This window comes from Schistocerca serialis, chromosome 8 (assembly GCF_023864345.2).
Source record: "Schistocerca serialis cubense isolate TAMUIC-IGC-003099 chromosome 8, iqSchSeri2.2, whole genome shotgun sequence".
Taxonomy (NCBI): Eukaryota; Metazoa; Arthropoda; class Insecta; order Orthoptera; family Acrididae; genus Schistocerca; species Schistocerca serialis.
This window is the reverse complement of record NC_064645.1, coordinates 379,793,044-379,865,132: the sequence shown is the minus strand read 5'-3', so window position 1 is coordinate 379,865,132 and position 72,089 is coordinate 379,793,044.

Genomic DNA, 72,089 nt, shown 5'->3' with positions numbered 1-72,089 from the left:
ATTAGTTCTAATGGAATGTTGTCTACTCCCGGGGCCTTGTTTCGAGTTAAGTCTTTGATGCTCTATCAAAGTCTTCAAGCATTATCATATCCCCCTTTTCATCTTCATCTACGTCCTCTTCCATTTCCATAATATTACCCTCAAGTCCATCGGCCTTGTATAGACCCTCTATATACTCATTCCACCTTTCTGCTTTCCCTTCTTTGCTTAGAACTGGTTGTGTATCTCACCTCTTGATATTGATAGAAGTGGTTCTCTTTTCTCCAAAGGTCTCTTTAATTTTCCTGTAGGCAGTATCTGTCTTACCCAAAGTGATATATGACTCAACATCCTTACATTTTACCTCTAGCTATCCCTGCTTAGCCATTTGCACTTCCTGTTGATCTCATTTTAGAGACGTTTGTATTCCTTTCTGCCTGCTTCATTTACTGCATTTTTTTATTTTCTCCTCTCATCAAGTAAATGCAATGTCTCTTCTGTTACAAAGGTATTTCTACTAGCCCTTGTCTTTTTACCTACTTGATCCTCTGCTACCTTCACTATTTCATATCTCAAAGCTACCCAATCTTCTTCTTTTGTATTTCTTTCACCAATACTTATCAATCATTCCCTAATGCTGTCTCTGAAACTCTCTACAATCGTTCTCCCAGTTTATCCAGCACCCATCTCCTTAAATTATCACCTTTTTGCAGTTTCTTCAATTTTAATCTGCACTTCATATCCAATAGATTGAGGTCAGAGTCCACATCTGCCCCTAAAAATATCTTACAATTGAAAACCGGGTTCCTAAATCTCTGTCTCACCGTTATACAATCCATGTTAAACCTTACAGTGTCTCCAGGCCTCTTCCACATATACAACCTTCTTTCATGGTTCTTAAATCAAGTGTTATCTATGATTAAGTTATTCTCTTTGCAAAATTCTAGCAGGCGGCTTCCTTTTTAATTTCTTACCCCCATTCCATATTCACCTACTACTTTTCCTTCTCTTCCTATTCTTACTATCGAATTCAAGCCCCCATGACTATTAAATTTTCCTCTTCCTTCACTATCTGAACAATTTCTTTTATCTCATCATTCATTTCTTCAGTCTCTTCGTCATCTGCGGAGCTAGCTGGCACATGTACTACTGTGGTAGGTGGGCTTCGTGTCGATCTTGCCTACAATGATGCGTTCACTATGCTATTTGTAGTAACTTACACGCGCTGCTATTTTTTATTCATTATTAAACCTACTTCTGCATTAACCCTGTTTGGTTTTTATTTATAACCCTGTATTCACCTGACTAGAAGTCTTGTACCTCCTGCCATCGAGCTTCAATAATTCTCACTATATCTAACTTTAACCTATCCGTTTCCCTTTTTAAATTTTCTAACCTATCTACCCGATTAAGCCATCTGACATTCCACTCTCCGATCCGTAGAACGCCAGTTCGCTTTCTCATGCCCCACCAATGGCAAGGTCCATAGTTCATAGGGAGCAAAAATGACACAGAAACATAATACAATTTAAAGAAAAAAGTAAGAGAACTAGATTTCCATGGAGCACTTACTCAGTTCCAGCGAAACACAGTTTGGAAAACCCTAATTTAACCTGATCGAATTACGTGTGTCATAGGGATCCTTTAAATCTAAACGACAATCATATTAATAATCTGACTTTGTTGCATTCCGTTCATCTCTGTCAGCAGCAGCAACTGAAGTTTTTATAAAGAATTTTGAACAACAGACATTAAGTAATGCGCCACTAAATTCAGGTTGTTGGCTCCACGATGTAGACGATGTGGACATGATCCCAAAATCAACTTCATCTTGGACACAGTGAGGTAGCTATCCTGTTCGTAGATGAACTGACAGTACTGTATGGCTCACGATACCTAACAGATGCCACTCCACCCCACCTCCTAGCCTACAAGTAAGCACTGGCCAATACTCTATCTTCACGTGCTTTCGGTTATCAGATACATTAATAGTTTTGAATCGGAAATGAATATCTTGAAGGAGACACTGAAGGCCAATGGCTATGATAGTTTGTCCATAGATAGGGCCTACAAAGGAAGTAGTATTAAATTGTGCTGGTACGATGAACGAGGAACCGACTTCTCATTCTGTAATGTTACCGTTTGTTTCTCTAGTTACAGACTGCATAAGTAAAATTCTTCCGGAAAAGTGGTATTAAGACCACATTTTTCAGTGAGAAGAAAATTAAAGACTTTTCGGCGCAAAACAGGCACACCTAATCACCTCCACACTGCAGGAGTCTATGAAGTGACTTTTATCTGTGACTTAGTGTAACCAGATAAAACTGAGAGGATAATGAAACATCTGACTGAAGAACAGAGACGCCACACGTCTTAAAACGAAGTCTGAAATCTGCGATAGCGGAACTTCAGGCGAACAGGGACGAGAACACGGATTTCAACAGCTTAAGTGTCTATCAAGAGAAAGTCATTTATAAAAGGAATGTACGTGAAAGGACTGAAATATCTAAGAACGCACGTAGGGTCAATAATGATAACCGATATGGTCTTGAAGCTTCGTGGCCTTGCTCCATGAAGGAAGTCGACACCCACGCACGGTATGGAAATTATACAAACAACTACCAGGAGCCATTTCTGAGACGCGACAATAGTATTTAGATAAATATTCCTCTCTCTCCCTTCTGTTTCTCTGCCTGCTATCGCTACCTACGCAGTGACGAAAGGCACGCAGAAATCCCTCTCCTTCAGAACAAGTGCTATAAAATTCCTTCTCATTAGAAAACCTGTCAGTGGTCCTTGATTTTCACCTTTTAATCATATTATGCAAAATATACTAAACTAACATAGATCAAAATACGCGGGTAGTAGACACTGCCCCAAAGGGACCTCTACTGAATCTTTAAGAAGAGACAGAGATTGCTGCTGGGGTAGGGAAAGCCACTTGTTTAAACTTTTCAATGAACAGAGTCATTTTGGACCCAATGCCTATTTTCTCTTGTATGGCAAGCTGTTTCAGGTCTTTTATTGTGGCAGAGATCTACTCCTTCCTCTGCCTTCCACGCTTTTCTTGCTTCGCTTTTGGAGAGTCTGTTGTGCCCGCAGCCTTTATATCGTGTTTTGATATGCTGCTTTCAATACGCTTATTTCTGTGTTGGACATGTTACAGATTACTTCCAGGCACTCCTTTCTATAATTGTAATAGTAGTTCATTATCATACTCTTGTTTAGCCTTGTACTTTTTATTAATTTTATTCCTCAGTCTGTCCATTTTCATTATCTCTTGGTCACGAGCTGCCAGCGGTTCCTCAGATCTCTCGGTATCCCCCCTGTGCCCGCCCGCCACTTTTTTATCGTTTAACAATCCGATGTCCAATTTTACCGTACTGCAGATGGCACGCATATTTATTTACAGCTACCCTACGAAAGTTAAAGTAATATTTTCCCCTTGATTCATGTTATAACTCTAGCTCCCTTGTAAGTGAATTTAAATGTTGCGTTTCGCTGTATACAGATGCAGCTGCTGCCAGTTAATTTTAATGTTTCGTATATGGCACATGCATTTATTTGTAGCTAGCAGAATATAAACTAGTACTGCTCCTTCAACACTCGCTCCCTTTCAATTGCATGTTATGTATTCAATTTAGTTGTATGCAGACATACTCTAAGATTACATTTCTAACTTTGCATTACGCCATTGCAAACTGTATTCGGCCAACAACATCTAGCTGCGGCCCCCCTAATCTCTTTGCTCCGGTGTCAAAGCACACAACGCAAGCGACGACTCGGCATTGCGAGTTACTATTTTATCATTATTTTAATTCATGTGACAGTGCCACTTACCGGTACATATTTCAATTGTTTTCTCTGATAACTTCCTGAAGACAGTTTTGCTATATTCCTAGTCTACGTCGGGCCGTATGACGAACGACAATTAGGTTAGTTTCCCACCGCCGTACGGGGCGTCTCCAGACACGTTTCTGGTTTGGAATCTCATTGACTGGATTAGAATTGTCTGCAGTGATGAGTCCCCTCTCCCGCTGAGCAACGATGAACAGCGCAGACGTGTCTGGGGGCGTCTCGTACGGCAGTGGATTACCATCCTGACTTGCCCGCCATATGACTCGACATCCAGGAATGACGGTATGAGTTGCCATTTCTTTTCATAGCAGGACCTCTTCGGTTGTCATTTACGGTACTCTTACAGCACACTGGTACATCGAGGATATTATGGAACCCGTATGTTGACTGGCTGGTGTGGCCGAGCGGCTCTAGCCGCTTCAGTCTGGAACCGCGCGACCGCTACGGTCGCAGGTTTGAATCCTGCCTCGGACATGGATGTGTGTGATGTCCTTAGGTTAGTTAGGTTTAAGTAGTTCTAAGTTCTAGGGGACTGATGACCTCAGATGTTGAGTCCCATAGTGCTCAGAGCCATTTGAATCATTTGTGTGAAGCTCTTTCTCTTCAATAAATTATATATTTTTTCTGAAATTATAATCATTTGTTTGCCTTTTAGACGTAAATCACATCTACTGATTTCGGTCCCGTTTGGATCTACATCTAAATCTGCATGGATACTCTGCAAATCACATTTAAGTGCCTGGCAGAGGGTTCATCGAACCACCTTCACAGTTCTCTATTATTCCAGTGTCGTATAGCGCGCGCGAAGAACGAACACCTATATCTTTCCGTACGAGCTCTGATTTCCCCTATTTTATCGCGGTGATCGTTCCGCCCTATGTAGGTCGGCATCAACAAAACATTTTCGCATTCGCAGGAGAAAGTTGGTGATTGGAATTTCATGAGAAGATTCCGTCGCAACGAAAAACGCCTGTCTTTTAATGATTTCCAGCCCAAATCCTGTATCATTTCTGTGATATTCTCTCCCATATTTCGTGATAATACAAACGTGCTGCCTTTCATTGAACTTGGTAAGGATCCCACATTGTGTAGCAGTATTCTTCCTTCGTGGTGCTGGTGTTTTTCCCTTACAGAGTATGTTACGACATTGCTCATTACAGTTGGTAGCCTAGCATTAGGTACAATTTCTGTAACCTATGCCCATTTCTGTGTTTAGATAAAACTGAAGATGCTCAAAACGATCGAATCCGGTTGAGCTGTGGCTGGCTCGTATTATGCTTTGCGTTAAACAAGGGTTGCTATTCTGTGATTAGTCTCCCGCGGTTATCGCGATTATGCTGTTATCCTCTCTCTCTTTCCGCGAGTCACAGCAGCAGCGTGTATCGATATTCGCACCCTTCTACTATCTTTGGCCTGGCGCTTATAGTTTCGGGCTGTGCCGTGTGCAAGCAGTTGGTCGGTTGGCGTGGAGCAGCGAGGAAGTCTCCGTGGCGCGTTTCTGGCCGGGGCCGCTGGCCACGTCCATGCGCGGTCGGAGTGTGAGGAGCTGCTCCCATTGCTACTAGGTCCGTGGCTCACCTTTCCCGGACACGAAAGTTGTGTCTTTACTTAACCTACCAGCAAGCCCCAACTCTTCACATTGTGTCGTATGGATTTCGTTGTGGGCTGTTGGGACATTCCCGCTAGCAATAACGTGTGTTTTCGAGTTGGTGATATTCTAGCCGCCCTCCCGTTGAGTATAACTTGATTATTTTGAATTGAAGTGCACCAGCGGAATCTTCTGCCTTGTGGCCGTTATCGTGCCGGCTACCTGCCCTGCCCGCTGACGTAAATTCAGGCAGTGTATTTTCCTCGTCAAGTTGTGGCTGTCCAGCACAGCGTGTAGTTTGACAGCTGAATGTGTAATTCGTTGTGGCAACCGATACCTTTGGCGTTCCATTGAACTCCCTGTCTGGTGGAAGTTATCCTGCCGATTGATCCGTTGACTGTCTGTCAGTTGGGTTGTCGTCGGATTGAGAATTGTTCGGCCGACTGCCTGTCTCACCTAAGCGAACGTTAGGGTTTGAATTCCAGGCCGACCCTTGGAAACTTGTGAGCGCCGTTTGATGTGCTGTTTTTTTTTAATTTTTATTTGTCCTTGTTGTTTGTTTACGTATGACTTCAAGTCGATTTAAAATTAGAGTTGTTTTGCCCTTAAGGTGTGAGATTGTTTGGGCCTTCAGCCTGATTTAAAGAAATTTTAGGATAATGCCTTCTGCCTTTTAAAATTCAAATTCCTGTTTTGATCTTTTTAAGTCATTGGCCTTCGGCCGATTTCAAATTAAAGTTGTTTTGCCTTAAGGCTTGAGATTGTTTGGGCCTTCAACCTAATTTACAGAAATGTTTTAAGATAAGGCCTTCTGCCTTTTAAATTCAAATTCATGTTTTTGAGTCTTCAGCCGGTCTTAAATTACAGTTGTTTTGCCCTTGAGGCGTGAGATTGAATGGCGTATTTAGCCGGGAATTAAGTTCTAAAATTAATGTTTGGCTTGCTCTGTTTTTAATGTTTTCTTTACTCTTGTAATGTTTGTCAAATGAATAAAATAGAACGTTCGAGTGCAACTGACAGCCACTCATATTTGCCCATTTCCACAAGCTAAGCTATCTGTCCTGCCGTGCAGGTATAGCAGAGGATTTCACCGGTAATTGAACAAATATATATTTGCAATAAAGAGATAAAAAGTCTTGGTTGTTTGCGGCATCATGCCACCATGAATTGGAAAAAGCAAATAATTGTCAGCAGTGACCGTAGTGGAATTTATGAAAATTTTATAACATTGGATCGCTGTCACATTCACAGTGACTACATCACCCCTCATTAATCATATTTGTTTGATCTTCGTTTGCATTTTTAAAGCTTGTGGCTGACAAGCAGAATGTTTATACCGTTAGCAGTCCACTGCCTGCCCATATGGCAGGTAGATAGCAATAAAGTAAAAAAAAAAAAACTGGTCTTCGGCTTTAGTAAACAGTAGCAGAGTGATGCCGAGGCAGAATAACGGCGGCACGCGCGTGTTTCGCAGGTGGCCGATCGGCGCCTGACGGGGATTGCCCACTGGCTACCCTGTTGCCCGCTCCAGCGACATGGATATCCAGTCGGATAGCGACACGAATTCACCCAACGAAACCTAAGAAGAGGCGCAGACACCAAATGACGTAAACTCACACGACTTCTACGAACGACGTTTAGCAGTCATCTGCCAATAAGGCTCAGTTAAAAGAAGAAACAGGTCAACGCAGTACACGTCGTACGAACAACTCCTAGAGACAAGTAATTTGTGCTGTGGTGTTCAAACCGTGAAACAGAGCTTTCTGGCATCTTTTCAGAAAACGACAGCAAACCAGGATCCCGCAGATCGTTCTACAATACGAAGAAAGCTACAGAAAACTGTACGACAGGCTGAAAAACGAGAGAATCCATCCATTCACCGTAACGCTGGCTGCATGGGATATACTAAAACTGGTCCTCACGAAAACGACTTATTGGTGTGGTGATACAGGGCTTTTTACTGTATCAGTTATCACAGTCAAGACATATGGTAAGTATTATGTAACAAAGACAATGTTTATAAGATTGATGTTGTTTTGAAAACTACAAATGTGGGTATTTGTTTCTTTCAATTTGTTCCATTAGGGATACAGCAGCTAAGTGGCACTCGAAGGGATCTTCAACCTTACCAGAAGTGTTGACGTTGCCGGACGCAGACTACAGTGAGCGTACAAAATCAATCGGAAGTGATATTCAATATCTGACTTGATGATACTAGGAAAAAGTGATATAGGCCGTCAGAGACCGTGAATCCTCATACAAAATAGTCGGGACGTATCCGTGAAGAACCTCTGAAAGTTTGTTGGTAGAGTTTTGGCTTACCCTGTAAAAACAACTGATTTGAATTAACACTTCACGGAATTTTTCTCTGTGACATTTATCAGTCTGGAGATTTCTATGAATTACTCTTTCCTCGTCATGAGGAGATTAAATTCCGATAGCCGGCTAAGTACTTTATTTGGCTAAAATATGTCACGGAGACGTCATGGTGTCATGGGAATTCATTATGCCAAAGAGATTATGTAGATGTCTATGACTTGTAATGTTCCCTGGCACCACACACATTATTAATCAAAGGAAATGACATTTGATTGTACTATGTACGCGAAGCAATTCGTATGTACTGTAATTGTTTAGTAAAAAAATATTATTTAATTTTGTATAAAGGGCATTCGTTATTATTGTAATATTTTCTGTAATAATATTCTCGATGTATTTATGATTGTAATATTTCTATACTCATAATGTAATTACGAAATATGTCAATATCTGCAATAAGAAAAATGTAAAATACAGCCGCAGAGGGGAGTAATGTTGTAAGATTGCAAAGAGACATTAACGGTCGGCAGTGGTATAAATAGGAATACATAATGTGCATTCTTTGTCGTCTTCCTCGAGAGCTGAGAGAGAGAGGAACCTGTGACGTAGCATTTTATGAATGAGTGAATTTCTTTTGTCTGTATCTATCTTTAGCCGCCATTAGAGGAGAAATTACAAACTAATGTAAGTTTAATTATTGTTGTGGTCTAAATACATTATAATTTATCAAAATTGTGTATTACTAATGTAAATTAGCTTGCCCATGTCATCTATAATATTTCTTTAAAGAATTTTCAGCATTTTTAGCGATTATCGTTGGTGTTGCTGGGCTGTGCCGCGACCGAACGATTTGCAGCGGCGGCACATTTGAAAAATTGTTCCGCTAAGAAAAATTAACCAAACCCGTAAATCGGGAGCAGATAAAATTAGCAGTGAATTACGAAAATATTTTTCTTTTACCGCAATCCTGAAACTGACGGAATTTATTACTGGTTTCACATTTGTGCATTCATAGGCGGATAGTTAACATTGAAGTTTAACAATCTGTTGGGTCTTTCAATTTCTAAAGCAAATAACTTAAACGTATAGTGAAGTGTGTTTCATCAATGATAATTAAACGTTCAGGTCGGCTTGGCAATATTTAACCATTTTCTGCTAACAGAGACAGTCTTGTGTTCCATAGCTAACGCCGGGAAAGAATTCAGTAAATATTTAAAAAACCACTGCATTTAGAATATGTGTGCCGAGGCCGAAATACGTAAAAAATTTAATTTATACAATTTTCAACTAAATGTTCTTAATCAGTTAATATGAATTTATCAGCATGAGAGGGTTCACTAAGTTTCACGTATTTTTAAATGTGCTTAATTCTGTCTAAATGAATTTTTATTACCACACGTAAATAAGGGGTTCTACAACAAAGTTCGTACTGAAAGAGCAAATAACAAAAATAATTTAAAGTAACATTTCTCCCCTCCATTTTCATCCACTTTCATTCATTTTATTTCTTTTTTTTTTATTTCATTAAAGACTGAAGGAGATTGCTACCGATCATAATGCTATTTCTAGTCTTATTCCATTCCAGGACTGGAAATACAATGTCTTTTACTTTGGTGCCTTTTCTCGCCTTGGCGTAAAATATTCGGAGCGCCTCTGTGAGTCAGTCGTGGCCAAATGTTAATGAAGTAAAGCTGCAGGTAGAAGTCTGTAAAGGGCAGTGGTGATATGCAGTGAACTGCGGTGTACAGTGTTGAACGAAGGGTTCAGACGTATTTAATTGCAGTAGTAAGTCGTCTCTTTTACGTTGTTGCCTCCAGTACAAAATTTTTGAGGATATAAAAAGTAATATTGTTTAGTAAATATGATAGTTATGAAGAGCGAGATTGTGATTCTTGTAAGGGAAGTGAAGATACAGCAAATGTGTTGGCTCATACTCGAGTATCATTAGAAAGGCAAAAATGTTTTTATTTCTTTAGAAATGCAACGGAAAAGACAGCTAAAATTTTAGATTCTAACTATTTAGATCAATATAATATTTTGTAAGAAAAGTGTCCTTTTTTCATTGCAAATTCATGTGGATCGATCACTTCCTTTAGTCTTTGTCATTTTTATACAGTCACTTGTTGCTTGGAAAGTAATTTTATGCATTGCTTAATATTTAAACAGTAAAGTAACTATTGTGAAATACAGATTTTAAATGAGTACTCTCTACATAGAGTAAATGTGTTTTATTGATTTTCTGTTGCATATTACTATTCTATTAATCCAGTAGATTAACTGAATAAGCCACAACTAATAGGAAATTTACTAGATTTTCTTACGCACAAAAGAACATCTTAATATCAATGTTTTATGGTTACCTGGATTTTAATATTTTGGAACAGTATCTTACAATGTTATTATATCTGTTTACATTTTATTATGGAAAGATTCAGCAATTCTGACTGAAAAAAGTGTTGACATTGTACTTGCTTGAATCGTCGTGGTTTTCACTAAAGTAAAGGGGTAAAGTATCACGTCCAGTTCAGAAACTTACTTTTTAGTCCAAGTCCAAAATTATTTTTCACTAGTTGTACTCGCCATGTGTTGCCGCGCCTCTTTTTTCTTTCTAAGTAGGTACACATATACAATGCACACGCATATGTTTCATATTGTATTCCATACAAATATGTATTTCACGTACTCTTAACATATTTTAGACAAATTTCTACACATGTTTTGTCCGTTTGCTTAGCGGATCTTGCCCTACAATTTCATCTGATATGTGAGGAAACTTGTAATTCTGGCAGTAATTGTCGTTTCAAGCAAATGGACTGAGAGGCCAATTGTCTGATTATCTGCTGATTGTACCATGTGGCACTAGAAACGGTATTCAATTTATGTGTGGCACTGTTTTGTTTATCTACAAATCTTGCGCAGCTAGCCCATGTTTCTTAGGCGACGCAACACACTGTACTGAGTGAAAGTGTTTTATATGAAATTGGGGAGATATTAGTATTCGTTCGATAAATAGTATTTATGTATTATTCATACACGCGTACAGAACCAGCGTGTGCAGTAAGAAGTTTATTTCAAGAGAAATTTCCCGAAGTTCAGTTCCCTAATCGGAGTACGATTCACCAATTGGTCAATAAATTTCGTGAAACGGGAAGTGTTGTTGACAGGAACAGCATTCTCGATAACATTGGACACTCGCTGAGAATTTCTCCTGGAAATTAAGTTCGTGTTTTTCAGCAAATAGGAATTTCCTGTGGTTCTGTTCCAACGGTAAGAAGTTGCTGAAGTTACAGTGCTATAAAATACAGTGCAAGAACTTAAGCGGTGTGATCATGCCAAAAGGTTGCGGCTTTTTTAATTGATTTTGAATAGGGTGCATGACGGACAAATTGACCATCACCTGACTTCTATTTCAGACGAATAATAGTTCAACCTAAGTGGATACATTATTTCACAAATTAATCATTATTAGAGTTCTGAAAAGTCAGACGTAACGCACGAGACACATTTGCATGATCAGAAAACAGTAGTGTGGTTTTGTATAAGTGGTGAGAGGATAATAGGCCTTATTTTTTCCAGGAAAAAATTAACAGTGAGAAATATGTGGAAAACATTTAGTGGCCAATTTTTCGCCAGTTTACCGAGAGAACGTGCTTTCTCGACTTTTCAGCAGGACTCTGCGGTGGCACATACAGCCTAGTTCTCATTACAGGAACTTCATGACGTATCTCCATGCTAGAGCTGTCAATAACAACACATAACCCACTGCTCCCCCGATTTCAGCCGCTGCTATTTTTACGTCGGGGAGGCATTAAAAGATTAAGTCTGCAAATTAAATCCACATGTTTCAGATCAACTTGAAACTAACATTCGCCAAGAAATTGCTGCCATTTGTCAGAGGGAACTGCTGAGTGTAATGAACAATTTCCTAAGCAGGTGCAGAAATGCTTGAGCAACGATGGGATGCAGTTCTAGCTTCCCCTTTCTTAATATACGTGCGTAATTTACTTTTCAAATGTTTGTGTCATGAATGTGTTATGTACGGTAGACTTAACTGATGTGGCAAGCTATACCATATTTATTTACTGCGGACCTCCTGTCACCCATCGCGGTGGCCGCAGAAGACAGCTTCACCAGCCAGCCGCACGCGGCGAAAGTGGTTGCGTAAAAAATTGTTGCTCTAGACATTCCTGTGCTATGCTTTAACGTAAGCCTTATTACCCCCACCGCTCAATCATATGGGTCCTGACGGTATCTTACTATCACAGTAAATTTTTGCAGACTGCAAGTCATACATAAACCAAGTTTGCTAGAAATTCAAAAAATGTTCAAATGTGTGTAACATCGTATGGGACTTAACTGCTAAGGCCATCAGTCCCTAACCGTACACACTACTTAACCTAAATTATCCTAAGGACAAACACACACACACCCATGCCCGAGGGAGGACTCGAACCTCCGCCGGGACCAGCCGCGCAGTCCACGGCGCTAGGAATTCCTTGAGGCGTTATAGAGATATACTCATATGTCACAGTCTTTGCGCTCATACCCTTTCCATAGATCTCTAGGGATGAAACGTCATCGTGAGTGCCTCCAATAAGTTTAGCGACTCCATAATACATAGTTTTGATGCTAATATCGGTCGTCATCGAATATTTTTACGTCACATCTTCTCACCCCCATTCCCACGATACTTGTATACAAATAATGAGTCATGTACATGCAAAATTTATTTGAATTTTCTTCCAGACGTTCCTGACTTAAGCTTCTATGTCATTACCTTTCACCGCCATCCCTATAGGTGGCAGGTGGTTCTTACCCCCACACAAACTTTTGCAGATGTGAGTACAAAACCTCGTCAACATTTCACTGTCGTCGGATGCATGGTGTAGAAACGCAAAGGGGAGTAACCAACCAGTATTCATTTTTATATATTAGATTTGTTTTTTCTGGACTGACGACCATGTATACTAGTAATTTAGCGTTTTTACAGAAGGGTTTTCGTGATGCAAATATGTACTGGCTCCAGCCTCAGTAATAAATACTGGTACTGTTGTTTAGTGGATAACGCAAAGCTATCTAACCGATAACGCAGGTAAGAGTGGATTGTTAGCAAAAAATGGTATGACAACGGCCTCAAATATACTTGGGAAGGGGGGGGGGGGTGCTTCGGAAAATCACGATAGTCTGTTTAACATTTTGTATAGGTGTTACAAAATTGTTAAAATTTTCCGACGCTAAAATCATCAAAATAAATCTCTAGTCAGTGATAGTTTCATCAAACGTAATAATCGATATGTTTATATTTTGCTGTACTTTTTTATGTGTTTACGCATCTGTTGTAACTCAAGATAGTGGTAAAGTGGCAAGAGTTATCAGACGCGACTTGGCACTCTTGAGGTAAACCTCAAAAAGAAATGGCAATAACAAGCAAGTAAAATGGATCGTTCCAAAGATCACTGCTCCCTATAAACATAAGCTCACACACGCTCGCACATATATAGGCGGTTGAAAATATTTTACGAGAATTTAATCTCGTTTAAAGGAAAACTTATCTATGTAAATAGGTTCGTGCGTACAGAGTGTCCCAGGATTAGTAGTCATTATTCAGAGATATGACAGGAACTATTTTTCGAAGCAAAAAATTGTGGTTACCGTGTGCTCAAAAGTGTACACTTTTTCATCTTCGCTACTGTGAAACAAATCTCTTTACCAGCAAGGTCGTTGCTTTCCCTGTTTTGAGATGTGCTGATATGGAAGAACATATGAAAAAAAGTCCAGTAAACATGGGCTCAAAGTGCGTACCTTAAGAGCTATGAGTAGTCGTTCGTCTTCGCTACTGTTAAACGCATATTTTCTACTGGACAAGTGCTCATACCTCTTAAACTATGCATTTTAGAGCCCATGTTTACTAAAATTTTTGTTTCTAACGATCGTTCCTGTCATAGATAGTCGAGAACGAAAGTCTCTAAATCAATCAGGTGAACTTGTCGTTCTGAATGGCGGTTATTAAAATCGTTAAGACGAGCGCCTTGTAAAAGAAGTCTTAGACTAATTCCCTTAGTGCCGCTGGTTGGTGCTGCATCGCTCTGCCGTTTCTACGAAAGTAGCCCGTTGACAACGCGCGTAACTTGAAATAACACTTAAGCTCATACACCGTATCACAGTTCTTCCAACACTACATCAAATTCACTGGAAGTGTTGCAGAAGCAGGCCTCCAATTTTTTGCAGCCGGTCGTTAATCGCATTGCTAAGAGGACCGAGGCATGAAGCAGGGAGTGAATGCTGAACGCGCCCTCTCCATTAGTGGACGCTTTCGATGCGATCAGGTAATTCCGGATAAACGTCGGCGAAAAGTATGGAAGCGGCCATTTGCACCTGACGATTCTCGCACGGCATTTGCAGTATTTACTGTATTTAGTCTAATGTCCAGCGCAATCAGCTTTGCATTAGTATTAATGAGGGCTTGCCTATATCTGAAGTTATACGTACGGAAACTGGTAGGACCAAACGCAATGAGACAAATTTTCTCGAAGAATCGCAAATCTATGTTCACCGTAATCGCAAAAACTTCCCATTGAAGCCCTTTCCAATACAAAATTGTTCTTCGAAATGGAATAATCCCGTCGGAAAAACTTAATTTCCGGAAATCTCATTTAATGCTGGATATCGTTCCTATTGTTCCTCTGTGTTACACATAAATAATGCACAATATGGACCTTCTGTGCTATCATATTTCCTAGTTAATCTTATCACATTTGTGGTGAAAATTGCATTTCACGTGAAACATATTGCTGTGCGCTGGCAATATATGAAATTCAGAAGCCAAGCCGACTAACACCAATTTTTTTTTAAAAGTGTGAGTAATAACATGGTTGACTTGCATCACTGAATATTTATAAGCGGCCAAAACGGCTAACTCGACTTTTAAATGTTTTATCGCTAGAATGGGCTATCTGCTCTAGCAAAGGAACATTTTACCAGTGGTTTCAATGGCCCAAGTGATTAACTTCATGGCTCCATGACAGCAGATGTAGAACCGACTTTAGGTTACAGTTTTGCAGATTTTCTGTGTTTTTCAAGATTTACAGTGTTTGTGTGCGTGATATTTCTTAAGTTTCTTTTTTATTTCGAACGAGCAGTATCGTATGATGAGTGCACACAGTAGTGAAAGTGACATTTTTAGTGAAAATTCGGTCTTCGGATCCAGACTTCGTACCAACTCCGATTTACATGTAAATTATAATAATTTTTCATTAGAATTACGTAAAAAACTAAAGATTTTAAATAATTTAAGCTGTTAATGAGGTTCACCAATGTAATAATAATGATATTTTAGTTGAGCAAAACAGTGACTCTGCTCTTTCAGATGTTGAGGTTAGGCGTACGCCGGACCCTATTAGACCATAAACGCAAAAGAAACCGTGGTAGCTGGAAGAGGGCGCGTCAGAAGAGAAAGAGGCTTCCTGGTGAAACGTATAAAACTAGATCAGGCAATACAGTCGTTGAAAAATTCTTCAGTGATAAAAAGTGTAAGTGTTCAAGAAAATACAATGAAACAATATCAGAAGATAACAGGGAAATACTTTTCAAATCATTTTACAGTCTCTCTAAGCGGACAGAACAAAGCATATTTCTCAATGGCTGTATCAGATCAAGAAATATCATGACACGTCGACCTACTGATCAATCTAACCTTCCAAAAAGCCATAGTTTTGCATTTTTTTCTCCGAAACAAGAATAATGAAATTCGGGTTTGTAAAACAACTATAGGCAAATATTTCAAGTCTGATGGCCGAATTCGTAAGTCCAGCATTAAGGATCACGTGAGTTGTATTATAAATGGATGCAGAAAGTCAACCCAAGAAATAAAATAGACGATTCTAATGTTGAAAATCACATAAAATAATTTCGTGCTTACTTCAGCCAGTACATGATGACACGCAACCCTAATACAAAATATTTGAATCCGGACCTTGCTATAAGGATTTATATCTGTTGTGGGATGGTGAAAAGAGAAAAGCAAAAGACACCTATAAAAAGAGAAAATGTACTACAATCAGCTTTTTAAAGCACGGCTTAGAGAGACAAGCCAAGTGTGTGACAGGTTCTAAAATAGATTTCTCCTGGCAAACGAAGATGAAAGGAGAGTGATAGGAACAGAGGAGGAGCTGCATATAAGAAAGACACAAAAGTCTAGGCAATGCTTGAAAGAAGAACACTCCGGTTTACTGCGTGCTAACTTTCGATCTACAAAAGGCTTCGGATTTCGCAAAACTGTCAACGTGTGTAGCCTGTTGCAAACGAAAACTTTGGTGTTCACGTGTTGAATAATTTAGCAGCTCACCTATAGTAATGGCCCGAAACTGAGGGTTCGAGAGGTTCACAGTAAATAATCTCTTGTCTAATGAAGCACCTGACTGTCAATGGCCATAATGTTAAATGGACTGTCATGTATTATGACTCATGCGGTGGTCAAAGCCGCAACATCAAAGGTGTTCTCTCTCTTATGAAATGCTTGCAAAATCCGAGTGGTAACACTGAACCTATTGACTTAGTTACTTCTGTCTGGACACAGCTACTTTCCGAACAATAAAGATTTTTCTTTTATTGAAAATTGAGCAAAACTAGTAGCCACATCTTTTCATCTAGGGACTGGCATGATACTATTCTTAGGTGCAGGAAAACAAACAAGAATTTCCTCTCGGAAATAAATCATGAAAGCTTATGTTCAACGGAAAACTTAGAAAAATGTATCGCCAACACGAAAAAAAAGTGTTGAGGTGAAACTGTTAACGGACTGACAATGAGATGGGTCGAGATTGAGAAGGCTTAACCATTTGATATCAAATATGGAACTACTTTCTCACCATACAGTGACCGATCGATAGTTTTGACAAATAAGTATAAAATATGCAAGCGAAATGGATGATTGTTAAAATTGAAATATTATTCTGATAGCAGAAAAAGTGATGAAATCTGTAATTATTTACATTTGGTAAATATTTCGTCTATTATTACTAAAGACTATGACAAGGGTGTGTATACAAGAGAAACCATGTAATCACTGGCTACTATCATGTAATATATATATATATAATCGTACGATAAGATCATCGCGCTCTGTTCTTTTCGTTTTTCTCTCTCTCCGTTTTGTCTGGTTGCTCCGTTCGCTTGCTATTGATCAGATGTACTCAATGTAAGTAATAACGTATTGCTGTACTCAGGTCTGTTATTCTGTTAAATTTGATTTATTCTAAAATAGAGACTTACAAGTAAATGTGGTTACATGTTCTCATTTATAGAAATGTAATTCCCATTTGCCACATACTTGAGTTCACTTTTAGCATACGCTGCTGCGGGGAGGAAAGTAACATCTCTGGTCTCCTTAGTGTTCGCCATTACCCAGAAATTTCAGTTTTCAATAGTTATTTATGAACTAGCGGAACCTAAAGAGCACAGACAGTTATATTATTATCCTATAGGAAATCTGAGATCTATTACAAATATTTTTATACATAAGGTATAACACTGACGTAGGTAAAACGTCCAGAATGAACTACGGTTTCGCTCCTGGCTTAAGGCAAAAACATTAATTCTCAATTTATGCTGTTGTAAAAGTGAAAGACATTGAACCTTAAGAGAAGTTCTGACTTTTGGAGGATATTTGGCAGAAATGAAACTGTGTTTTTGTGGTGTCTAACTCATACTTTACGCGCACGTAGGTACAGACGCATAACGTCGCAAGATTGTTTTTGTTGCATAAACAGACTAAATTATTTTCACTTTTACCGGAATACTTTTAGAGACTTAAACTCCAATTACCTTCAATGTATAAAGTACTGAGTGTAAAAGTGGACAGATATTATCTCTGTGGCCTATGTGCAGTTGAAAGGTGGCTACACTGAGCCACAGCGCCAGAGATTGCGCCAAAGAGTATTATTCAGCCGCCTCCACAGTGCCTGTCGAGGTCTCGTAGTAGTCATTGCTTGTTAAGAACTCGTAGCAGAGAGTGCTTGTTGAGATGTGCTAGTGAAAAGTGCTTGCTGAGATGTGATATTGGAGAGTTCTGGTTGAGGTGTGGTAGTAGCGAGTCGGTGTGGAGAGATTGTAATGTTTAGAGTGCTTTTCATCAATATAAACGAAGGTAAAAAAAAAAAAAAATTCTTTTCTCTCTCATTATTTCAGTGTCCTAAATAATGCGTCATTACAGGTTCAGTCAACAAAGCATCTGGCGTGTGTTCTTGTATTAGAGTGTAATTCTGGGTTTCTTGCGCAATTATAGTATTTCTAATTTTTTTATCACGTCAGTATAAATGATATTTAAAATTTCTTGTCTTGTTGAAGAAGAACCGTGCCAGATGTGTACGTTGAGTCACACTCCCACACACAGAACAAATACACTTGTGCTTTGGTTTCGTAGGTTTTATAGTTGCTGGGGACTTAATTAATTAACTGTGTTAACGAAAATTTTCTTTCATTCTTTGTTGTTATTCTATGCAGTCAGATTGCGTACAAATACTAGTCAGGGCCAACCGTTTACGAGACCTGCGTAATCGGACTTACAGCTACTAAAAATGTAAAGAAGTATTTTCATTAATAATAATTAAGCCCCCATGCACGTGGCGACCGCTGCTTCGGATCGTCCCTTGGAATTCTTCTGATTGTAAAACTAGTAGACAGTAGTATTGTTATAGTAATCTGTAGCTTAGTAATTGTAGTCTATTTTGCATGTGTAGATTTGGTAATTGTCAGTCTTCTAATGGTATTTTTTCTCAGAATTTGATTTGTTGTCTTGTATACGCGTTTGACAATTTAGTGCAATTATTTCAATTGGTCGATTAATCGTGTTTGAGGGAAACATTTCATGTAAATGGTATTGTTGGAGATAAAGAGTCATTGTGTGTAATTTTCGTACAGTGACGAATTTTTTATGTTTTGTAAATGATTACGCGGTCAATGAAACAGGCAAAAATGATGAATAGTCAGAATAACGAAATTGTTGACATGGCGAACTCGCCAACACAGGACAACAGTATGATGAATAATGGTGTTGAAAACAATTTAATAAGCAGGGAAAATAGTCCGGAAACAGTTCAAAATTTTTCTCAATCAGAAAATTCACAGATTACGGGGTTAACGACAGAAGATTCTGTAATAGTATCGAACAAAGATAGCTTTACAGCTATGACGAAAGAAGTCGATTTCGCGGGAAACGTTAAGGGTGAAAAGAGTTTCGAACCAGTTACTATGGAGCAGTTGATGGGTGCTATATTAAATTTGGGATCACGAATGGAAACATAGTTTGAATCACTACTAGGAACAATTAGAACTGAGATAAAAGCAATGGAAACACGGTTTGACTCACGAAGAGGGATATGTTTCAAAAACATGAAAGATGAATCAAAGAAAGAAATTAGAGAAGAAGTACAACCGATTTTGAATGCTCACAATAATAGTTTAATTTCAACAGAAATCAGACAAGAGGAACAGGACAGAGAACGGGAAGAAAAAGATCGCGTGATAGTACAAAAATTTTCAGAGTTAAATTTACAATGTGCACACGATAAGGAAGAAATAATTGAAAGAATCAAGGAATTCGTACCAAATGACAGAATAAATAACTTAACACAACAGTGTGAACAGTTAACTACTAAATGTGACAACACCGAAACCCGAGTCGCGACATTTACAGAAGACGTAAATAAACAGAAAGGACAATTAAGTGACTCATTGGAAAGAGTTGAGGAGATCTCAGATAAATTGACAAGTGTTAGTTCAGCAGAGGGCTTTGAAGAAAATAATTTGTTTCATTTACGGGATGCAACAAGAGAGCGCCAGGCGCGCGAACTTGACAATAATCCACATTGGGACTCGCACAGACGCGGTAGGTCTTTGTCGCCACGAGGCGAAAACATTGACTAGAAATACTTTTTGACTGTTCGGAAATTTAAGATCTTCCGCAATTCTAAGAATGACATACATCCATGTGCATGGTTAGATCAATTTACGTACGCACGTCCACCAAACTGGCCATTAAGTCACAAACTGGAAATTATGTGCGGCTATTAATGTCCTCAGGGGATTCACTACTCTAAGTGAATATGTGCCGTAGCGTGCATAGGGCCCCGAGCTGTAGTGGTGCTATTTCCCCTTTAGTTTTCTGCACCGCTGCCTACTCTTTTACTATTCTTCGCATCCGTCAAACCAACTCTTCGACTATCAATCCATATAGAGAGTAAGTAAACAATAACCGGATATGACTATTTACCTAAATGTGATTTCGGAAATTACCGTTTGGACTTACTGTATCTTCATCAGCATTCATTCGTAGCTTAAACGAAATTTTACCTGTTTATCTTCGTGACAATATTACTTCAAATGTTGACGATATTGCCTACTCTTTTACTATTCTTTGCATCTGTCAAAACAACTCTTCGACTATCAATCTATCTAGACAGTAGATAAACAGTAACCGGATATGAGTCCTCAGGGGATTCACTACTCTAAGTGAATATGTGCCGTAGCGAGCATAGGGCCCCGAGCTGTAGTGGTGCTATTTCCCCTTTAGTTTTCTGCACCGCTGCCTACTCTTTTACTATTCTTTGCATCTGCCAAACCAACTCTTCGACTATCAATCTATATAGAGAGTAAGTAAACAATAACCGGATATGACTATTTACCTAAATGTGATTTCGGAAATTACCGTTTGGACTTACTGTATCTTCAGCAGCATTCATTCGTAGCTTAAACGAAATTTTACCTGTTTATCTTCGTGACAATATTACTTCAAATGTTGACGATATTTTTATTGCTAAACGTTCTTGGAGTGAGCATAACAAAATTTTGGATTCATTATTACGTATCTTTGCAAGAGTTGGCATTACTGTGAACTTGGAAAAATCTGAATTTGGTCGTTCACAGGTGAAATTTCTCGGTCACATTATTTCTACAGAAGGTATTCTTCCTGATCCAGAGAAACTAGACGCTAATCGTAATTATGCTGTTCCTACCACAAAACGTGACGTTCGTAGTTTCCTTGGTGTCTCTAATTTTCCTAGACGCTTTGTTAGTTTGGACGATTTGGCCACACCACGTTTTTGCGATCTATCTGGAAACTTCTTTTTAAACGAAAATCGGTCGACAACTCTGTTTGGTTCGTTTGTATTCCTGATGAGTGGGTTAATAAACTGATTTGGTATACACATTTCAGTTATGCACACTTTGGTCCCAGAAAATGCTTTCATAAATTACGGGAAAATTGCTACTTCAGTAATATGGAAAAACGTATTCGATTTGTTCTGGCCAAATGCAAATTATGTCAAAAGGCTAAGCCGCCAACAATTTCTCACAGAGCACCGTTGTTTCCTATCATTCCAGCGAAATTAATGGACATGGCTGCAGTCGATTTGTTCGGTCCAGTAGTTCGTTCTACTAATGGTTTTGCGTACATTTTCGTAGCAGTGGAGTTGACATCAAAATATGTGTGTTTTACACCTTTACGCAAGCAACAGCTCGATCAGTATCTAACGCTTTCATCAAACATTTTCTTAAAGAAGTTGGTCATGTTGATAAGGTTATATCAGATTATGGATCACAGTTTCGTTCTAAAATTTGGCTTCGTACTCTACGGCGTCGTAAAATTAAACCAATTTTCATTTCACTTTTTCACCCTCAATCTAATGCTTCAGAGAGATGGATGAAGGAAATCAATAAATTGTGTCGTCTTTATTGTCATCAGAATCACAGAACTTGGGATCAGTATCTTCATATTTTTCAAAACATTCTTAATGAACTCCCTAATGATTCAACTTCTTTACCGCCTACACTGATATTAAAAAACAAAGCACCAACAAATCGCATTTCTGAAATCGTTCCTTTTCCGCCTTCACGGGAACTGCGGCATTCTGAAGTTGTGAACCTGGCTCTACAAAATATTGCATCTGCGGCTGCTAGAAGAGAGAAATGAGTTAAACATCCTGGTCGCTTAAAAACTTTTTCAGTTGGTCAAAAAGTGTTAATTAAGTCTCACCGTTTGTCTCACAAAGGAAAGGGCTTGTGTCGCAAATTTTTTCTGCGTTATAACGGTCCATATAGAATTCGCAAAATTATTCATGATAACACTATTGAAGTAGAAACTCTTAAATCTCGGCGCTCTAAGGGAATACATCATATATCTAACGTTAAAATTTTTGTGGAATGATATACTTTTGAAAAATTTTTGTGGAATGACATACTTGTGAGAAACTAACAGCTACATGTAAACACGCAGAGAGTACAAGGATACCGCGCTGTGTTTTGGCGGCGGCATATACTCAAAGCAACAGTCAAGTTTGCGCGCCGCACAAGGCAGTCGTTGACCGCAAACAATTGCTTCTTACGTCACGCGCCTACAGCTGATCGAGCGCTCAGTGCGAATTCACTGACAGCCGTAAACAAATACACAGTTTAATTTCTCCGATTAAATTCAGTATAAAGCTATAGTGACTTGATGAATTATGTTATTAACATTCAGTATTTTTCAGGATACGATTCTATAAAATATTTAAGAACTTCAGGTAAATTCTGTGTGTCTCCGACGTTAAGAGGACTTGCTATCGAGAAAATTTCAGAAAGAATGTAATTTCCAAGAAGAAACTAATAAACTAAAAAGGTAACTATTAATTGAGTTTATTTTTCAGGTAACATATTTCCACTTAGGTACGTACTTTAGACGTAGTTTGCTGCTCGCGATTACGTGATTCATATTTTGTGCTACATTTAATGTTCTATGAAATTACTTGTGAAGCGACGTGCTTGCGTACGTTAACTGATTTTGACAATGATTATTAATGAACTGGGTTGTAACTTGTGTATATTATGCATCGCTTGGCTGCACTGCTTTTTCACTGATGTCATATTTTTTTATTATGTGCCTGCTGTGCTTATTTATTTAAATTATAATTGTAACCTGATTAATTGTGCTGATGTGGTTAGGTAAGTGATTTATCTGCTTGCGCCTTCATGTTTACTTATTAAGATGACATATGAACATTTATTTGCTTATGCTGATATGATGCTAATGACCTGTTTATTACGTAAGATATATGTTTACTGCTATGCGTATGGATTGCATATTTATACATTTCTGTTTGTCATCACAACTACTCTTTAATTTGGTATATAGAAATGCTGATATACTGTGTACAAACATAGAGTTTAGGTCACACTATTGTATTAATTATAGATTGTTCGCTTGGCAGAGGCTCGTTGTAGGATTTGTGCTGCATCCACTTGTTGACATTCTGTTCTCTACTGGTATATTTACTCGCTATTGCTTGTTTTGCTTACGCTCAGTGCCTTATATTTTTAAGATAGGAAAATGAAATGCTATAATTCGACATAAACGACATTAGTACAAGAAACTTCATAGAAGTCACATGAGCTGGAGGTTTTATGAAAGTTGTATAAATGTATGCTAATAGGAAGGAAGCGAACGACATGACATACCAAAACTGGGTTTAGACCATTGACAGTTATTACACTGCATTTTTCGTGAGCAATTGAAATAGGAAGTGATACTTGACACAAGAAATACTCCACATGTTTGCTTCTGTTTGCCATAATTCTTGAAGTGGTGTACACACTGTGGAATATTATGATCATTCACACTTCGTAATCGTACTTAATTACTGAGAGTTATTCGAACTAAGTCTGTTAGAGGTCATGTATGCATTTCTTTTGTTTATAATTCATAATGAGTAGAAGATTTGGGTCAGATGGATTACACAGAGGTTGTGTGTTGACAGTGTGTCTTCGGATTGTATGGGATGATGAGGTTTGCATTAGGATTTTATCTGTACTTGTTCGAGGAGACTGATTAGAGGAAAGAGTTGTTATGGAAGTGAAATGATATTGGTCATAAGGTTTATATGTATCGACGTATTGAAGAGATATTATTGAGGTATTGAGATTATATGAAGTTGATGATTACTGGAGTTTTTGTGGACAAGAGGTAAGGTAAATGATGATGAGGTTTGCATTAGGATTTTATCTGTACTTGTTCGAGGAGACTGACTAGAGGAAAGAGTTGTTATGGAAGTGAAATGATATTGGCGATAAGGTTTATATGTGTCGACGTATTGAAGAGATATTATTGAGGTATTGAGATTATAAGAAGTTGATGATTATTGGAGTTTTTGTGGACAAGAGGTAAGGAAAATGATATTGATGATAAGATTTACATGTATCGACGTAAGAGGTATTATTGAAGTATTGAGATTATGTGATGCTGATGATTATTGGAGTTTTGGTGTATAAGAGGTAAAGTAAGTGAGGAGCATTTTTTTTTTTTGTTGGTCTATATGGAACAAGGAGGATGAAGATAGCAGACTAGAACACTAAAGTGGAAGGAAGATTGTCTACACACACTTTGTTAAATCAATAAGCAGTACATTTTTTTTCTTTTTTTGAAGAGAGGAAGTATTTGCATATCTTGGCTCACTGACAGTTGTTCAGCAACCGTACATTTTGATCTGGCTTGGCAAACATTGGTCTGACATGATGACTATGTCGTTGACTTAACTATTATTAACTGTTATACATTGCTGCCACTACTACTTGATACACATGATGAACATCAAATTCTGACAGAATTGCATTTACACAGTTAACACTATTCAATTACACAGTAGTACTTAATGTGGATGGAAGATGAGTGAGTGTGTTTTGTGTGTTTTCCTTTCCTAATCCTACCCACCTATCTCCTAAATATTATTTTATTTGTTTGTAGTGGCTTGCACTGACACCCATAATATTATAGGTTTACTGATATTTGTGTATTTGTAATAGTTAATATGACAATTATCTGACATCATTTGTGTGTTTGTTATGATTTGTATGTTTAGTGTAAAAGCATTTGTATGTGGATTCAAACTACTGTTCATGCCTGAACTGTCTGATTAGTGATGGTGAATATTATGAACTGTTACCTGCACTTTTTAAACATAATGGGTGCCACTTATAAATGATTAATTTCTGCTGATGAACTGTGTGATTAGGATAGTGAATATTATGGACTGTTACTTGTACTTTTTCTACATGATTGGTGCCACTAGGACATGTTTAATAAACTCTGATGAACAGTGTGATCAGTGATAGTGAATATGATGGACTGCTCTCTGGACCTGCTCATCATTGCTAGGTGCAACTGATGGACTGCTTCTACTGAAATGAAGTCACTTGTTGGTGTCTGCACCTGTCAACATTACTGGGTGCCACTGATGGACTGCTTCTACTGATATGATGTCACTTGCTGCTGTCTGCACCTGCTCAACATTGCTGGGTACCACTAATGGACTGATTCTACTGGAATAATGTCACTTGTTGGTATCTGCACTTGTTCAATACTACTGGGTGCCACTGTTAGAACTGTTTCAACTGAAATGATGTTACTTCTTGCTGTCTGCACCTACTCAACATTGCTGGGTGCCACTGATAGATTGCTTCTACTGAAAAGATGTCACCTGTTGGTGTCTTTTTTGTATAAACTGATTTTTTGTGTATTGTGTGAACTATTATGTAAAGTCACATGTAGGAAAAGAATTTGTATTGCTTACTGTATTTTATATAGTAGGTTATTGAAAGGTCAGTGCTAAGCCAAAATTTTAACTAATTATGTGATATTTAGGTATTAATACTATCTGTTATTTTTGTCTGTATTTTTGTGGACGAATTTGGTGGTATTTTCACCACCAATGCTGGCAAAAATACCATCAAATTCTGGCCCGTGGAGGAGGGGCATATGAAAGGTGGCTACACTGAGCCACAGCGCCAGAGATTGCGCCAAAGAGTATTATTCAGCCGCCTCCACAGTGCCTGTCGAGGTCTCGTAGTAGTCAGTGCCTGTCGAGGACTCGTAGTAGTCAGTGCTTGTTAAGAACTCGTAGCAGAGAGTGCTTGTTGAGATGTGCTAGTGAAAAGTGCTTGCTGAGATGTGATATTGGAGAGTTCTGGTTGAGATGTGGTAGTAGCGAGTCGGTGTGGAGAGATTGTAATGTTTACAGTGCTTTTCATCAATATAAACGAAGGTAAAAAAAAAAAAAAAATTCTTTTCTCTCTCATTATTTCAGTGTCCTAAATAATGCGTCATTACAGGTTCAGTCAATAAAGCATCTGGCGTGTGTTCTTGTATTAGAGTGTAATTCTGGGTTTCTTGCGCAATTATAGTATTTGTAATTTTTTTTATCACGTCAGTATAAATGATATTTAAAATTTCTTGTCTTGTTGAAGAAGAACCGTGCCAGACGTGTACGTTGAGTCACACTCCCACACACAGAACAAATACACTTGTGCTTTGGTTTCGTAGGTTTTATAGTTGCTGGGGACTTAATTAATTAATTGTGTTAACAAAAATTTTCTTTCATTCTTTGTTGTTGTTCCATGCAGTCAGATTGCGTACAAATACTAGACAGGGCCAACCGTTTACGAGACCTGCGTAATCGGACATACAGCTACCAAAAATTTAAAAAGTATTTTCATTATATTTAATTAAGCCCCCATTCACAGTGCAAATGTGTACTAATTACAACCCACGCCTCTCAAGTTTATAGACGAAGTATTAAACTTTCTGATCTTAAAGAGTGTACAACCTTTACACATTTATAGCGTACAACACTTTCAAAAACTTTTTGTGTCCACAACAATAATAATTTCTCATTCCAAAAGACACTAACAAACTAACCAAATATTTTCCATTAAGACACTACTACTAGAAAAGCTACTTGGGAAAATTAGTAGTATCCGCAAGGAAAGTGGAAACAGACATCCTTTAGAAATCGTAGTTAATGTTCCACATGATGTTCTTTATACCACATCAAGACCGATCTCCATGGAAGAAGAGAAGGGTGTTATTGACCTCCTGAATTTTTATATCTCATGTTCATCACAACTGTTATAAACACTTGAAAACTATAAAAGGTTTTCTTGTAGGACGATCCTGTCAATGATGACGACTGCATCACTTACGCAGAGTAGAGGCAACTTATTAAGTTGTAATTTGTGTTTTAGGCAATTTTTTGTTTGTGGTATAGGCTTTTTGTGCTTGTATTTTAAGTACTACTTAATTACTTGTGACTTCTTCGCGTAAAAGGCTTTTGTTTGTCCGCATTTGTTTCATAAAATTACTTGTCTACAAATCACTCAGAAAATTTTATCAACACCTTTCACATGGGAATGTGACTAACTCCATACAAAGTGGCTTTTATTATGGGGGAGAGAGACATTGAAAGTTTTTATATATTTATAAAGCGTTTCTAACGTAAACTTAATTGTAAGAAACAAAAATGAGTTTATTCTAAATATGCTGAAAAATCATAGAGGCTTTTTTACATAGGTAATAACTTTAACTGTCTGTACTGAACATTTTCATTTGATGGAGTTAGTCAGCCTGGCTTCTGAACGCCTCATCAACGCTTTTATTTACATTCCATAGAAACATAATCTCAGAGTGCCCTGTGTCATTTTTGCAGGATTATGGGATTCCGTTTCTTGGCGTATCATTCAGTTGCATTGTTGTAAGTACGTGATAGCGATATAACTGCTTTGTTATTTTCGAATCATGTGCTGTGAATTCAATCATGAATACCTTCTAAAAGCCAGTATTATAGGAATTGCAGATATATGTCGTTCTATCGCATCTGAGCCATTTTTGATGTTGCTGTAATATTTGTATTTTCATTAGGTTGCAAATTTTCTATTATAAGAAGAATTACGTTGTATTCCAAATTTGGAACACAAAACTTCAACTGTAATATCTATATCTCCACTAATAATAATACTGTAGAATAGTCGTGTTTGTACAATGTAAACGTCCGCCGGCAACAGCCTGCAAGTGATGTAGGGAGTTTGACAGAACATACTAGTAAAAAAGGTACACTACTGGCCATTAAAATTGCTACACCACGAAGATGACGTGCTACATACGCGAAATTTAACCGACAGGAAGAAGATGCTGTGATATGCAAATGATTAACTTTTCAGAGCATTCACACAAGGTTGGCGCCTGTGGCAACAGCTACAACGTGCTGACATGAGGAGAGTTTCCAACTAATTTCTCATACACAAACAGCAGTTGACCGGCGTTGCTTGGTGAAACGTTGTTGTGATGCCTCGTGTAAGGAGGAGAAATGCGTACCATCACGTTCCCGACTTTGAGAAAGGTCGGATCGTAGCCTATCTTGATTGTGGTTTATCGTATTGCGACATTGCGGCTCGCGTTGGTCGAGATGGAGTGACGGTTAGCAGAATATGGAATCGGTGGTTTCAGGAGGGTAATATGGAACGCCGTGCTGGATCCTAACGGCCTCGTATCACTAGCAGTCGAGGTGACAGGCATCTTGTCCGCATGGCTGTAACGAATCGTGCACTCACGTCTCGATCCTTTAGTCAACAGATGGGGACGTTTGCAAGACAAGAACCATCTGCACGAACAGTTCGACGACGTTTGCAGCAGCCTCGGAGACCATGGCTGCGGTTACCCTTGACGCTGCATCACAGACAGGAGCGCCTGCCATGGTATACTCGATGAAGAACCTGGATGCACAAATGGCAAAACGTCATTTGTTCGGATGAATCCAGGTTCTGTTTACAGCATCATGATTGTCTCATCCGTGTTTGGCGACATCGCGGTGAACGTACATTGGAAGTGTGTATGCGTCATCGCCATACTGGCGTATCACCCGGCGTGATGGTATGGGGTGCCATTGGTTACACGTCTCGGTCACCTCTTGTTCGCATTGAGGACACTTTGAACAGAGGACGTTTCATTTCAGATGTGTTACGACCCGTGGCTCTACCCTTCATTCGAACCTGCGAAACCCTACATTTCAGCAGGATAACGCACGACCGCATGTTGCAGGTCCTGTACGAGCCTTTCTGGATACAAAAAATGTCCGACTGCTCCTCTGGCCAGCACATTCTCCGAATCTCTCACCAATTGAAAACGTCTGAGCAATGGTGGCCGAGCAACTGGCTTGCCACAATACGCCAGTCACTACTCTTGATGAACTGTGGTATCGAGTTGAAGCTGCATGGGCAGGTGTACCTGTACACGCCATCCAAGCTCTGTTTGACTCAATGCCCAGGCGCATCAAGGCCGTTATTAAGGCCAGAAGTGGTAGTTTTGGGTACTGTTTTCTCAGGATCTATGCACCCAAATTGCGTGATATTGTAATCACATGTCAGTTCTAGTATAATATATTTGTACAATGAAGACCCGTTTATCATCTTCATTTCTTCTTGGTGTAGCAATTTTAATAGCCGGCAGTGTATTTTTAAAAACTATGTCTATCTGTTTGTCAGTCAATTTCAGCATGCTTATCTCCAAACAACTGGACTAATTTTCATGGGGTTTTCACATGTTACTTCAGCGAAACTTGGGGCGAGAAATAGGCTCTATTTCATCAAAATCGGATCACGGCAAAAATACATCTTAATGTAAAGTTTTAGGAGTCTGTTCAATTTAGTAGTTGGCATGTCTACCTCAGAGACACGATAATCAAGGCATAGTTCACCAAAGAACCAGCAGATTGCGCTTTTAGTTTCGTAGTACAGCAAAGAATCAATCGATAGCGTTGTTAGCTTTTTACCTCAGTGACTGGAATATTTTCTAAAGTTTAGGACACTGACATAATTAAGTGTCACAATCTTATCTTTAGCAATACAAAATAATATCGAATTTGCTTGGCTAGTATATACGGATTTACTGATTTTGTTTTCGTACTAAAAACTTAACAAAATTACTTTGCTTCTTTCGATAAGTTGTATTTATATTTGAAATATTGCCAGGAAAAACGACTTCGTTGAATTTTCTTTGTGATTTTACACCTACTTATTACATTTTAATTTCAACTCGTTTACAATAAAAATGCCTAGAAAATGATCGAGTCGTTCTCAATACACTAGAGAGGCTAAGTGACTGGGGACTATGCGGTCTCAAAAAGAATCCACTGAAGATGCTGAGGTGAGATTTTCTGCGGCTGAAGAACATCAGGTTTTAGCACTTCTTAGGATACTTCTTTCGAAAGCGAGATGCCATGTAGCTCTGGTCGAGAGTAATATGCATTACACCGCTTCTTAGAAGCCTTCACTCATAGAAAAAACGGCCGAAGTTCTCAGCGTATTCGAATAAATTTCTCTCGATCTCTTAGCTGCAACACTGTTGTCAGCGCCATAAATTGATTCGAGCACCGGAGACTTTTACCGAAAGATTGTCTCGACTCAGCGCTGATCGAGAGCACCATACATTGTCTCGCCTCTCGGACACTTTCATCTAAAGAGAACTCCGCCTAAATTCTCAGCGTGTTTGCGCAGCTGCTTCATGGTCTCCCAGAAGCAGTGACCAGCGTGTAGTGCAACTAAACTCTGATCGTGAACGTCATTCATTAGCTGCGCCTTAGCAGCATGAGCAGCACAGTTTTGATACAGTTTTCGAAAGTGATGACTAGGACCAGTGGCGTTTCGAATTAGCTAGGGAAAATTATGAACGCATGCGCCAAGGTCATGTGAATTTTACAATCAGTGAAAGAGGAAGAATAGATTAATTACATCAGGCGCAGACAGAACAGCACCTAGCTCACTGGTCGATTTCGACAATTGCTAAATAGATTGTCAGTGTCCTCTGAAGATTCAGAAAAACCTCAAGAAATAGTTACTGAGTATGTTTAACTTGCCTGGGCTAGTAAAGAACTCATTTGCTTGAACATTAATCCTATGATTGACTCACATTTGCTTCAGTTGGTGGAATAGTCGTAATTTGCACGTTTTGTGAGGTTCTGAAACGGCAAAAAGATAGGTATGGAACGTGTTGCTTGAGTGGAATAGTGCACGTTGAATTTTTTAACAAACATGCTTGAGATTTTAATATTCTGTTGAATAGTGACCGTCGATAACCGCAATTCGTTTTGGATAACGACCGTGCATACAATAATGTATTTTGGAGCGAGACCAATAACAGAAGGACCACCCATGCCCACCTTTAAGGTTCAGTGTCGACTTTACCAACTTATCGGTGCTTTGCTCCCAGAAAAATGAGACAAGTTTCTACGGATATATTTTTCCTGGTAATTTGTGCCGTACGGTACTGCAACTTAAAGCCCTCATTTCTTCTCTTTATAGTGATCAAATGCAAATAACAACTAAGGAAAATTCTTAGTTTCATGAAAACCTCAAAACGATCAAGCTGCAAGAATTAACTCAGAAATACTTGCTCATGTTGAGGAGAAAATCTCGAATACATCTATACTAACATAGTTATGTAGCCAGATGACTCTACCAATTAGCCAGTCGAATTTTTCAACTGTCTTAGCGTATCTGGCCTACCATTACACGAAATTAATTTGAAAAACGGCGGGTGAAATTTAAGCGCACCGAAATTGGGTAACAGTACGAGGTTTAAATTTACTTCTCTCCAGCGTAACTTCATAGAAGTAGTAATCTTGCCAGCAAGTAGCGCTAGTGAGCGAGTTTTTTACCCTGATTTCTGCTTATTCCCAATTATTTTCCGTTTCGCTTTAAACGTATATAACCTCCGGTGTCTTATGTTATGCCATGACCTTAAACATAGCACAAGCACAGATGCTGCGTTTTGCTAGCATGGACCTTCGTGTCAGTTGCTTTTAGCATCGCCAGCATTACGTGCTCTCTCCTGTGACAGTGAAACTATTTTGAAAATACATACGGACTGTAAATCCTTTTGCCAGTACAACAAACGGTGAAATATGATTCAAATCGTGAGGTTCAGTCCTTCCACTAAAATCGTTATTGACTATTTTGGGTCGCCGATGTTTCGACATTAGAGATCGTTGCCTCAGAGGGTGGTTGCTCTAGTAAGATAATTCCGGAACGGGGGGGGGGGGGTTCTTTTTCTGGTAGATGTCTTCATTCTCCATGTACTGCTTTCTGAATTGCACTTATTATATTCTAGGGGACTCTCTTAATTATTTTACTGTTCCATGTACATACCTTGCATTATGGAGGCCACGACGTGTCTGGGCATATCTTCTCTTCAGCGCGACCAACTGCAGTATGAGTTGAATATACGCCAGCGTGGCTGAGCTGACAGCTCGTTTGCGCCTCGTTCTCGATGGATCCTTGCACCTCACGTCTGACAGCATTGGTGAGGCAGGTGTAGCAACTGATGTTTGCTCCTCAGCCCTAGTCGAGGTCTGTCAGAATACAGCATTTCTTGAGGATAGTCAACCCGCCTGTAAATAACTGCACAGAGTGCAGGCCCAGTTTACACATTGGGACAATCGTGCCACAGGTTTGAAACAACAGCAGTAAAATGCTGAACAGATTAAATTAGTTGACCAGTTGCATAATCAGGATAAAAAATTATAGGTGGCCTTGAGTATTCTCGGCTCAAATGAGTGGGCGGGAGCAAGCAAAGATCAGGCTGGGGTTGTTAGCCAGTTATCACAGGCCTCCGAGTCAGTAGGAGAGACGATGATAAATAGGCCGGTTCTTGAAGAGTCTGCTACCTTATCAAACCCCATCATTCATTTATTGCAATGAATTATTGAACTTCTTATTGAGGATCTTGCGCAAATCGAGTTTTCCTTGTGGTTAACCGTTCGTTTCAGACACCATGCCAACGCCTTCTGTATTTCGCAGCAGGTTATCATCCAACTGCTGTATCCGTTACCTCAGGGGTCGTTGAGAACCCAAAAGACGCCAAACTGATTGATTGCAGGAAACAAATTTTTCAGCTTAAAATGTCTCCTCGTATTAAAGCGAACTTATATATATATATATAATTATATAATTTTTTTTCTCACGACAGTTTGTCTGACTACAATGAAAGGATCCGCATGGCAGTTTCTGCGCTAGAACTTCAGGCCACCGAGGTCGAGATTGTCCATAACGTGTTAGCATCAATGCAGATGACTGTTCGCGGGTAATTTTTCTAGCAAACCTATCTCTCCAGTAGAACTACACAGTCTGGTTGCTACCACGGAATGGGTGCGATTTGCTATTGAAAGCCATGAGAAACACTGTGAGTTTGACTCTCGTCCTTACGGCGACCTGAGAAAATCTCGAAGTGCCTTGCCGGTTCAGTGTAAAGACAGATTTTGTTACCGATGCAGTGATGGTGGGCTTTTAGTGCGTGACAGTCTAGTGAAGTGCGCGCACCATCCGAACAGCTGATGCCAGGAGATGGAGAGAATTGTTAGCTGTCGGAGGCCACCCAGGTATTGTGCACATATTACACCAGTTGTAGGTCAGAGGCTACCCTATGTTTGTGCGCAAATTAACCACGAGCCTGTATGTGCCTTGTTCGATTCGGGTAGCAGAATTTCGCTGTTAGATTATCAGTGGTACCTTGAATTTAGGGCGATTTGTGGAATATCTCCCTTGCGTGCTTTATCCCAGAGATGTCGCGGCCGTTAATGGACAGATATTGCCTCTGGTAAGTGAAGTAAGAAGGCAATTGTGTATTCTCGGTTTTTCGTGGCCGATTAATTTACTGGTTGTAAAGAAATTTTAGGTTATCCTGTTGTTCGGCTGCGCACAGACTTGTATTAGATAAAGCCAGTAAGATTTTTTACTTCAAATTTTGTCCTGTTGTCCATAGAGCGTTGTGTTCTTGCCAAGTGCGAGACCTGGTCAATGCGGTTCATGCCCAAGATTCCGATTTTGATTTCAGTCATCTTGGTTCATTCGAGGCCGAAAAACTAAGACAACTGCTTGCCCGTTCTCCTGAAGTTCTGACAAATAAACTGGGCGTCACCAAGAGAATTCAGCACAGGATTCCCTTGGCTGATGACGTTCCTGTGAGACAAACACCTTATACGAGATCACCACCACCCCCAAGATGCTCTTGATGGGATTGATTAATGACATGATCCGAGATGGAGTAATTATGCTGCCAACGCCCCCCTATGCCTCTCCAGTTTTTCTGATCCCGGAGAAACAAAGGGGGAGATTATTGACCTATTGTTGGCTACAGGACATTGAATGAGAATGTTATTTGGGTCAGTTCCCTTGCCGGATCTCCACATTTGTTTTACGTGGTTTCTTTACTATGTTGGATTTGAATCAAGTATACTATATGTTTACCTTAACCGAAGATTCCAAACATGTCGCTGGCTTCTGCACTGACTGGAACCTATATAAATTTAACCCCCTTCCCTTTGGCCTCTCAACCGAAGATACCTTGTTACTGAATAATGTGTTAGGGGATCTTAAATTTAAATCCGTTCATAACTATCTGGATGATGTTATTTATAGTGCTACATTGTTGAACACCTGTAACATCTTGAGCAAGTCTTGTTTCGGCTTAGGGTTGCTGGGCTCACTGCTAAACCCTCTAAGATCACTTTCTTGGGAAATTTGGTGTCAGCCAAGGGCTCCAGAATTGACCAAAAACGTACATGCGACCGTAAATTTCCTCCTCCCAAGAACAAGAAAGGGGAGGCCAGGTTTATTGGCATGGCTTTCTTTTCTCAAATTTGTGTCTAATTCTGCACAGTTGGCGTAACTTGCGTAGGAAGGGAGAAGTTTTCGAGTAGAGCGAATATCAACAACCCTCGTTTGAAGCCACCAAAGTTCTTAGTAATCCACCACTTTTGGCGACCCCTCATTTTGAGCTGCCCTTTACTGTACAGACCGATGCCTCCGATTCTGGCGTTGTTGCCGTTTTACGGGAATGTGAGGGCAAACAGCCTACGCCTCGAAGATTTTATCTCCTGCGGAGCTTAAATACTCGGTTTGAGTGGGAAGTTCCCGCGGCCCTCTTTGTCTTAGAGAAGTTTGATTTTGATGTCGAGCGTAGGGAATTCCATCTCGATACTGATAAGAGTCGTAAGTGGGGTGTTGGGGCGCCCTAGGAAGGCGGGGAGGATCGCTCTTTGGGCAGTCCATATATTGGCTTTCTGATTTACTGTCAAACAGATCAGAGGCATGGAGAATTATATTGCCGACGTCGTCAGCCGTATGTTTGAGGGAACAGTCATCGCGGATGTGGTTGCGAGGCTCAACCTGTATGTTGTGTGGCCTCTGTCCTAACTGAGGTACCGGAGCTACTTTCGGATCTAAAGCACAAATAGCACCAGGATATTCTATTCATTCTAAAAAGAGAAGGGAGAACGTTGCTTGGAGAGGAGAGGTAAGTTATGGATTAGGTTTTAGATAAAGGTCTTTTTTGCACGTCGGTCCCCTACCTCATAAGAGAGATTTTAACGGTTATATTCTAGTGGTGTTCTATGGCTTTTCACGTTTTACTTGCCTGTTCCCCAGTCAGGGAGGCGGGGGAATCACAGCAACCTTGTCATTCCAGCATTTTCCGATTTTGGGCCGCCAAAGTCTTTAATGAGTGATAACGGCCCGGAGATTGCCTCAAAAGAGCTCAGGAGTTTCTGTTTCGAGAACGACGTCTAGTACATCACCATCAGCTAAGTCTTTTAAGTACATGTTAATTATGGTTCTTGCTAAGGCTCAAAAGAGTTTGGACACTTCAGTTTTCTGGTTGAATTCAGCCTCTAATTTGGCACAGCATGATGCCATGAAGGCAACACCTACTTCTTAAATGCTCGCCTATCCTCTCAGCTAAATTATGATTGTTGAATGAAATTCTTCAGGGCACGATTAGCCCCGATATTATCCAACGGAACTTGGTGAGTGCTTGGGTAAATATTAATGTAACGAATCGGAGCAGGCTTGCCGTTATAATCAACGGAGTTGCCCCTTTAATGCTAAGGTTTGCGATTATGTTTATATCCACAATTTTAGTGTTGCAACAAGAGGGAATGAGGAGCCTTCCCGTAAATTGGTCCCCATTTTTCAGGACCTTACTGGGTACGGGAACTGTTGAGCCCCATTAAACTTTTAGTACACAACCTTGCCACAGGGAAAACATCCGAAGTTTACATTAGCTAAGTTAATCAGAGAATTTTGCCTCGGCTTCCCTTTCTCGTGGAGGCTGAGACGGGGCAGCTCTGTGGATAGCGACCCTTGCCCATTGTTTGGATTTTTGGTCATCTGTTGTGAGTCGATCGCGAAGTAGCGTGCTCTGATGGAGAGAAAAAAAGGGGTCGCTGATTTTGAGGTGTGGGCACTACAAGCCCAGCAAGTGTCTGGCGAAGTGGTCGTCGATTTGGCTGGTGCGGCAACTACTGGCGGTGTGTTGCAGGCTAGCCGAAGAGCCTAGGCGCTCAGGGGCCGTTCACGACTGCCAATTAGATAATTTGTGCTGTCAGACTTGGACTGTTGGAAATGTTTTAAGGTGATTTTCCTCTGATTATGTCGTTTTACTTGAAAACGTTTCCTGGCCTCTATATCTGCATGTGTGTTTACCCGGAAGTTGTTTTAAGTGCAGGTTACTTTTTGCTCCTGAACTAAGAAATAGTATTCGTGATTTATTGTTACGATCCGTTAAGCATAGAGTGGTGTTGAACAGTAATTGAAGCTACCCTCTCTCAGAACTGACAATCAGTTACAGACTTCACTTTGTATTTCTGGGTAGAGGTCTTACTCGACAGCCTTGTTATCCCACCAGATATTTTTTTGGGAGTTCTGGGTGTTGCCTGAGCACCAGCTAAGGATTGACTGTAAGGCAGCCTTATAAGTGGGTATTTTGTGAACTAGTTTTATGGCAGTTGTAAAGTCTGTTTGACCCAACCGTTTTAAGATTTAAATTTCCTTGTGTTATTCACTTGAATTGGCTGTAGCCCCCCATGTGTTTGTGTTTTTTTTATTGTTTATTCAGTTGTAATTGTATCGCTGCACTTAGGATTTCATTGGGGCGTTCTGTGCTTAGTTTCGTTAATTTGATTTTGTGTGCAAGCAGCTAGTGTCTCCGTAATTGAATATTTACCAATGTATGCTCTGTACGCCAGGTGTCTACGCTAAGCTTGATTGCTCCTTCTACGAGCGAATTATTATCAGTGTTATTTCGCCCCTTGGGAACTGTTATCATCTGTAAATAAATTTTGGTCATTGTAATTATTCATTTGGACTTTTGTTAATTGTTAAAATTGTTATTAATTGGTTTATATGAAACGAAGTGTTACTGATCTCTTGCACTCTATGGCATTGATGTTTATGTCATACAAACAAATGCTAAAGTCACTTTAATTTAAATTATTGTCTTTCTATCTGAAAACTTAATATTGTAGAATTGTTGTTTTAAAACCGTAAAATTTGTTGGAGTTTAATGAATCTTCACATTTTTATGCAAGGTGAAGCTTCCCTGGTGTTTTGGGGTGGCATTATGTGGGGTCGACGTACACCGTTGGTGGTCATGGAAGGCGCTGTAACGGCTGTACCATACGGGAATGCCATCCTCCGACCGATAGTGAAACCATATCGGCAGCATATGGGTGTGCCATTCGTCCTCATGGACGACAATTCGCGCCCCCATCGTTCACATCTTGTGAATGACCTCCTCCAGGATTACGACATCGCTCGATTAGAGTGGCCAGCATGATATTCAGACATGAAACCTATCAAACATGCCTGAGATACATTGAAAAGGGGTGTTTATGGACAACGTGACCCACCAACCACTCTGTGGGATCTACGCCGAATTGCTGTTGAGGAGTGGGACAATCTGGACCAACAGGGCGTTGATGAACTTGTGGATAGTATGCCACGACGAAGAAGGGCATGCATCAATGCAAGAGGATGTGCTACTGGGTATTAGAGGTACCGGTGTGTACGGCAATCTGGGCTACCACCTCTGAAGGTCTCGCTGTATGGTGGTACAATATGCAATGTGTTGTTTTCATGAGGAATAAAAAGGTCGGATATGATGTTTATGTTGTATTCCAATTTTCTGTACAGGTTCCCTAACTCTCGGAACCGAGGTGATGCAAAATTTTCTTTGATGTTTGTGTAACATTCTCAACATACAGGGTGGGCGAGAAGTCCCCATAGCCATGTAACCCCTGTTCAGTATCAATTGTTGGAGTCAGTTCTTGGATTTTATGCTTACGTGTTTACGCAGTCGCACTTTAGTTTTAATTTGTACCCATGGCAGATGTGATCGGTCATGGCTACATTACTAAGGAGCGCTTAGGGACAAGTGGTGTAGGTGCATGAACGACAACACACAGGCAAACAGTGAGAGAGATTATGGTAGCTTTCCAGGAAAGTCAACACTTCCGTCTTAGTGAGGACATGCATTTGCATTTGGTAGCGTTAAAGAAAGGACGCGGAGTAGAAGGAAGAAGACACGAGAAGAAAGCTATCCTTTAGTCTCTACTACGATTGAACAACCCCATATGACATCGACACGTATACATGCTTCGGAATTCGGTATACCGAAGACAACAATGCGAGATCACATGGAAAAAGACCTTAACGGCAGAATTTTTTGATCGATGTTCGTAAACAAGTTATCGGATTCAGACCTGAATGAGCATGTTTTAGGATGCCGTGCTCTGTTAACTCTGAACTCGTGAATTACCAGGATCGGGAAAATTGCATGGAAGGAGTAGGCCCCTTTAACTAACATCATTTATCCTTGGGTAGCAACATTCTTTTTTTAAAGACAGATGCCCTTTGAAGAACAGTTCCGAAAATTAAAGTTGATTTGACATTATAAACATGAAGGCATTGAATATGGTGAATGAGACACCCTTTGAATTACAATAATAAATACCTCAAACCAATTCAAGAAATAAGACCTTAACATATCGTCCCTTTTAAAATTTCTTTTTTAAACTAAACCATTATAAGTAAAGCAGTCAATTAAAATAATTAAAACAGTTCTAGATCAATTTCGTCAAAACATTAGGGAGATCTCCAAAAGGTTTACACCAAAAGATTTGCAATAAAATTAGAACAAGGATATAATGTGTGTTAAACATTAAAAGCTAAACTTCTTCTGCGAATAGCCTCCTGGCCGACAGCAAAATTTCGTTTTCAGCATAAGTCAGATAACATAAGACACTCAACTTGAGCATAGGCAGCCATGACGCGCGATTGCAAACAAACAGCAAGCCGCGCTAGGAAATGCTCGACAGCCGCGAACACGGTCGCAAGTAGGCTAGGCCCACGCGGCGAAAAGGCGCCGACACGGAACGCTCTCCCAGCAGCTCAGCCTGTGCTGTTAACAAACAGGAAACATAAGTTTCTGACTGGATTATACTGGAAATAAAGTTGTGGTAACTTCGCTAACAGAAGGAGATCTATAATTTCTTCCAGGAAGAAACTCACTAGGGTCTTAACAAAAATGGAGCTCACAACATGCTTAAAAGGGCTGTAAAACTGATACCAGAGCACACCATCTTCTAAATCATCGTGAAAACAAATGTTAAAACTTAGAAACAGCTAGTTTCCCTGCATAATAAATTTAAAACAAACAAAATTTTCCTTTAAAAACGCTAGATAAGGCATAGGCTCCTGGTACAGCTATGCGTGACAAATGGGCACATTACAAAACCATAATAATATTAACCATTTCAATTTTTTTATTTTTTTTTTATTTTTTTGCGGGGAGATGGGCGGAGAGAACACTGACCAACGGATTAAGACAAGTCACTTCAAAATGACACAGAGCAGACAGGGCAATACACTTGTAACACCGAAAATTCAGGATACATGGCACCTGCTACCGATATATAACTTGTTTTAATTGTATCTAAATATGTGTAATTTAAACCCTTTCTTTTAATAAGTACGAACATTGCTTCACTGTATGTGTACATTTAGATAGAAGTCTGTTGACGTTTCATTGTATTTATCTGTGTTTTACTGTGAAACTTCTAAGCTCTGGGAAAAAGCTAAAGGAACTGTTACTTGTATCGACTAGCAACGATAATAGCAGTGCTTGTAAAATCTTTGGGTAGGGAGTTGTTGCGCAGAGCGCGCGTAGAGAGCGAGAGACGGGTTCCAGCGCTTGTAATGTGCGGAAGTATGGCGTTAACGCTCTCGCAGTAGAGAGTACCATTTTCGGCGGCATCATGTACGCGCTCCGGCCAAATGTCTAGAGCAGGAGTACGGACAGTGGACGGGCGGAAGAGGCTGTATTAATTACGATTGCCCGTTCCTATAATTAGCTGTGGCTCCACAATATGCTACCGTTTTCAACAACATCAGCAGGTCCAGCAACACAGTTTCGTCTGGACTTTATACTGTGTATTTCTTTGGGAAAATACTTATACAAATCACACATGTCTCTGATATTCATTTTCAATAAAAACAGTTCTCTTGAATCTTGTAGATAATTCGTGTAATTTTTTCGTACATTCTATTAGATCCGTGTTTCGGATTCAGCTCTGGTTGGGTGGGTACTTTATTATTTAAAACGTATATTGAACACTATTTTTGTTTTCACTAGTTGAATAGTATTTATTTACAATTAATTTACTTTACGGTTCAGTAGAATGACATTACGAGAATTTCATTGCACAGTGTTACATTTCAAAACGTCTTTTGTGTATGGTAAATCATAGAGCAAGGAAAGGCGCGAAGTATCGTATTGCATTCCTTACAGCACGTTTTAATCTGCTTCCGCTTTTTCTGCGCTTTACAGTCAACGCAACGTCTGTAGCTGCTCCACTCGTCACGTAAGTGAGGCCCTGCTGTCAGTCTCGAGGGACGTTCTGATCTTTTTCCTCCGCTTGATCTACTTTTTTCTACTTTATATTTTTCCAGGATTCAAATCGCCATTTTACCACGCTATTTTTTCTTGGTTCAAATGGCTCTGAGCACTATGGGACTCAACATCTTAGGTCATAAGTCCCCTAGAACTTAGAACTACTTAAACCTAACTAACCTAAGGACATCACACACACCCATGCCCGAGGCTGGATTCGAACCTGCGACCGTAGCAGTCCCGCGGTTCCGGACTGCAGCGCCAGAACCGCACGGCCATCGCGGCCGGCAATATTTTTTCTTGCTCGGAGGTTCTGATGCCTGTTCAGCTACCTCAGTATCTATAGATTCGTCTTCTGTGCACAAATCCGAGTCTGCGGATGTTAATGGAATAGCTGGAGTAGCATGTGTACCTGACGTAGATGCAGCTACAATAGGTGTTTCATGTTCATCGTCAGACTCGGACGATGGTTCGCTTTCATCTTCACAGTCACTAACCAGTACGAGAAAAGAGCTTCCAGCACATCAAACCGCTTATCTGTCATGTCACTTCTAGTAGAAACTAACTGAGCTTAAAAACACGTCACATCAGATTAGAAACAAGGCCGGAAGTGAGCAGTGCAACTCAAGCGGAACCGACGCTTTGTAACTGAATACAACTGCCATCTAGTGACTCTGTTGTTAACTACGGACTTTGAAAAGAGCCCGTCGATGGTGCATAGGTAAAACTTCTACCCAAGTCGAGCGTATTGAAACTGAGAAATATGATGCGAAGCGGAACTGCTACAGCAGTTCATCGGCTGGGCGGCACTTTCGCTCCCGACTTCTACAGAATTTCACTGTAGCGAAAGGGTTAAGGCGCATGTATTTGAAAACGAAGAACTGTGCAATGAAATTGAGGATACATTTCGCACATCACATAAGACTTCCTCAAAAATAAGTCAAAGACAACATGGATGCGTATGGAAACATGTTTACAGCATGATGAACAACATCGCAGTATACTGGGCACTTAATACGTAAGTAAGTACTTGTGGTACAACAAAATAAATGACTTAGCGTTCGATACCAGGGCGTACGGGAACGTCTCAACCACTATGCACACAAGCTAAGCTCACCGCAAAATATACTACGCACAACATTAAAAAAGGCAACGGTCCCTTTGGAAGCCCTTGGGTAAAGTAGTAGTACTCCGGTACCAGACAGTTGCTACGGTCGCAGGTTCGAATCCTGCCTCGGGCATGGATGTGTGTGATGTCCTTAGGCTAGTTAGGTTTAAGTAGTTCTAAGTTCTAGGGGACTGATGACCTCAGATATTAAGTCCCATACTGCTCAGAGCCATCTGAACAATTTTTTTTTTTTGAACAATTACGATGAGTCGACTAGGTGACGTGACAGAAAGATAGAAAGGAGATATAGAGTCTGGAGTGTCCATGAAGTCGTCCGATCTGTTGCTTTGACAGCAAGGAATGTCACGCCACTCACAGTTATGTAACACGGCGGGGGAGCAAAGAGTCGGAAAGAGATCCTAGCCGGACCGGAAGTGAGTGTTACGCCTTGTCGGTGAGAAACCGTTTCAAACCCGATAGGCGTTGCTTCCGCCAGTGAAATAAGATCCCAGTACACCATCTGCTGAGTTTGCACAGCCTATGAAACTGCATGCAGTCGACATCTAGAGTCAGCTATCTCACAAGAGGCCATTGCCCCCAGTGGAACGTAAAGTTTCAGATCTTCAGTGAGGCTAACAACACAGGAAATTGACACTACATCTACATCTACATTTATACTCCGCAAGCCACCCAACGGTGTGTGGCGGAGGGCACTTTACGTGCCACTGTCATTACCTCCTTTTCCTGTTCCAGTCGCGTATGGTTCGCGGGAAGAACGACTGGCTTAAAGCCTCCGTGCGCGCTCTAATCTCTCTAATTTTACATTCGTGATCTCCTCGGGAGGTATAAGTAGGGGGAAGCAATATATTCGATACCTCATCCAGAAACGCACCCTCTCGAAACCTGGCGAGCAAGCTACACCGCGATGCAGAGCGCCTCTCTTGCAGAGTCTGCCACTTGAGTTTATTAAACATCTCCGTAACGCTATCACGGTTACCAAATAACCCTGTGACGAAACGCACCGCTCTTCTTTGGATCTTCTCTATCTCCTCCGTCAGACCGATCTGGTACGGATCCCACACTGATGAGCAATACTCAAGTATAGGTCGAACGAGTGTTCTGTAAGCCACCTCCCTTGTTGATGGACTACATTTTGTAAGCACTCTCCCAATGAATCTCAACCTGGTACCCGCCTTACCAACAATTAATTTTATATGATCATTCCACTTCAAATCGTTCCGCACGCATACTCCCAGATATTTTACAGAAGTAACTGCTACCAGTGTTTGTTCCGCTATCATATAATCATACAATAAAGGATCCTTCTTTCTATGTATTCGCAATACATTACATTTGTCTATGTTAAGGGTCAGTTGCCACTCCCTGCACCAAGTGCCTATCCGCTGCAGATCTTCCTGCATTTCGCTACAATTTTCTAATGCTGCAACTTCTCTGTATACTACAGCATCATCCGCGAAAACCCGCATGGAACTTCCGACACTATCTACTAGGTCATTTATATATATTGTGAAAAGCAATGGTCCCATAACACTCTCCTGCGGCACGCCAGAGGTTACTTTAACGTCTGTAGACGTCTCTCCATTGATAACAACATGCTGTGTTCTGTTTGCTAAAAACTCTTCAATCCAGCCACACAGCTGGTCTGATATTCCGTAGGCTCTTACTTTGTTTATCAGGCGACAGTGCGGAACTGTATGGAACGCCTTCCGGAAGTCAAGAAAAATAGCATCTACCTGGGAGCCTGTATCTAATATTTTCTGGGTCTCATGAACAAATAAAGCGAGTTGGGTCTCACACGATCGCTGTTTCCGGAATCCATGTTGATTCCTACATAGTAGATTCTGGGTTTCCAAAAACGACATGATACTCGAGCAAAAAACATGTTCTAAAATTCTACAACAGATCGACGTCAGAGATATAGGTCTATAGTTTTGCGCATCTGCTCGACGACCCTTCTTGAAGACTGGGACTATCTGTGCTCTTTTCCAATCATTTGGAACCCTCCGTTCCTCTAGAGACTTGCGGTACACGGCTGTTAGAAGGGGGGCAAGTTCTTTCGCGTACTCTGTGTGGAATCGAATTGGTATCCCGTCAGGTCCAGTGGACTTTCCTCTATTGAGTGGTTCCAGTTGCTTTTCTATTCCTTGGACGCTTATTTCGATGTCAGCCATTTTTTCGTTTGTGCGAGGATTTAGAGAAGGAACTGCAGTGCGGTCTTCCTCTCTGAAACAGCTTTGGAAAAAGGTGTTTAGTATTTCAGCTTTACGCGTGTCATCCTCTGTTTCAATGCCACCATCATCCCGTAGTGTCTGGATATGATGTTTCGAGCCACTTACTGATTTAACGTAAGACCAGAACTTCCTAGAATTTTCTGTCAAGTCGGTACATAGAATTTTACTTTCGAATTCCCTGAACGCTTCACGCATAGCCCTCCTTACGCAAACTTTCACATCGTTTAGCTTCTGTTTGTCTGAGAGGTTTTGGCTGCGTTTAAACTTGGAGTGGAGCTCTCTTTGCTTTCGCAGTAGTTTCCTAACTTTGTTGTTGTACCACGGTGGGTTTTTCCCGTCCCTCACAGTTTTACTCGGCACGTACCTGTCTAAAACGCATTTTACGATTGCCTTGAACTTTTTCCATAAACACTCAACATTGTCAGTGTCGGAACAGAAATTTTCGTTTTGATCTGTTAGGTAGTCTGAAATCTGCCTTCTATTACTCTTGCTAAACAGATAAACCTTCCTCCCTTTTTTTATATTCCTATTAACTTCCATATTCAGGGATGCTGCAACGGCCTTATGATCACTGATTCCCTGTTCTGTACATACAGAGTCGAAAAGTTCGGGTCTGTTTGTTATTAGTAGGTCCAAGATGTTATCTCCACGAGTCGGTTCTCTGTTTAATTGTTCGAGGTAATTTTCGGATAGTGCACTCAGTATAATGTCACTCGATTACGCTGACCGGAAACGTGTAGCATGGCCAACGATTGAGCTACAGAGCAATAACATCGAAAACGGAGCGAAAACAATAGTATGATCAGTGCATAGGACATTGGGGGATGCGTCTGTAACCAGAGTTGCAGGTCATAGCTATGGGAGAAACAGATAACTAATCAATAAAACATCTCAACAACGAAGAAAGAGCTAATGTAAATCTAACTGTAATATAAATATCTGACTGGGTTAAACATTATAATGCGCTATGGTACAAACGGGAAACAAGAAAAAACAGATAATAAAGAACGACTGCATGGAATAGATTGCTTGGATCTTAAGGGATTGAAGGTAGTTTAAAAAAATTAAAAACAAAAAATTACCTGGACTAGATATAATAAATTCCGAAATGATTAAATTAATTAACAATTTTAAGAACGTTACATTTCCTTAACGTGTGATGGTTAACATGGTAGATACCGGAGGAATGGAAAACAGCAAAGGTCATTTCAGTAGACAAGAAAGGTGAAAGAAGTAATACTCCTCAGTACAGGGGCATAGATACTCTTAATGTTGTTTGCAAAATCTACAGAAAATAATAAATAAAAGGCTACGAAATATCTCGCACGCAATCTTAGTAGAAGAACGAGCTAATTTCCCGAAAGGGAAGGTCATGCACTGAAGCAATAATACAAAACAGAGGAGAATTTTATCTTAAAAATCACCTACCATTTCTGGCTTACGCAAAACCATTTGACAGAATTCACAGTGATAAGCTATGGGAAATAGTCGAATAGTGGGGAGTACCTAGACATTTGATCTAAGTTACATAATACCTCTATAAGAAGACCTGAGTTAGAATTAACTCAGGTCAAGAGATAAAACGCAAAATGCAAACAAATCACGGAGTAAACCAAGGATGCAGAAAAAAATCCGATATGTTGTGCCGTTTTCGAGTTAATTACCATTGAAGTTAACCAATCAGGCCATTGTGGGCCCAAACTGAAGCAGTCCACCAGACACAAGAGAGTCGAGGATAGCGCACAAGGCTGCCCAGCTTTTTGCACGGGTTTGACACTCATTACCAACCCGCGTCCAAATTGTCTATCGCTCCCACGTTCGGTTTTAGGAAACCAAAGGAAGAACATGTTTCGCGACATCGTCTGTGGCGGACAGCTTGAATTTGAGCACGTATGGGCCTGGTCGGCTAAATTCAATGCTAATTTACTCGCAAGCAGCGCAACTTACCGATTTTTTTTAACAATTATTTCTCAGCACAACCTACCCTGCAACACCCTTACAAGCTTTTCAAACTGTTACTGAGCACCCTGTACATGACATGATCAGAAAACCGAAAACAAAATTCCATCAACCGTATATATTTGGAGGAATAAACATAATTAACACGATGTTATTCGCGGATGATAAAGTTATACAGGACAGTGAAATTACAAATGGTATTAAATAAACTAAAAGCGATAAGTGCAAGCTACGATCTGACTGTATCTATAAAACCACGACACTTTTTCATATCCACACAGTACGAGCGAAAATAGTCCTGAATAATAAAAAAATAGAACAGGCACCCCATTTCAAATTTTTAGGATCTGATATATCGTATGATCAATATATGGATATACAGTACGTGGCACAGTAAGGAGACCACTTAAAGGTAAGAAAAGTAAAGAAAAGGAACTGAAATTTTATAGCAGTGCCCTCTTCATTATAGGGGCCGAAGTCGGACGCATCAGAAATGAAATTTCTAAGGTCTGTGGAAGGCTACACCAGCGAAGACAAAGTTAGAGACGAAGTAATAAGGAAAGAACTAGGGATAAATCAATAATGTTAAAGGCAAACAAATAGAAAGATAAGCGGAGGGAACACATACTTCGTATGCAACTACTAAAACTTCCTAAACTAGCGTTGGAGTGTAAACCATGGGGCAAGAGAAGTACTGGAAGACAGGTGAAGGGGTGGTCAGACCGGAAGAGGCCCTAGGTCTAATACTGGCGTGTCAGAGGGAGAGGTAGAGTCTAAGTTAGAATGAACATTTATTTATTAACAGGTTTTGACCTTTCGTAAAAAGCATTTTCATAATTTTTTGCCCCCTGTGGCTGGTGCTGGAGGTTCCTCGGATGTCTCTTGATACCACGACAGTACACTGAAAATTCTGAAAATGCTTTATACAAAAGGACGAAACCTGTTAATAAACAAGTGTTGTTGCGATCTTGACTGTTCATTCTAACTTAAATCTGCACTATGTGATCAAAAGTATCCGGACACCCCCAAAAATATACGTTTTTCATATTAGGTGCATTGTGATGCCACCTACTGCCAGGTACACATTATCAGCGACCTCTGTATCCATTAGACATGAGAGAGCAGAGTGGAGCGCTCCGTGGAACTCACGGACTTCGAACGTGGTCAGGCGATTGGGTGTCACATGTGTCATCCGTCTGTACGCGAGATTTCCACACTCTTAAACACCCCTAGGTCCACTGTTTCCGGTGTGATAGTGAAGTGGAAACGTGAAGGGACACGAACAGCACAAATGCGTACAGGCCGAACTCGTCTGTTGGCTGACAGAGACCGCCGACAGTTGAAGACGGTCGCAATGTGTCACACAGGAATTCCAAACTGCATCAGGATCCACTGCAAGTACTATGACAGTTAGGCAGGAGGTGAGAAAACTTTGATTTCATGGTCGAGCGGTTGCTCATAAGCCACATATCACGCCGGTAAATTCCTAACAACGCCTCGCTTGGTGTAACTATCGTAAACATTGGACGATTAAACAGTGGAAAAACGTTGTGTGGAGTGGCGAATCACGGAACACAATGTGACGATCCGATGGCATGGTGTGGGTATGATGAATGCCCGGTGAACGTCATCTGCCTGCCTGTGTAGTGCCAACAGTAAAATTCGGAGGGGGTGGTGTTCTGGTGTGGTCGTGCTTTTCATGGAGGGGACTTGCACCCCTCGTTGTTTTGCGTGACACTATCACAACACAGGCCTACAATGATGTTTTAAGAACCTTCTTGCCTCCCACTGTCGGAGAGCTATTCGGGGATGACGATTACATCTTTCAACACGATCGAGCACCTGTTCCTAAAGCACGGCCTGTGGCGGAGTGGCTACACGAAATAACATCCCTGTAATGGATTTGCCTGCACATAGTCCTGACCTGAATCCTATAGAACAACTTTGTGATGTTTTGGAACGCCGACTTCGTGCCAGGCCTCACCGACCGACATCGATACCTCTCCTCAGCACAGCACTTCGTGAATAATGGGCTGCCAAACCTCAAGACACCTTCCGCATCTGACTGAACGTTTGCCTGCAAGAGTGGAAGCTGCCATCAAGGCTAAGGGTGGGGCAACAACATACTGAATTCCAGCGTTACTGATGGAGGGCGCCACGAACTTGTAAGTAATTTTCAGCCAGGTGTCCGGATACTTTTGATCACAGAGTGTAGCATCAGGTCGCTGTTCTCCATAGACCATGTTGTCTAAATTTATGAGAAGAAGTGTCAATATTTTTGGTATTTTCAGAATGATGGAGTGCGTGAGGGCGAAGTTCAGGCTGAAGATAGTTCTGTGACGTTTTGTAGATGCATTTAGTACCATAACTTCAACCATCGCTTTCAGACTACTGTAAAACTGAACCAGGATTTTCATTTCAAAACTTTAGAAGTGTTGCTCTTTCTTCTATATCTTTATAATGAGTGTGCTATGGACATTCTCATCTTCTAAGACAACAGCCGTATTCACGGGGCTTCAAACGCACGTTCCTGGCCAGGGATCCTATCGCACTTCAAATGGCCTGATAAGTCATATTTTAATCCCACTGAAAGTTTGAATTGATAGTTAGAACTTGCAATAAATATCCACACGACGTAGCTGTCCAACGGGGTATAATAACTAATGAGTTGCTACAGTTCGATATGGCATACTTAAAGAAACATTGCACTTTCTTCTTCACCTAACTGCGGCTACCATCCAGTATGGCAAGGTCGGTAACATTAAGAGTGCAATGGGAATTCCATTGGTAAACGCAGAGGAGAGAGTCGTAAGTCGAAAGAGTACACTGAAGGCCTCTATGAGTGGGAGAACTTGCCCGATGACGTGAAAGGAAAAGAAACAGGAGTCGATAGGGAAGACATAGGGCATCCAGTATTAGAATCACAATTTGAAACAGCGTCAGAAGACTTGAGATCATATGAGGATAATTAATTCCTATCGACTGACCCAGGCATAATGCGAAGTGCAAGAAGAATTCCCCGATATACGACCCATGAAATCCAAGTTCAAACTTGGAAACTTTGCCGACATGATCCAACAAATTAACACGGCCTAATTCAAGCTCGAGCGGGGGCAATATCACCGAATTCAGCGTGGCAGAGTGGCGTCGTTGTGAGGACGTCGGCCGGCCTCGTGGTGCTGCAAGGCTGTGCTCGTCTATTCACTCCTAGCTATCTTGCTCAGTGCATAGCTGAACCAAAACTGTCTATCTCCAAGCTCAATCGTTCCATTTGCTAAGTCCTAAACTGCCGAGATGCTCACTCTTTCTCAGGCAACCTGAGTCAAGAACGCCATGTCCACACTCTAGGCAAACTGGGAATGAAAGACCACTACGGGGACTTCTCCCAGTCCACTCTTCGCCTCGGTTTCCCTTCCAGCAAAATCACTTACGCCAATTGCAGCGAAAGTCGCGTTAATTATGTGTCGCTTTCCAGCGCCGACCAATGCCTGCTCTCTGAAGTGAACAAATTCCCACAAAATTTCCCTTCCTCTCAACTTCCGCTATTTAGCTCCTCCCAGGCCACCCATCAAGTTTAGCGTCTGCACAAAACACCAATTTTTCCTGCATTCTGACTCCCAGGAGAGTACTTCAAATTCCTTGGTCCTATGTTCCCATTGGAGGTCCCCATATTTCATTCTGTCGCTCTTCACCTCATTTACTTCAGACTCTGCGAATTGTGAATACAGTGTGAAGTTGCTATAGTCACGAACATGCATATTTTGGTCTCTGTTGACCATCCCACTGTAGCTTTGCGTGGCTTACTTGCATGTTTCACTGAAAACGGGACGACGGACATTAATCAACAGGCGTACAAGTTATCCGTGTGCTTCCCGGTACAGCAGCATGGGGTCAACCACCCACCCACTGTCACTCATCTTAAAGCAGCTGGAGGCCGCACCTTGTTACAGCTTTCTCAGAGCTTTGAGCCACCCTAAGCTGCCTATTGTCGCTTCCCTTCGCCGCTCCCCAGCCGGCCACGGTCAACTCTGTATACTTCCCTGGGATAAACTAGCCTCCATTTAATCTCTGCCGATTCCTGAGACAATTAGTGGTCAGAGTAAACAAAAGAAAACTACAATTATATTACAAGGACACACGTCGCAAAGGGCAAATACACATGTTTAAGCACCTCTGCGCTTGTCATTTGAATGGCAAGGCCCGAAATTATAACTCAAGGTCCATTCACTCTCAGTTATCCATCCCTACTCGACTTAAATTACTAAAAACATACATGAACAATATTCGTGTACCATTTTGTGAAGTTGATAGTGGTTGCTCTCACTCAATTATACATGAACGCTCGTTTGCCATTTTATAAATAAAGGGTTTTTGTCTCACTGTCTCTGGACGTTTATGTTGTGCGTGGTGTAAGTGTCATCTTTACACAATTCAACAAGGTCTAGCCAAGTCCAGTGTCTGTGATTGTGTACAGACATGTACGTTTTTTTTATATATACATATCTATAAAACAACCAAAATAACAAGAATCATTGCGTATTGAGCAACCACTGTTGTGTATCTGTAACAAGCTATAAGTATGAAATCTTACTCTAACACAAAGAGACGTGGCATGATCGCTATACAGGGTGAGTCACCTAACGTTACCGCTGGATATATTTCGCAAACCACATCAAATACTGACGAACCGATTCCACAGACCGACCGTGAGGAGAGGGGCTAGTGTAATTGGTTAATACAAACCATACAAAAATGCACGGAAGTATGTTTTTAACACAAACCTACGTTTTTTTTAAAAGGAACCACGTTAGTTTTGTCAGCACATCTCAACATATAAACAAATACGTAATCAGTGCCGTTTGTTGCATTGTAAAATGTTAATTACATCCGGAGATATTGTAACCTAAAGTTGACGCTTGAAACCTCCGACGTTCAGTTGCGTGTTGTAACAAACACGGGCCACGGTCGGCGAGCACCATCTGCAGGGACATGTTTACGATGACGACCGTGTTTACGAGTGTGGCTGTAGTGCACTGTTGTGGTTTGGTCTAGCTGCAGCAGTGTCCGCATGTAGCGCTTGCTGCTATTGTTATTCTGCATTCATCTCCGCACGCAGACCAACTGTAGCACACCGTGTTATCAGACGTCTGTGATAGTGTAGTGTTGTAGGAACTGTGACCATGGTGTATTCAACTCTGAAAAGGCGGAGATGATACTCATCTATGGCGAGTGTCGACGAAATGCAGCTGAAGCCTGCAGGGTGTATGCAGAATGGTACCCGGACAGAGAGCATCCAACGTGCCGCACATTGCAAAACATCTACCGCCAACTGAATGCAACAGGTATGGTCGTAGCACGTTAACGGGTCCGTAACAGGCCCGTCACAGGAGAAGCGGGTGCAGTTGGTGTGTTAGCTGCTGTTGCCATGAACCCACACATGAGTACACGGGACATTGCGAGAGCCGGTGGACTGAGTCAAAGTAGTGTCATGCGCATACTGCATCGTCACCGCTTTCACCCGTTTCACGTATCCCTACATCAGCAATTACATGGTGATGACTTTAATCATCGAGTGCTATTCTGTCAATGGGCATTAACAGAGAATGCGTTGCAGTTCTACCTGTTTACCGATGAAGCGGGTTTCATAAACCACGGTGCAGTGAATCTACGGAACATGCATTACTGGTCCGTGGACAATACTCGCTGACTCAGACAAGTAGAGCGACAGCGACCGTGGACTGTAAATGTATGGTGCGGAATCATTGGCGACCACCTCATTGGTCCTCACTGTTTGCAGGAGCCCAAACAGCTGCAACATACATCGCGTTTCTACAGAATTATCTGCCAACGTTGCTCTAAAATGTCCCACTGGAAACGCGTCGACGTATGTGGTATCAGGATGATGGCGCACCTGCACATTCCGCAATTAACACTAGGCTGACCCTTGACAGGATGTTCGACGGGCGTTTCATAGGACGTGGAGGACGCATAAATTGGCAGCCCGTTCTCCTGATCTTACACCTCTGGACTTCTTTCTGTGGGGTACGTTAAAGGAGAATGTGTACCGTGTTGTGCCTACAACCCCAGAGGATATGAAACAACGTATTGTGGCAGCCTGCGGCGACATTACACCAGATGTACTGCGGCGTGTACGACATTCATAGCGCCAGAGATTGCAATTGTGTGCAGCAAATGATGGCCACCACATTGAACATCTATTGGCCTGACATGTCGGGACACACTCTATTCCACTCCGTAATTCAAAACGGAAACCACGTGTGTACCTGTACCTCACCCCTCATGGTAATGTACATATGCGTCAGTGAAAAGGACCAATAAAAATGTGTTAGCATGTGGACGTAATGTGCTGTTCCAGTCTCTTCTGTACCTAAGGTCCATCACCGTTCCCTTTGGATCCCTACGTAATTCGGTGCTCTCCGATACACACGATCGAACAGCGGAGGAGTGGGATTCACGCGTCAACTTTAGGTTACAATATCTCCGGATGTAATTAACATTTTACAATGCAACAAACGGCACTGATTACGTATTCGTTTATATGTTCAGATGTACTAACAAAACTAACGGGGTTCCATTTAAAAAAACGTAGGTTTGTGTTAAAAAACATACTTCCGTGCATTTTTTATGGTTTGTATTAACCAGTTACACTAGCCCCTCTCCTCACGTTCGGTCTGTGGAATCGATTCGTCAGTATTTGATGTAGTTTACGAAATATATCCAGCGGTAATGTTGGGTGACTCACCCTGTATGACGTTTTAACAAATGGCACATTTATAAAATCACAACCTTCTTATAACATAATTCATAAACAGAACAAATGAGTACTTTACGTTCGTTGAGATGCATGTTATTCATTTGAATCCACACTGACACACTCACACACACGGCACAAGTTTCTTGCAGGAACGGAAGTGACATTAGTTCTGACTAGCAAGTTGAGAGATGACTAACAGCTGAGAAGAGAGCAACGTCGATTACGGAGATGGCGCCACAGGCACCCGCATCTTCTTGAGGCAGGATGGCTCTCACCTAAGAGCTCGTTGTTGACATCTTTTCTGACAGGCACAAGACCCCATCGGTGCATCTATGATCGGTTACCTCTCGCAGCTCAGCCACAGGTCATTGCTCCTTCTATAGACGTTTTAGCTCAGGCCCTCAAAGTTGGTGTCATTAGGCACAAAACATCAGCTGGGCTATCGCTCCACCTGACGTGGCGAGCAACAAATATAGCTTGGTTGCTGAGTTGACCACCGTCTCCGTCGATTCAGGGCGTGGTCTGCATGCCATCACCATCGTCAGCTGTGTGCTCCCCTCATTGCTGTCGTCCTCGTTCCTTGTCAGCTCGTGTGTGGTGTGCCAGGTGTCATAGCTTCAACTCCCTCTTGCTCAGTTACGCCACCTTAACACACTAAGACAACTAATTTTAGTAGATGGAAAGTGCTCATGTTTAACCATCAGTACCATACTTGGTTTTTACATTTGATTGAAGACAATGAACTTATATCATTACAAAAGGAATAATTTTACTTGTTTGTAAATCAAATTCAGGATCAATTAAAATAGAAATGTAATAGAACTTTTTTTGTACATAAACATAAAAATGTACAAGACAATTTTCTTCACAGTCGTTCACACACACACACACACAAAATCATGGGATAGGGAATCAAGATTATCTGGACAGGATCCCATCACCATTTCTAACTACCAGTTCCTACGACTAACACGGTGTTGGCCAACCCGACTACCTATCTACTATTTACTACATTTTATCTCTAATCTTGTTTTTTCTTCTGAATTCCCTATGTGGCAGACGTCCCTCTTATTGTGCCTGCGAAGATGTATAAAACACAACAAACTTAGACATGTGTCAGTCTTACCAAGATTTTTGTTGGAAGTTTGGATAGCGTCCTTTATCGTGTTCTATTGCTACACCTCTTCTCTCCTCCGTTCTCTTCCCGTTTTCTCCTTTTGTCGCGAGTGGTTTTATAAGCCCTGTGAACATGTTTCGGATTAGCAATGTCACAATGGCACAACTCAAATATAGCTCACTGCTCACACTCGCAGCTGTTACACTATCTTGGTATCAACAAGTATTTCTGGCGTATTAATTACATCTGGTTCATTTTAACATGCACTGGGTGCGCTAATTCACGCAACTGCGCATAGTTGTCCACCTGTTACGTCTTCAGGGGCATACGAGATGCATCGGTGCGTCGTCATAACGACCTACGGGACTGGCCACCTTAAATGTGTTCTCCAATGACGGAGATATAATTACGGTGAATCATCCTGTAATTTACAGAGTTCCTAATCTATCTTTTTCTAGGGGTACGCCCAGAAATACTTGTTTTCGATTCTTTAATCATGTGTTTTTACAAAATAATCTAGAGCACTTTACTTTCTCAACATCGAGACGCGAGATATCATTATATGATCATCATATGATTTATCTCGTCTTTTATTAATAACAAAAACACAAAATATAGGCACATATAAACGAGACATTCTACAACTAAGATCAGTACATACACAAACAAACAAGACTTTAGAAAAAATTCTTAATCTAAGCCTATATTTACTACGTCCGCGCTCTGGTCTAGTCATTCGTAATCCTGCCCGTTAAAGTGGGATGGACCAGGCTTCGGAGGGCGGACTTCGACCTCTTCCTGGTTGTTATTTTGGTAACCATTATTCCTGTTCCTTCCCGATTGCTGATTACCGCCCCAAGTCCTTTGTGATTTATTATGTTGCACCGGAGAGTGTCGCTGTTTTCCGTGTACCTTCTTTTCGAGTTACCATTACTCTTATATTGATTGTGGCCATTGTAGTTCGGTACTGGCCTATTATCCCACTGGGGTCCGTTATTGCGACGATTGTTATTTTGTTCACGCTGTCGGCGTTTCTCCCGCGCCTGTTCCTCTTGAAATGCGAATTCCAGTTCGCGCAGAATGCCCTTAAATACCTCAGTATCGCTACCACAACGACTGGTGGGTGATTGTTGATACGAGATGGGAAGTTTCATGTAGCATAATCTGATGATTTCCGCACCGCTACATTGGTTGTATAGGTACTGTTTCCTTTTTGTCATATTTTCAAATAATTTGTCCGGACTCCGGTACCCTGCACCTTCCATATCTCTGGACATCATAATTTCTTGTTTGATCCTTTCTTGAGTTTCTTTAGACCAATACTTGCCCAAGAAGGCATTTTTGAATTCTTCGAACGTGACGCTCGTTTTCGCTACATTTCTCATGTACTCAGTGGTCGCGCCCTCCATATGGGAGCACACAAAATCCAGCTGGTACATCAATGGCCAGTGTGGGGGCAAAGATAACTCGAATTGTCCCATAAAAGTTTTTGGATGCAACCTATTACCTTCGTACTTGTAGTGATGGAACTTACGGACTGATACAAAATGCTTGTAGTCAAACCGGTCATCATTCCAGTTATCATTTCGCCCGTTCGTACGATTCGTTTGAACTTCGGGACTTGGACTAATTCGTTCCGACACGCTAACGTCATGTCTCCCCCTCTGTATGTTCGACAGTTGTTCGGTATATCTAATGAGCCGACAGCAGTTGTGCTCACTGGACTGCTGCGCGTCTTCCGTGTTTACCTCGGTCGTTGCCTCAGAGCTGTGAATCAAGGCCTGGCTCCCGTTGCTTATAGTGTCAACTTTGTCACACCGTGAAGCGGCTATCTGTGTTCCGACAAGTGACGGTTCAGTCGACGCAGTAATTACACCCTTCTCCTTTCCTGATGACTCTGTAATGAGACGTTTTACCTCGTTCTCTAAATTTATTTTTAATATCACCACCTTCTCTTTCAACATCTCGTTAGGCCCTATGTCCGGTTGCTCTTGTTGCTTTTCTTCGATACGTTTTATCCGGCTTTGTAGCCTTGATAACATAACCCTTCCTACTTTTGCCGTGCTTTGCGTGCAGTCTCGATTTTCTCTCGCTATTTTCCTTGCAATTTTCGCAATTAATTTGGCTTCAATTGCCGTTCGTTTGATGATGGCAACCTCTTTCTCTATTTTGACGCCGAGATTCTTTACCTCCTCTTTTACTTGCCATTTGAACTCCGAATTCACATTTTTAATTTCGGCATTAAGGTGGGCGCTCTGCTCTAAGTTCACCGTTTGCATCTGTTGTAACAGGTCCGTAATACACTCCTGGAAATGGAAAAAAGAACACATTGACACCGGTGTGTCAGACCCACCATACTTGCTCCGGACACTGCGAGAGGGCTGTACAAGCAATGATCACTCGCACGGCACAGCGGACACACCAGGAACCGCGGTGTTGGCCGTCGAATGGCGCTAGCTGCGCAGCATTTGTGCACCGCCGCCGTCAGTGTCAGCCAGTTTGCCGTGGCATACGGAGCTCCATCGCAGTCTTTAACACTGGTAGCATGCCGCGACAGCGTGGACGTGAACCGTATGTGCAGATGACGGACTTTGAGCGAGGGCGTATAGTGGGCATGCGGGATGCCGGGGGGACGTACCGCCGAATTGCTCAACACGTGGGGCGTGAGGTCGCCACAGTACATCGATGTTGTCGCCAGTGGTCGGCGGAAGGTGCACGTGCCCGTCGACCTGGGACCGGACCGCAGCGACGCACGGATGCACGCCAAGACCGTGGGATCCTACGCAGTGCCGTAGGGGACCGCACCGCCACTTCCCAGCAAATTAGGGACACTGTTGCTCCTGGGGTATCGGCGAGGACCATTCGCAACCGTCTCCATGAAGCTGGGCTACGGTCCCGCACACCGTTAGGCCGTCTTCCGCTCACGCCCCAACATCGTGCAGCCCGCCTCCAGTGGTGTCGCGACAGGCGTGAATGGAGGGACGAATGGAGACGTGTCGTCCTCAGCGATGAGAGTCGCTTCTGCCTTGGTGCCAATGATGGTCGTATGCGTGTTTGGCGCCGTGCAGGTGAGCGCCACAATCAGGACTGCATACGACCGAGGCACACAGGGCCAGCACCCGGCATCATGGTGTGGGGAGCGATCTCCTACACTGGCCGTACACCACTGGTGATCGTCGAGGGGACACTGAATAGTGCGCGGTACATCCAAACCGTCATCGAACCCATCGTTCTACCATTCCTAGACCGGCAAGGGAACTTGCTGTTCCAACAGGACAATGCACGTCCGCATGTATCCCGTGCCACCCAACGTGCTCTAGAAGGTGTAAGTCAACTACCCTGGCCAGCAAGATCTCTGGATCTGTCCCCCATTGAGCATGTTTGGGACTGGATGAAGCATCGTCTCACGCGGTCTGCACGTCCAGCACGAACGCTGGTCCAACTGAGGCGCCAGGTGGAAATGGCATGGCAAGCCGTTCCACAGGACTACATCCAACATCTCTACGATCGTCTCCATGGGAGAATAGCAGCCTGCATTGCTGCGAAAGGTGGATATACACTGTACTAGTGCCGACATTGTGCATGCTCTGTTGCCTGTGTCTATGTGCCTGTGGTTCTGTCAGTGTGATCATGTGATGCATCTGACCCCAGGAATGTGTCAATAAAGTTTCCCCTTCCTGGGACAATGAATTCACGGTGTTCTTATTTCAATTTGCAGGAGTGTATTTTTGAGAGTAGCCGCATTTTGATCCTCGTTCTTTTGTGGTTAAAAATGTGACTCTTCTCCTCTGTTCTGAGGAACCCTTCCATATCTAGACAAGTACCGTCTCCGCACCCCCGTCGGATCACTTGTGAATGAATAGTTTGATTATGGTCGGACACCGTTTTGTTCCAACATACTCTGGCTTCTTAGGCTGGATCTTCCATACTTATGGATTAATCCTGTACTCCCGCGTCCCCCAAGCCCTCAGTATCACTGCCTGAATCAACGTCCTTGCTATTCAGCGGACTAAACCAGTCGTGAGACCCAGTTTCACGAAGTTGCAGCTCGCGTTCGTCACGCTCATCGGTAGAGCTTTCTCTACGAGGTGCATTCAAGTTCTAAGGCCTCCGATTTTTTTCTAATTAACTACTCACCCGAAATCGATGAAACTGGCGTTACTTCTCGACGTAATCGCCATGCAGACGTACACATTTTTCACAACGCTGACGCCATGATTCCATGGCAGCGGCGAAGGCTTCTTTAGGTGTCTGTTTTGACCACTGGAAAATCGCTGAGGCAATAGCAGCACGGCTGGTGAATGTGCGGCCATAGAGAGTGTCTTTCATTGTTGGAAAAAGCCAAAAGGCACTAGGAGCCAGGTCAGGTGAGTAGGGAGCATGAGGAATCACTTCAAAGCTGTTATCACGAAGAAGCTGTTGCGTCACGTTAGCTCGATGTGCGGGTGCGTTGTCTTGGTGAAACAGCACACGCGCAGCCCTTCCCGGACGTTTTTGTTGCAGTGCAGGAAGGAATTTGTTCTTCAAAACATTTTCGTAGGATGCACCTGTTACCGTAGTGCCCTTTGGAACGCAATTGGTAAGGATTACGCCCTCTCTGTCCCAGAACATGGACACCATCATTTTTTCAGCACTGGCGGTTACCCGAAATTTTTTTGGTGGCAGTGAATCTGTGTGCTTCCATTGAGCTGACTGGCGCTTTGTTTCTGGATTGAAAAATGGCATCCACGTCTCATCCATTGTCACAACCGACGAAAAGAAAGTCCCATTCATGCTGTCGTTGCGCGTCAACATTGCTTGGCAACATGCCACATGGGCAGCCATGTGGTCGTCCGTCAGCATTCGTGGCACCCACCTGGATGACACTTTTCGCATTTTCAGGTCGTCATGTAGGATTGTGTGCACAGAACCCACAGAAATGCCAACTCTGGAGGCGATCTGTTCAACAGTCATTCGGCGATCCCCCAAAACAATTCTCTCCACTTTCTCGATCATGTCGTCAGACCGGCTTGTGCGAGCCCGAGGTTGTTTCGGTTTGTTGTCACACAATGTTCTGCCTTCATTAAACTGTCGCACCCACGAACGCACTTTCGACACATCCATAACTCCATCACCACATGTCTCCTTCAACTGTCGATGGATTTCAATTGGTTTCACATCACGCAAATTCAGAAAACGAATGATCGCACGCTGTTCAAGTCAGGAAAACGTCGCCATTTTATTTAAGTTCTCGTTCTCGCCACTGGCGGTAAAATTCCATCTGCCGTATGGTGCTGCCATCTGTGGGACATATTGACAATGAACGCGGCCTTATTTTAAAACAATGCACATGTTTCTATCTCTTTCCAGTCCGGAGAAAAAAAATCGGAGGCCTTAGAACATGAATGCACCTCGTACTATCACCCATGTTCTCCCGAGTAACAATCTGATTATATTCTGCCGTTGTCTTGGCTTTTCCCCTCGTTATCATTTGCACTTTTATGTTACACGAAAAATCAAAACCCAGGTACCCCTTACTCTCAATAATTAGATAACGCAAAACATATATCAGGACACAAATTGATACACTGGGTGTGAGCAGTGACTCGACAAACAGTTCGTGAAACATTCCCCCAAAAAGGCTAGTACCAATGATTGTGTTCTGTGTGCTCAGCATCAGCTGATTACGGCACTGCACATCATAAGTACTCCAACAAATCACCAATACAATGCACAGGCACCTATAAATGTCAATTTGAAAGGACAGCACATGAAGAAGACAATGTAACTTATTGTAACTAATACTACCCAGGTTTTTTTTTCAATTAAAAATGGCTAAGCAATGGATCACGTGGAAAAATTTCCTTTTTCAAGACTACTTCCTAGCAAATCCCGAATTATCGTATCCTGGCATGGGCCAGCCATATGTAACACCACACCTGTCATTTATCTGGTTTTTGCGTGTGTTCACCCGAGCTAATTGACCAATAGATCAACAGAGAGTGTGAAACTGCCACAAAATCGGATAACGCAAAGAAAGTATTAAGGCCCTGTGACTCCTGATTGAACTGCAGTGGCATTGTTGACATTAATTGATTCAGAATTGATCACTTTTAATTAAAAAGGAGTGCACATTGATGTTAAATTCAGCTATTGAACACCAGATGCAAATGTTGAACATAACATTAATTAAGAAAATGACTTGGGATTTCAACTACTTGATTGAAAACAGATGCAGTCGATTAGCACAAATTTATTTTAACTGCCGACCTTCCATCATCACACTACATGACTATCCTATCAGGCAGTGGTAATAAATTGCGTTTACGTGGAGTAAAGTGCGATAAATCAAAATTAATTCCTATCGACACACCCAGGCGTAATGTCAAGTGCAAGAAGAATTCCCCAATATACAGCCCATGAAATCCAAGTTCAAACTTGGAAACTTTGCCGACGTAATCCAACAAATTAATTTGTCCTAATTCAAGCCAGAGCGGGGGCAATATCACCAAATTCAGCATGGCGGTGCGGCGTCATTGTGAGGACGTCGGCCGGCCTCGTGGTGCTGCAAGGCTGCGCTCGTCTATTCACTCCTAGCTATCTTGCTCAGTACATAGCTGAACCAAAACTGTCTATCTCCAAGCTCAATCGTTCCGTTTTCTAAGTCCTAGACTGCAGAGATGCTCACTCTTTCTCAGGCAATCTGAGTCAAGAACGCCATGTCCCACTCTAGGCAAGCTGGGAATGAAAGACCACTACGGGGACTTCTCCCAGTCCACTCTTCGCCTCGGTTTCCCTTCCAGCAAAATCACTTACGCCAATTGCAGCGCAAGTTGCGTTAATTATGTGTCACTAACCCAGCGCCGACCAATGCCTGCTCTCTGAAGTGAACAAATTCCCACAAAATTTCCCTTCCTCTCAACTTCCGCTATTTAGCTCCTCCCAGGCCACCCATCAAGTTTAGCGTCTGCACAAAACACCAATTTTTCCTGCATTCTGACTCCCAGGAGAGTACTTCAAATTCCTTGGTCCTATGTTCACATTGGAGGCCGGCGTATTTCATTCTGTTGCTCTTCACCTCATTTACTTTAGACTCTGCGGACTGTGAATTCAGCGTGAAGTTGCTATAGTCACGAACACGCATATTTTCGCCTCTGTTGACCACTCCACCGTAGCTTTGCGCGGCTTACTCGCATGTTTCACTGAAAATGGAATGACGGACATTAATCAACAGGCATACAAGTTATCTGTGTACTTCCCAGTACAGCAGCATTGGGTCAACCACCCACTCACTGTCACTCATCTTAAGGCAACTGGCGGCCGCATCCCGTTACCGCTTTCTCAGAGCTTTGAGCCACCCTAAGCTGCCTATTGTCGCTTCCCTTCGCTGCTCCCCAGCCAGCCAAGGTCAACTCTGTATACTTACCTGGGATAAACTAGCCTCTAGTAAATCGACACGTTTCCACAAAGTTTTCATGTTAGTCATTTTTGTTCAGCCCTTCTGTTCACTCAACGTGAGTTAGATCATCTTTAATGACTTCATGTAAGGGGCATAGTTCTTGCCATCTTACAAAAGAAATCCACCACAGTTGTAAACGCTTTTATTGATGGAAGTCTTACGCTGCAAAAGTTGCTATATGCTATCACGGTCTCAGAGTAGGTGGCCCATCATCAGGTGTATCTGAAATCTAAAGCAAAACAATAGTTTTAAACAATTAAAACATTTAAAAAATTAAAATTTAGAAAGTAAAAAGATGCAATGATTAAAAAATAGCTCACAGAGTGGCATATGGGCGTCATGTACACGCCCAAACAAGAAGTAGACAAACATTTCCGTAGGTGGTCCGTCACAGTAGCATCCCATCGGAATTTCTAGAATCGTTGGGGGAAGTGGCAACAAAACGACTACTCACGTTAGTGTGTAGACTGTATGAGACTGGAGATATACCATCAGATTCTTCGTAAAACCATCATCCGCAAAATACTGAAGACCGAAGAAACCAATATGTGCTCATGCATTCAAGTTGCTGACAAGAACAGAAAAGAGAAGAACTGAAGAGAAAACTGAGGATGTGTTACACGACAATCAGTTTGGCTATAGGAAAGGTACAGGCACCAGAGAAGCAATTCTGACTTTGTGGTTGGTAATGAATGCGAGACTAAACTAAAATCAAGACCTGTTCATGAGACTTTTTGACCTGGAAAAGGCGTTTGACAATTTTAAATAGTGCAATATGTTGGAAATTCAGAAAAAAATAGGGGTAAAGTATAGGGACACAACGGTAATACAAAATATGTACAAGAAACAACAAGGAAAAATAAGAGTAGAAGACCAAAAACGAAGTGCTCTGATTAAAAAGGGTATAAGACAGGCATTTAGTCCTTCACCCTCTACTGTTCAATCTATGTGTCGACGAAGAGACGACGGAAATAAAAGTTCAAAAGTGGGATTAAAATTCCAGGTGAACGGATGTCACTGATACGATTTCCTAATGACACTGCTATCCTTAGTGAAAGTCAAGAAGAATTACATGATCTGGTGAAGGGATTGAAGAACCTAAATGGTTCAAATGGCTCTGAGCACTATGGGACTTAACATCTATGGTCGTCAGTCCCCTAGAACTTAGAACTGCTTAAATCTAACTAACCTAAGGACAGCACACAACACCCAGTCATCACGAGGCAGAGAAAATCCCTGACCCCGCCGGGAATTGAACCCGGAAACCCGAGCGCGGGAAGCGAGAGCACTACCGCACGACCAGGGGCTGCGGACGAAGAATCTAAAGAGTATAGAATATGGATTGAGAGTAAACCGAATAAAAACGAAAGTAATGGGAAGTAGCAGAAATGAGGACACCAAAAAACTTAAGATCAGAATTGGCGACCACGAAGTAGATGAAGTTAAGGAATTCTGTTACCTAGACAGCAAAATAATCCGTGACGAACGGAGCAAGGAGGATATAAAAGCAGACTATCATTGGCAGTAAGTGCATTCATGGCTAAGAGAAGTCTACTGGTATCAAACATAGGCCTTAATTTGAGGAAGAAATTTATGAGAATATACATTTCGGGTCGAGTGTTTTATAGTAGTGAAACATGGACTGTGGGAAAACGAGACAGAAGAGAATCGAAAGATCTGAGATGGTTCTACAGAAGAATGTCGAAAATTTGGTGGATTGATACGGTAAGGAACGAGGATGTTCTGATCAGAATCGGAGAGCAAAGGAATATGTGGATAACACTGACAAGGAGAAGGTACAGGATGATACGACATCTGTTAAGACATCAGGGAATGGCTTCCTTGGTACTAGAGGGAGCTGCAGAGGATTAAAACAGTAGAGGAAAACAGAGATTGGAACATATCCAGCAAATAATTGACGGTGTAGAGTGGAAGTGCTATTCTGAGTTGAAGAGGTTGGCACAGGAGAGGAATTCGTGGCGGGCCGCATCGAACCAGTCAGAAGACTGATGACTCAGTAACAGTCCAGAAGAGGTTTCACACAGCGTTAACTGATGCTTCCTGGTGTGATTGGTATTCGCTCCTGTGTGCTTATGTATGAGATTGAGACGTAGCAATATCAGATTGTCCACTGCCGATGCTTTCGTCCACAGTAAAATGGAAAATAATTGTAAGACTCAACTGTATGGGAAAGGTACAGGGGACATAGGTCCATCTGTTATGGAACGTGCATACAAGATTTGAGTAAGGAATTATGCGGTTCCAGTGCTCAACGTGGCGTCTAACGAAATAGGTTGGATGTTAACTGGCGCACGATTTAGCGCAGCTTACGAACACCTACAAACATTTGGATTTATACGAGGGCTATCCACAAAGTACATTACGTTTTCGTTTGTGTCCGTTAGGGGCGGGGCTAGCGCGTCCATCTTGGTGTCATGGCATTCCGCCGCTCAGTCGGCATCCTGCCGTGCTAGTGGGAGGTTCGTGCTGTACTCCGTTGAGTTACTGTGACAGTTTGAAATGTCAGCATTAATTGAAAATTCCGCGAAGTGTGAAGTGCGTGCTATAATAAGGTTTCTGACTGCAAGAAACTGTACACCGATAGAAATCTATCGGCAGCTTTGTAAAGTGTATGGGGACAACATAATCACCGAAGGTGGAGTACGTCAATGGGTCATAAAATTTAAAAATGGCCGAACTAACGTTCACGACGAAGAGCGAAGTGTAAGACCCAGCATAGTGACAGCCGAACTTGTCGAAAAAGTCGATGCCGCGGTCCGTGAAAACCGTTATTTCACAATAACGGAAATCTCTATGAGTTTTCCACAAATTTCACGAAGTTTGTTGAACGAAATCATTACCGAAAAGCTTGGTTACCACAAGTTTTGTGCAAGATGGATACCAAAAATCTTGACAGAGATTCACAAAAATCAGCGAATGGCTGCAGCGTTAACGTTTTTGGACGCTTACGAGAAAGATGGCGACTCATTACTCGATCGCATCGTTACTGGTGACGAAATATGGGTTAATCATGTGAACTGCGAGACAAAATTGCAGTCAATGCAGTGGGGGCTCACAAATTCCCCCCAAAAACCCAAGAAATGCATGCAGACAATGTCGGCAAGGAAGGTGATGGCGACTGTCTTTTGGGACAGAAAAGGTGTGATTTTTGTGGATTTCCTGGAAAGAGGCACTACAATAAACTCTCAAAGATATTGCCAAACTCTGCATTAACCTCAGAAGAGCAATACAAAACAAGCGCAGGGGAAAGTTGGGCTCAAAGATCTTGCTGATTCACGACAACGCCCGGGCCCACACGGCAAATGCCACTCGTGAAGTTCTGGAATCTTTTAAGTGGGAGTTGTTTCCTCATCCGCCGTACAGTCCCGACCTGGCACCGAGCGACTTCCCTTATTACCAGGAATGAAGAAGTGGTTGGCTATGCAGCGTTTTGATGACGACGCACAGCTTCAAGAAGAGGTAACCACTTGGTTGAAGGCGTAGGCGGCCGAATTTTACGACGAAGGAATTTCCAAGCTCGTCCATCGCTACGATAAGTGCCTTAATTTAAATGGCAACTATGTAGAAAAGTAGTATTTAAGTGTGGCTTTCATCTGTATATACTAAAAAATATTTCCAATACTTTATTTAATTTTAATTCCAAAACGTAATGTACTTTGTGGATAGCCCTCGTACATCACAAAGTAGGCCTTCTGCTGCAAACAATAAAGCCATTTAGAAATGGAAACTAAGATACACATTCCTATATTACATGCTGATTTATGAGTCAAAATAAACATGTTCATCTTACACGCACTGAACAGTTTTAATAAAAATATTTAATACAAAATGCTTCACAGTGCAGAGTAACGCGACAAATCATTTGAATACGGGCATCAAAAATGCTCAAATAAGCGTCAGCTTTCAACGTGGTCATACGTGATCTCCAGCAGTGCTTTTTCTGCTTAGAGAGCACAATCAAATCTAGTATACAACTATTACTTACATGCATAAGGTCATAGTACTGATATTTTTGATGTGTCATAGCTTAATGCCTGCTTCTTGCAGGTAATAATAATAATAATAATGTCGTGTGACGAGGGCGTCCCGTCGGGTAGACAGCCCGCCTGGTGCAAGTCTTTCGATTTGACGCCACTTCGTCGACTTGCGCGTCGATGGGGATGAAGTGATGATGATTAGGACAACACAACACCCAGTCCCAGAGCGGAGAAAATCTCCGACCCAGCGGGGAATCGAAACTGGGCCCTTAGGATTGACAGTCTGATGCGCTGACCACTCAGCTACCGGGGGCGGACTTCTTGCAAGTAAGGTGCTATTACATTTCGATGTTTTTCTCACTCATAGGATGTAAGTCTTTGTTGACTGGGAGCTCCGCATTGTCGTGAGGTCTCTCGCAGTGTATTTTCTCATGGAGAATATCTAGTACATCATAATGTGACACTGTTGAGACATCCGACTTTCGGGTGTTCACTGCTTGTGAGAAAGTCTTATTACTCCGCTCCTCTACATATATGCAGGGAACACGCTAGTTCCTAAATTAGCCGGATAGTTCATGTAATAGAGTGTCAGGTTTCGGGACACCATGCGAGCTAACATCCGAAAGATGTTCGGGCTCACACGCGTTTCCTCTTCGCCGAAATGTCTTGTCTAAAACTCGTCTAGGGGTTGAACCGCACGTGTCGCATTACACGCCCAAAATTAGACACTTGTGACTCTTTGGTTAAATTGTCTGGCTGATGGCAAGTTCGCGAATTACGAAGTTTATACAACATATAATAACAGTAATAATAATATCGGGAACTAAATTAACGACACATAATTGATGTATGCCACACAGTTGCGATTTGCTTAGAATAATTTTTATTCAGAAAGCAAAAACTAGCAAAAGTGGTCGTATTTAGAGTTACTGTTACATTCGAGGGCATATCCACTTGACACAGTTCGGTCATTCACAGTCGGAGTTCACATCAGGCGCGCAGCTGCTCACTGCTCAGAGACTAAGTCCCACGATACCACACAACATGAAATTTTCTAAGTCGTTTCACTTCCTAGCTACCTAAAGACCGACTGTCCGCTTTCCCGTCTCAATCCGAACTGTACCCTTTGGTGTCTAGACCACAACTATCCGCTTTCGCGTCTGCGTTGACGCGTCTCGACGAAAGAAGTAGCTTACAAAACGCTTGTTCGTCCGATTCTTGAGTATTGCTCATCAGTATGGGACCCTTACCAGGTTGGATTAATAGAAGAGATAGACATGATCCAGCGAAAAGCAGCGCGATTCGTCATGGGGACATTTAGTCAGCGCGAGAGCGTTACGGAGATGCTGAACAAGCTCCAGTGGCGGACACTTCAAGAAAGGCGTTACGCAATACGGAGAGGTTTATTATCGAAATTACGAGAGAGCACATTCCGGGAAGAGATGGGCAACATATTACTACCGCCCACATATATCTCGCGTAATGATCACAACGAAAAGATCCGAGAAATTAGAGCAAATACGGAGACTTACAAGCAGTCGTTCTTCCCACGCACAATTCGTGAATGGAACAGGGAAGGGGGGATCAGATAGTGGTACAATAAGTACCCTCCGCCACACACCATAAGGTGGCTCGCGGAGTATAGATGTAGATGTAGATGTAGATGCACCAGCACTGCCTTCCCTTTTCTGAAGCCGTCCATCTGATTGGCCACAACTTATTCTACATTACTTTAAATTTTAACATATTTAAATTTGATAACGAATCCATGACGGATATTTGTACCACTCTAAAGCTGCCCAAGTCGACTGTTGATGATGTATATGCTTTATGATGTGACTGTAAAGCGGAAATCACAGCTAAACCACTGACGGACGAGGGCCGCCGAGCATCGAGGAGGGTGGTTGTAAGGGATCGCATTAAGCCAACTGAGGAACCACCTGTGTTCCAAAATCTCACCAGCAGTCCAGCTACCACAACGTGCGTGCGTAGGGAGTGAAAATGAGTGGGGTGCAGTGTCGACCAGTGCCTCATGAGCCTCACTTTTCTGCACTCAGTGCTAAGAGACGCTTGAGTGCTGTAGAGAGCAGCGACACTGCACAGTGGTTGCACGGAAACCAGTGATTTGTAGTGATGAAGCACGCTGTACGATGGAAGGGCTGGGGTTTAGAACACTCCTAGAAAGCGTTATCTTCCGTAATGTATGATACCAACTATGAAGTACACAGGAAGTGATGCTACAGTACAGGGGTGTTTCTCGTCGGTAGTGTGCGGTCTCCTTGTAAGGTAACGGAGGATAATATGGAGCTCTTCCAAGTAGTTCGTAATTTAAATTTAAAGCACAGCAGCAGAAATATTTTGGGCTGGTGTACTTCAATCAAAACGTTCCATAGTAGAATTAAGTTATAAAGATGTTTAGAACAACTGCAAAGTAACTCATTATTTTATTATAAAGACATCATTCAGTTTCCATCTTTGTAGTGCCAGGCAAGTATTTGTATGTCTCAATTTCGTGCAAAGACGGCATTAAATGAAGGGAGATGGGTGAAGCTGTGCCAAAACATGGATTTATTCCTAATTATGTAACCTGATAGCATGTCATAAATTAGTATTGACTTTAATTTTCCGTGCTTAAGAATAAAATTATGTATTGAATGCAGAGTGAAAATAGCGTAATGCAAAATGGACATGAAAATACTTGTTTTATGTTTTATGAGCGTTCGTAGTTCCGTTGCATAGTGTTTGTATTTTTAATTGCAAAGAATTATAAAATTATGTGGTGATACATGTGTGTAAAATTATTTAATGTATTTAGGTTTAAGCATTTAAATCTTATAAAATTGTAAACGAATTGTGGCCATGTTTAGAACTTATTTTGATTAATGTAGTGTCACGTGACCCGACTCAGGACTGGGGATATGAGCGGGAAAACCGGGTCTTTTGTCCGTTGTCCGTTGTGGTGGTAAGTTCGAAGCGGCAAAGTACCGCGAGTGTAAGCACGGACGCCATTGTATGTGAATAAACTGTGAAGAACAACGTGAAAGTGTGTAGGTGTAAGACAATAAACCATGTGTACGAACTGCACCGACTATTATTTATCCAGATCGGATTTATTTGTGAACCTTATTATGCATGGCCACAAAGTTACAAGTGATTTTTTAAATAAATAAGTTTCAATCTGAACTTGTACAGTGTACCTCATTTCGCGCAAGGCTATGATGTACACAATGTGTATTCAATTCACTGCTGTTCCAAAGCTAGCCATTATATGACTCAGTATCAGGGGCGAAAATGAAACCGTTCACTACCAACCCCCTTTCCAGATGAGCCATGTGAGAAATAGGTAGCGAGCGAACACAGTACAGCACAACGAGTACAGTTGCATCCTCATTGCGCTTAAGTAAATGCTAAATGCGGAATGATTCGAACACATTTAACAGCATTGTGCACTGTATATAGTAGAGAAACAATTCGGAGACGTTGATTGTGTCAGCATGGCACTGCACCATTAAGCATCGTAAAGAAGTATCTCTGAGCAGACTGTTCGTGGAGAGTAACATTCCTGAAATGATTGCCCAGGGGCCCGACCTAAACGCAATGGAACTGCTTTGAGATGCATTAGAACGTCAGGTAAGTTCTAGACCACAGCGTCCAACTTCACTACATGATCTGGTTTGGGCTTTTGAGGAAAAAAGGGCTGTCACTCTTTCACAGGCATCCAGACACCTCACTAGAGGGGTCCGCAGCAGAGAGGTGGACACTACCAACATTAATGTCCACTAACAGATTTCTAGATATTTTTGATCATGGAGTGTATGTCTCCGTGGAAGATTTTTCCAGCTATACCCTTTTTAGTTAGTGTGGTGCACTGATCTGAATCAGTTTTCCTGGAACAATGTTTTCCGCTACTGTTACCACTGCTGACAAGCCTCCTTTCTTGAAATGCGGAGGAAATCAGCGCACGGAAGCTGCACACGTATCGGTTTCCTTTTTATGATAGCGAGCCGCGCGTGGTAGCCGCGCAAACTTGGTCGCCTTGCCACGGTTCACGCAGTTCCCCCCGTCGGAGATTCGAGTCCTCCCTCGGGTATGGGTGAGTTCGTTGTCCTTAGAGTAACTTAGTTTAAGTTAGATTAAGTATGGTGTAAGTCTAGGGACTAATAATCTCAGCAGTTTGGTCCCATACGAACTTACCACAAACTGTGCTAGACGTGAAAGCCCTTAAACCATATTTAATGAAGGGTTTTATCTTTATTCTTGTGATTCTTAATTAAAATCGTTACATAGTATGAGATTTATTTTGCCCTTACTCCAATTGTTCCAAGGTACATTACAAGTTGCTAAAAGCTAACGGTTTACTCCATTTTTGTGTACCAAACAAATTTGCTCCTCTACTTGCGATTATGTCTCACAGTATTTTGTATTTGTAATCCAGTCTTTGAGGTCAATGATGTCAGTATGACAGCAGACATTTGAGGTATACCATAGTGTGGACACGAACACCAACAGGCTTTCGTACTTAACAATAATGGTATAACCGTATGGAGAAAAGGGGGGGAGGGGGGACAAGCGGAATTCTGGGCGTGTTGCCACATACGAGACGCTTATGGAACGCTGAACACTGGAACGCTGGAACGCTCTAGCTCTCTCTTTCTCCGGACAACGCCCGTCACCACTGACCCCGTGGCCCGCTAACGCGAACCGGCTGCCGTAACGACACACCGTGTGACGTAGAGTGGTGTGGCAAGGGGCGTGCCTCAGTGGGTGGGGGACGGAGGTGGACAGCTGACAGTCGCGTGCACGCGACGTAACAGCTGACTGCCAAGGACGCCGGCCTTTCTGGGCGTGGCTGGCTGCTGAGCGGCGTGCGCGCCAGAAGGCGAATCTGGTTTTCGCGAGCGCTGCCCTCCGTTCGACAGCTGCGCGCTTCGTATAGAAAATCAATTCACGCGTCACGTGCAGGAGTGACACAATATAAGTACGTTCCAGTAACCTAGTCACTGGAGAATACCGAGAATTCACACTGTCTGCAGTGAACCCCTGACACATAAATGGGTTAGTGCATATGTTCGTAGCCTTTTTTTGAACGGAACTGATAGTTCGTTCAACCAATACATCAACGCTTTTTCCTTGGCTAATAAGGTGACTTCACTTCCTGGTGTTGCTTTTGGAGATAATTGATGGTTATACGTGGCACTATCACTAGAAGTGTCTTCATAAGTGCAGCTTTCTTCAGTTTCTTCGCCGTCTGTGGATTCGCAATCGGCAATATCAAGGGTTTCAGTCTTTTCTAGCTGCATGATTCCGCTATTTATACCCCCTTCTAGAAATTTAACTACCATTTCGCACATCTCAGAGTCTGTTGATTACCTTATATAATATCTGCTGTACATCTCCGTAGCAAGCAGCAAAACATTGATAGGGATCGCCATCATCGCAGACGGGAAGCCGAATGTTCGGCGTAAAGTGGCTTGCAGAGTACAGGTGTAGGTACGCAGAATACCTTTCGCAGCTCGAACTAGCATCAGAGCGATATGTTTCAAAACACGTACCAGAAACGAATAGAAAGTGCGCCCTAAAGAAACGAATATTGATTTCCCTTTGCACCAAAACCCTGCAGCGTTATTCCTCTTTAGCGAACACTGCGATAAGACGACCGCACTTCCCGACCATGTGCTCAACACTCACCGTACGAACAGTTTGTGACTCTCGATTTCCAGAGGTGGCCGGCCATTGCTGCAGGCGCTAAGCAAGAAAAACAGCTGTTTTCGTGATTTTGTTGAGGTGACTTCCAGTTCATGTCAGCGGCTACAATTCTGCGTGCGCACCATTTTCACAGTTGACTAACAGTGGTAAAAATATCAATACATGCTTTGGCATAACAAGTCCAACCATGTATTGACGTTCGTGGGCTATATGTTCCAGATCGATAACCAACTACTTCTTGCAGTCTAAAATGTTTTTGGTTCATTACTCATAAAAAACTGTTCAGATCGCAAAAACTTTTTTTTAAATTTTGGGTAGCGGTTTCGATCTGTAAGAACATTCTCAGTCCACGGTTGCGAAATTAATATACGAGGACTGTGAGAAACGTAATGAGATTGATTTTTTTATCAACCAAAGTTTTCATTGTTTTTCAAACAACAACGTTGTCCCTTCCAAAGTAGTTTCCTTCGGCAGCTATACACCGGCGGAGCTGTTGTTCCCGTCATTGTAGCAGCGATGAAAGACTTTAGCTTATAGGCCCTCTAATATGTCAGTAACATTCATTTAAATGTTCTCCATAGTCCCAAAATGACTCCTTTTACTACAGTTTTAAATTTCGAGAAAATAAAAAAGTCACAGGGACTCGGAACAGGTGAATAGGGGAGGGGGGAATGGAACAATAGGAACACTTTTTAGGGTCAAAATATCCTTGATGGAAGTGACCGTGTGACATGGGGCGTTGTCATCATGCAGCATCCGCTTGTCTGCAGTGCCCGATCTCACTCAATTCACCTTTTTGCTGAGCCTTTCAAGAACATGTTTGTAAAACACTTGGTCAACACTTTGTCAATGAGGAACAAATTCTTTAATGCACGTTACTCCTACTGTTAAAAAAGCGAATCAGCTTTGTTTGGATCAGTTTAATATACACTAGATACACATAACAGAGACTTTACTTATCAGTAATACATTCTTCTTCACTGTTTACAACAGTCTGCCGATGCTGCGATAGCTTTTAGACTCCGGAACGAATGAAATCACGTTTTTTGTGGCGAACAACTCGACCAGCCGTGTTCAAAATGGCTCTGAGCACTATGGGACCTCTGAGGTCATCAGTGCCCTAGAACTTGGAACTACTTAAACCTAACTAACCGAAGGACATCACACACATCTAAGCCCGAGGTAGGATTCTAACCTGCGACCGTAGCGGTCGCGTGGTTCCAGACTGAAGCGCCTAGAACGGCTCGGCCACACCGGCTGGCGACCAGCCGTGTTCCAAGCTTATTTTCATCCGGAAAGGAAGTTCGTTGAAGATTGTTCGTTAGAGAGCGGGAAAGGTGAAAATCTAAAGGCCACAAATCAGGTGAATGAAGCAGGTTCGGAACGACTTCCCAACCCATCTCTGGTACAGTGTTTC